The sequence below is a fragment of the Saimiri boliviensis genome, chromosome 16, assembly GCF_048565385.1.
Source record: "Saimiri boliviensis isolate mSaiBol1 chromosome 16, mSaiBol1.pri, whole genome shotgun sequence".
In the NCBI taxonomy this organism is placed as follows: Eukaryota; Metazoa; Chordata; class Mammalia; order Primates; family Cebidae; genus Saimiri; species Saimiri boliviensis.
Genome location: NC_133464.1, coordinates 7,349,809 through 7,421,897, shown reverse-complemented (window position 1 = coordinate 7,421,897; position 72,089 = coordinate 7,349,809). Strand labels below are relative to the sequence as shown.

At 42.5% G+C, this 72,089-nt stretch overlaps 1 protein-coding gene across 1 annotated transcript; it reads right to left on the bottom strand.

Moving 5' to 3' along the window:
- Positions 1–24,040: 24,040 nt before the first annotated feature.
- Positions 24,041–67,939, bottom strand: EFNB2 (ephrin B2). Its single transcript, XM_003928238.4, has 5 exons — positions 67,119–67,939; positions 44,928–45,211; positions 28,731–28,823; positions 27,892–28,005; positions 24,041–26,458 (listed from the first exon to the last, which is right to left on the bottom strand). The coding sequence occupies exons 1-5, from the start codon at positions 67,238–67,240 to the stop codon at positions 26,070–26,072; spliced, it is 1,002 nt and encodes a 333-aa protein (XP_003928287.1). The 5' UTR covers positions 67,241–67,939; the 3' UTR covers positions 24,041–26,069.
- Between the last annotated feature and the right edge of the window lie 4,150 nt (positions 67,940–72,089).

Sequence of the window (72,089 nt, the reverse complement as noted above, 5' to 3'; positions counted from 1 at the left end):
ACTCCTGGACATCAAATTGTTGGGAGCCGAAGCTCATTCCCTGCTCAGCGTGTCCCAGCCTGACAGCTCCTTTACAATGTTTTTGAAATTCCATTATCTCCACTAACCTCTCTGACCTGCCCTTTGTGTGGATGGCATCGTCCCTCAGGGGTGGTGGGGGAGGCAGGGGTGATGGCTACCTTCAACCTTTCCCTTTTAGAGGCTGCTGAAAACTATTCTTTAAGAAGTCAAATGAGAGTTGGAAGCCAACAAGTAATGTACCGAGAATTTCTTTTAACTTTCTCCTAAATTATCTAAGTAGACAAACGCCGCTGCCTCAGTAAATGATTCATTGAAAAGGTAGAGATTACAACCAACGTGTTTTCCTTGACCTGGGAAGTGATCAGAATAGGATGGTAAGTGAAAATGCCAGATTTGCAGTGGCCTCAGGCACATGCCAGCCTCCTGGCATTGCAACAAATGCCAGGCCTCTCTTGCCAACTCTGGGGTTTCACCGACGTGGGCCACAGCCTTGGCTGATAACGTTGTCAGAAGCACCAGCCATTCCGAGGAGAGGACCGAGAGCCTTGGGTGACAAGGGCGCCTTTCAATTAGCACTTTGCTCTGCCGAGCCAGCCGACAGCCTGCCAGCTGGCTCAGAGTGGACCATCAGCAACCCCGGCCGGGGCGACACAGCCAACTCTGTGAAAAAGAGGCAGCAGTGAACCCGGGCAAGTAACAGAAACAAATCAGAGAGGGGAACTGGGAGACAGGTGTCGTCGGGGGCTCCGGTGAGACCAGCCATCCCTAAGACTCCTGCCTCCAAGGACAGGGGAATGTGGCAGGAGCATATGAGAAGTTGAGAAGTTCAGATCGGACCTTTCTACAGAAGTTGAAAACTCACCATCCTGTGTCTCCATCTTAGATATGGTTGACGGGACCTTTCCTGTAAATCTGTGTCTGAAATAATCGTGTTGACATTTTTGTAGTTTGGGATACAAGACAAAATAGATTTTAGACTAAAAAGCGTAGGTGAATTGTTTTAAAGAAAGAAAAAAACTCTGACAACTATTGACGTGATTCTTAGCCATCCTGCTCTCGTGTGTTGCCTGGGAGACACCACCTTCCACTTTGAAGGCTCCCCTTTCTTTAGGAAGCCGCTGCCTGTGTGAATGGCACTTCGCTGCTTTTTATTAAGGCACAGTGGAGGAGGCAGGTAATCCTCACAGTTCCATAGAGAGAAACGCCAGCTTCTTGCAGGTGTGTGGGCAGGATTCACAGGTGTTTCTGGAAATCTAATCTGGGTACGGGGATTTGTCCTCGTCGGCACATGAAAGGCGTCGATGCCTCCCTTGAAATCTGCCGGCAAGGAACAGTTCAGCCCTTGCTTGTCACCAGCCATGGCTAGGGCACAGCCACAACATGAGATTCCTGTGCTGTTGAGAAATCACCCTGATAGCAGCTGCAGCTGAGAGTAACAGCACGGAAGCCAGCCCCGGCATTGCACAAACCGAGCTGGTGAAAGCCTCCGTTCACCTCTCACGGGGACCCCTGCAGACCAGACACACAGCACCGGGGGAGAGGGGAGGGGAGGGGCTCATAATTGGGAGTGCTAAGGAGCTGCTAGGAGGCAGGACGAGGGCTTGTCCTGGGTCTGACTCTGACAGTGAGCAAAGCCAGGGCTTGTTTCCTCGGCTCTCCGTTTTGCTAAGTCTGAAGAATACAAAGCGAAAGCCCAGTTGCCAAGAGCAGTGAGGCTTTGCTCTCCCCCTGTTTCTCTACGTAAGTGAAGACAGGAGCAGCAGACTCCGTGAACAAATAGGGACTTCTTTCTCTTTTGCAAACCCTGAGCACGCCAGAAACACATTTCGGTGTGTTGCTTGGTTTGGCTTTAAGTTTTGTTTTTATCATTTGAAGGGAAGAGCGGGTGGGGATCATAGGGGCCTTGGGAGAAACAGGGAAATTCCGAGGAGAAGGTTCCAGGGGGAAGATGAAGTTCAATTTTGAAAAGTGCTTTTTATACCAGGCCTCCAGAATTACTGGGTCTTTATTCGGGTCTAAATAAAATCTTATCGATTACAACTGCAGCGAAAAGAAACAAAGAAAGTCCCCATGCTGCGTTACCCCTTGTTAACTCTATTTAGGTTTTTAGATGAATTAACCTCATAAGCGTCAGGAAGCAAAAGCTCTGAAATGCAGGGGGCCCCTGTTTGGTTTATTCCTTACTCCCTTTGTTTTTGAGACAGGGTCTCACTCTCGCCCAGGCTGGAGCGCAGCAGCGCGACCTCAGCTCACTGCAACTTCCACTTCCCAGGTTTTAGCAGTTTTTCTGCCTCAGCCTCCCAAGCAGCTGGGACCACAGGCACACGCCATAATGCCTGCCTAATTTTTATGTTTTTAGTAGAGACCAGTAGTGCCAGACTAGTCTTGCTTTCCTGACTTTGGGGGATCCACCCACCTTGGCCTCACGGAGTGCTGGGATAGTTTGCTTCCTACCCTTTATGCCCAATTTTTTCTTATTTGAAGAAACTCAAAAACACTTTTTGCTTTGAATATGTTAAAGCGAAGAAGAAAAGAAATAATTAATGCATGATCTTTACCAGTATCCTGTTTCTTAATTCTAGAGAAGACATTTTTATTGAAAAATAAAACTTCTTTTACTTTCAGTTATGCCACGGCAGCTGCAGCCCGGATTCCGTTTGCACTCCGGTCCCGAATGCCTCACCTCTCCTGGGACCCCTCGTCAAGCCGGCGCCCCCAGGTCTCCGATATTTAGTGAGGGTCCTTTCCGGGTTTTCATTCCTTCCTGACCTGCGCCTCCTGTTTCCTAAGGCCTGTGCACACCCTTACCGATGCTCCTGCTAGGGACACTAACGCTGAATGTGGTTAGGGCCATTTATGTAAACACCCACAGGAGAGTTTTTAAGCAGATAATGATCCCCTTGGATTCCTCTTGCTCATTTATGCCTATGTTTGTTGCATCTAAATAGCAAAAAACAAAGCAGTTGAGACATATTGAGCACCCAGCATGTGCCAAGCACCTCGGAGCATGGTCTCATGTGCACCTCATGATAGTTCTGTGCGCAGTGCTCTGACGACCGAAGAGAAAATTGAAACCAATGGAAGTAAAGGAACTTAGGTCTGGTCACAGAGGGAGCAGAGGGCAGAGCAAGGATGACAGCAGTCAGTCTGACTTCAAAGCCCCTTCTCTGAATAAAACAATGCATTCAAGCCATTTTTAATATCACAGCTTTTTTTTTTTTCTTTTTTTAGGCAGAGTCCTGCTCTGTTGCCCAGGCTGGCATGCAATGGTGCAGTGGCGTGATCTCAGCTCACTGCAACCTCTGGCTCCCGGGTTCAAGCGGTTCTCCTGCCTCAGCCTCCTGAGTAGCTGGTATTACAGGCACCCACCACCACACCTGGCTAATTTCCATATTTTTAGTAGAGATGAGGTTTCACCATGTTGAGCAGGCTGGTCTCGAACTCCTGACCTCAAGTAATCAGCCCACCTCAGCGTCCCAAAGTGCTGGGATCACACGCATGAGCCACTGGGCCCAGCCAATATCACAGCTTTTAATTTGAAAAATGGAATGTTTGACTCTCGTAAGTCCATCAGGGACATCAATGAACGCTGCTTTCTAGTGAAATTCCCCCTATAATCATCACGCTATTCCACAAGACGCAGGGAACCACACCGTTCTTTCTCTAAAGATATAACATGAAATGCCCCTTGGTCAACAGAAAGTGCAGATGTCCCCAGAACACATTGCAGTTTTGGCAAAAGGCTTAAGATGTCATTGAGATTTAGTACTTCTGAATTATACTAGAACTTGTTCCTTAAACAGTTAATCAAGAGGCACACGTAGTACTAGATCACAATTACTTCAATATTTTGATAACTGTATTTCAAGATATTTGGTATCCTTTGATAGCTGTTTCAATATAACTGGTTTCCTTGGTGCTCTATGTATTTATGTTAAGGATTTTAAAATATTATTCTTAGAAGGGGCCTGTGGGCTTCACCAGACTGTTAGAGAGGTTCTTGGCACAAGGTTGATTAGAAACTCCTTTTATACTGCCTCTGTTGCATGCAAAAATCATGCCTCATCAACTATAAAGCAGTTTTCTTCAAAATGGGCATTTCGCTTCTCCTTCACGGAGGAGAGTTGGTTTCATGCGGATGAGGCATAGGCTTAATGCTGGGAGTGTGTGGCCTGCAGGATCTGGAGGTCCCAGCCGCTTTTCTAATCTGTTTGGTTTCACCCAGGAAGGCAGCCCCACCCGGTCTCTGAGTCAGCTGTGCACAAAGGAGTCAAAATTGACAAGGTAAAGAACGCCTGACTCCTCTTTACAAACCCCAGGCTCCGTTCAAACTCCAGACCCCGCGTGCATTTCTTCTTACCTAACCCTGCCCTCTGGGTTTCCAGGCGCTGACTCCCTCACCCTGCCCTTTGAATCCCCGCCTTGACTCACCTTCCTGGGCCTGCCTCTCCCCTCCAGAGCGCCTGTTCCTGCTACCTCCGTGACTGAGCTGATCTCTCTAGGAATGACCTGTGTTCTGATCAAGCCGGCACGTCTCTTTGCTTCCTGATGTCCTGATATGGCAGCAAAGGGTGGTAGAATTAAGTCATGCCTGCAGAGGAAGCGCGAAATGAAATAAAGATGCCGGGGCTGACCATGAAAGTGCTTATGTTCCTAATGGAAGAAAATGCTAAACCTCTATTAGAGGTTGGTAGGAATAGCGAGGCAGTCTCTTTAACTTTTGTGTGTAGTTTTGCCGATTCTTATAAAAAAAAAAAAAAAAAAAAGCCTGGGTTTGCAAATCTCTGAATAATACCCACAAAGCCTTCAGGGGCTCCAGGTTACAAACCCTGCCGTAGCTGATGGTAAAGGTGATTCACATATCCCAGGTCCTCCTAAGCTGTGGGTAAAACGGGCTCCTGGCTACACTCATGACTCAGAATTTCTCTAGCTGGTCTACCTCCCTTTTAAGCACCTTCAAACTCCCCTTAGTCAGTGTCAGAGTTCTCCAGGAAGGTCTTACATTTGTTCAACAAATTCTTCTTGACGACAAGGAGTTGGTCATCCTCTTCCTCCTCTGCCGCTCCAGCTCACTGGGTATTATCCAGCTTCCAGTCCACAAAAAAGTGACCCAGTGTCCTGTGAAGTCACCACCCCAGTGACTTGCTTACCAAGGGCTGTGCCGATGTGGCTGCAGTCCTAGGTCAGCTCCCAGTATGGACAGCTGGGCGCTTTTTGAAGGGAGCTCGTGGGACACAGCCCCGGTTTATGGTAGCACGCTGAAATGTTTTCTGAATTGAAGTCGTGTGTTTGCACCACGCAACAGAGATGGCAGTGAGACTCCTCTTCAGTTTGTACATTTCCTCAATTTCAGTACCTTGCTGGGGACTCTGATGGGCGCATGTGAGGGTCAGGCCAGAGCCGAGGGCAGAGTGGCCAGCAGAGTGTGTGCCCTTGTGCATCAGCTCTCCCTGCTGACCCTGGCACTTGGCCTTGAGTCAGGCTGATGAGCCTCATCTCTGTCTGGTTTTCTGACAGTCCTTTCCCAGGAAGCCTCTTGGGAAAGTTTGCATTCACAGCCTCAGGCACTGGGTCACAGGACTCCTTCGGGCTGACTCACCTGGTCCTCCAGCAGCCCTGGGCGGTCTTGAATCCTGCGGGGCTGGAGTTCAGGCACCGGCCCAGACCCCATCACCTCCTCAGGGCTGAGAGAAGCAGCACCATCCTGGAGTGAGCTTCCCACACCAGCTGTCCTAGAGGACCAGTCAACAGAGCAGAGTCAGCCAGAGCCTCTGAGAAGGTCTTCATGGCAAGAATGGAACCTGTAGTTTCTATAAAGTAAATGTTTGCCAATATTCTTTTTATTGGCATATTGTACCCATAATAAATTATTTGGAACTGTTCTCAGTTGTACCTTAGTAAAGATTATTAAGACAAACCCTGTGGGGGCTGCTAATTAGCTCTTACACATTGGAATTGCATTTTTTTTTTTTGAGATAGTCTCAAGCTGGAGTGCAATACCATGATTTGGGCTCACTGCAACCTCTGCCTCCTGGCTTCAAGCAATTCTCCTTCCTCAGCCTTTTGAATAGCTGGAATTACAGGCGCCTGCCACCACACCCAGCTAATTTTTGTATTTTTAGTAGAGACGGGGTTTCACTATGTTGGCCAGGCTGATCTCGAACTCGTGACCTCAGGAGATCTGCCCTCTTCAGCCTCCCAAAGTGCTGGGATTACCGTGGCTCACGCCTGGCCTGGAATTGCAATTTTGATTGGCTACCCTGAAAGAAGTGAGAGGAAGCAAATGCTTTCATCCTTGGTTATAACTTTTTAAAAATTAAATAATCATTTTTTTAAAAAAACTGTTTACCATTCACTGAATCTACTGTATGTAAATGCATCAACGATCATAAGTGCAACGAAAGTGGAAAATCTTATCACAGACAGCACTGTTTTAAGCACTTTACTTTTATGAAGCCATATAACCATCATGACAGCCATAGGAGATTGATACTGTTTCCCTGTTTTGCAGATGAGGAAATTGAGGCACAGACTTAGAAACCTGAGCTCATTCGGCGGTGAGATTTGAAGACCTATAACCCTGGGATGCAAGATTGCCTTCTCACTTGTTAACTGTGTCAGTGACCTCAACTTAACACTCACAGTACACTGAACTCCTTTTGAGAATCTTAAAATTCCGCCACCGGACGTATCCATTCACACTGTGGGTTTTGACCTTCGGGAAACTGAGGAAAGTAGTGAAGTGAATGTAATGAGGCAGATTGTTTTTAAAAGAGAACAAAAAAGTACATAAAACATCAGATTGCATCGTATCCGAAAATGGTAAATGTTTCATGAAGGTTTTGCTTTATTTGTGTGGGGTGTGTGGGTGTGTGTGTGTGTGTGTGTAGGGTGTGTGTGTGTGCACACAGGTGTGCACTAGGTAACCATGTAACCTAGCTGGGTTGCAGTCTAAAGGATTTGACAAACACTGTCCCCAGCCTGTGTGTGCATGGTCCAGGGCAGGGCTGTAAGGGTTTGAGCTCCTGCCGAGTTAACTGGACCCTCCCTGCAAATGTGTAACTGATTCCTTATCCTTATCTGAGGTAACTGGTTCCTTATCCTTATCTGAGCTAAGGTATTATACCACTTTGCCTCTGCAGCACAATGAGTGCTGTGAGTTTCTTTCATGGTGAGAAAGAAAAGCATATTATCTTCATGGCATGAGTTAAACACAGACCCCCGAGAAATGGAGCCCCTCCTTCCACGCATGATTCACTCGTGACACTAATCACAGAGGAGCTACGGCAAGACGTCTTTGTCCTCTCTCCCTCCAACCGCCCTCCTTAAGGGACCTGCACTAGCATCATTTCTTCTAGGGCAGCGACTGTCACCAACCTGGCAACTCGCTAGAAGCTGCTGAAGGTTACCCCAGGAGTGACAGCCCTGCTGGAGGCCCCACCTCACCCTCCCTGGCTTCTGATCATGGGTATCTTGCCTACCTCCTCCGAGACATGAAAACCACTTCGTGATTGACTAAGCCGTCTTCATTATTATATTTTTCATGCTCCTGGCTTAGTAGCCAGCGTAGCCACGGTTCACTGCATATTTGTTGAATTTGAGGGGTTTTGCTTTTGATGTGTGCAAGCATTTTGAGACAATTTGAGCAGAATCATTAAAAAAGTAAAATTACTAGCTGAGCATGGTGGCATGCTCCTGTAACCCTAGCTACTCAGAAGGTTGAGGCAGGAGTATCTTTGGGCCCAGGAGTTTGAAGCCAGACTGGGCAACATAGTGAGACCTCCAGCTGTAAAACCAATGCATAAATACATAGAAGTATTTAATAATTTCTTCAGAGAAATGTACAAAACGTAAGTACCTGACACATAACATGTTTTGAGATTCTCTGTAGCATAGATCTAGGCTGGGAAATACAAAGCAATCGTCAAGAAGACAGAACTCCCAGGCTGGTAGGCTGTGTTGTTTCAGTCTAATGTTGCCATTTGACCCCTCTGTACTCAGAAACTTCCCAGGCCGTCTGGACCCGGCAGCTGCACAGCCTGGCTCCAACCCTCAACCTTTGTGGGAATAGCTTCATGACTGCATTTTTGTTACTTATTTATCATAAGATTTGGAAATCAGAATCACTGGCAGAACATGTTCAAGGACATTGCTGGCGATCGTTAGGTTGGGAGATAGGAAAGAGTCAGAGAGTGACATTCTCGGTCGTGGGTCCCCTTACTGTTTCCCGCTGTCTCTGACAACGGTTAATGCTGCTACCAGGACAAAATTAAGGATGGAGAGACGTTTTTTTCTTTGCCATTTCACATATCCTCTCAAACTTTCTACGTCTTTATTCTTGCCTTTATTCTAACAGCTGCTCATGTTTAATTAGCCAACACATACCGTGCTCTGAGAATGGGCTGGGCACTGTGGAAGTCTTCCAGATTCACGGTCTCATCTGATTCCCGGGAGCCCTCGTGATGTCTGTACTCCTCTCCATTTTACAGAGGGAACATTTAGGACTGCAGATTTTATGAGATATGCTCAAGGTCACAAACAATTAAATTATGGGTCTGGAACGCAAATCAGGAGGTTTAATTCCAAACCTTCCTTCTGACTGCCCAAGACCTGGGTGGCACCCATAGCCCAGTACACAGAAGCAGCCTCTCTACTCAAGTTTGCATTCAAAGCCTCAGACACTGGGACTTCTGAGTTTCTGTATGACCATACAACAATGCAGCTAATGTTTCGTTTTTGTTTGTTTTTTGAGATGGAGTCTCGCTCTGTGGCCCAGGCTGGCGTGCAGTGGTGTGATATTGGCTCACTGCAATCTCCACCTCCCATGTTCAAGCAATTCTTCCGCCTCAGCCTCCTGAGTGGCTGGGATGACAAGGGCACACAACCACGCCCATCTAATTTTTTGTATTTTTTAGTAGAGATGGGGTTTCACCATGTTGGCCAGGCTGGTCTCAAACTCCAGGCCTCAAGTGATCTGCCTGCCTCGGCCTCCCAGTGTGCTGGGATTACAGGCATGAGCCACCACACCCAGCCATAATACAGTTAATGTTTTAATCTGCCCAGACAACACAATCTCTTTATCCAGTGTTAGAGGAAAATTTTCCAAAAACAGATAGAATCATGACCCTTGTACAGATATAACAATGAACACACAGTAAGGATTTTACTTAATTCATTAATGAGACAACTGATGAGATGCAGCAACCAGTTTTTTTAACGAATGCAACAGACAGACACAGTTTGGCATCAGAAATATAGAAACAAACATGCAGATGAAGGAAATTAGCTTCTTCCCTGGTTGGGGAGGAAAGTCCATTGAATGTAAACTTCTACCAGACAGCATTTATTTTTTATGTCTTCAGACAACATTTTGCATTGCTGTCCGTTACCTATAAATTATAAAGTTATAGAATAGTTCAAAGGCCTGGAAAGCCAGGACCCAGAAAACACGGAATGGCGTGCTCTCCACCAGCTGTCTGCAAATCTGGCGCAAAACTGTTTCTGTGAGTAAAGTTTTATTGGAACACCCCCATTTATTCACTAATGGTCTCTGGCTGCCTCCCCTCACCACGACAGAACCGAGTAGTCACAGCCGAGGACCACATGGCACATACACCTAAAATCTTTACTATCTGGCCCTTTTCAGGTGAAGTTTGCCAACCCCTGCTTTATATAATGACTGGTTTTCCACGGAAGCACACAGTTTTCCTTATACCACCTAAAACACATGGTATTTTATGTTATGCAAAGCAGGCGGCAAGGATTCTAAGAATTTCTTTAAGAGCAACAATAACTGATTACGGGAGATAATTAGTTTTGCTGGGACTGACATAATGAAGTGTCGTCCATTGCATGGTTTAAACAATGGAAATGTATTTTCTCACAGTATATGAGGCTAGAAGTCCAAGATCAAGGCGTCAGCAGGGTTGGGTTCATCGGAAGACTGTGAGGGAAGAACCCGGTGCAGGCCTCTCTGGTCGGCCTGCAGACAGTCGCCTTCTCCCTGTGTTTTCACACCATCTTTCCTCCATATGTGCCTCTGTCCTGATGGCCTGTTCTCATAAGAATATCAGTCACATTGGATTGGGATCCACTCCAGTGACTTCCTGACTTGATTACGTCTGTGAAGTCCCTCTCTCCAAATAGTCACAGTTTGAGGTACTGGGGATCGGGACTTGAACATACGAACGTTGGGTGACACAATGAAGCCTCTCACATTTGGTTAGAGGGGACTCTGTGTGCCTACTACATACACTGTGAAGATGGTCAGATTCTCTACCCACCTAGGAGAATAATGCTATTGTGGCTTTGCCAGAAGTGGGCTCTGCAACACCCCATTCGTTCTGGAACTTCACGGTGGTTGCATGTGACCGCCTCCACCCCCGCCCTCCTCTGCGTTTGAAAAAGTCCTGCTCTCAGGCAGCAGCTGGCACATGGAGAATCCTGATAGAGACGGGAACCTTCACGGGGACACATTCTGTGCATGCTTTTCATAGAGCTACCACGTATTTTTTCTTATAGTATAAACCAGGAAAAGCTTGATCTCACTTTAGGCCTGAGTCAGTAGCATTTTGTATGATGTATATATTGGTGCTGACTTAAATAGTAAAGGCAGGAAAGTCAGGTGCAAAGAACGTTCTTTCCTTACTCTGGGAAAAAATGCAAATGGATTTCCTCTTCCCTTAGAGACATCTAAAGATGCTGTACAATGCGGCTTCCTCTTATCCGTGGGAATACTTTCCAAGACCCCCTGTGGATGCCTGAAACCACAGATAGTGCCAAACCCTGTATACACTATGTTTTTTTCTATATGTTCACACCCATGACAAAGTTTAATGTATAAATTGGGCACAGTAAGAGATTAACAAAACAATAAAATAGAACAATTATAAAAATATACCGTGGTAAAAGGTACACGAATGTGGTCTCTCTCTCTCTCAGAATATCTTACTGTATGTTACTCACCCTTCTCATTGTGATGATGTGAGATGTTGTGATGCCTGCATGATGAGACGAAGTGAGGTGAATGATACCGGCATTGTGACCTGCATGAACAATTCCAGAAATAAACAATGCATATATTTGAAATGGTGCCCACCTTAGCAGTACGCTGAAACCTGGTGCTCTCTGCATTCAGCCTGGATTGCCATTCACCACTTAGTAGCTGTCTCGGTTCTCAGATCAAGCGTCGAGGTGTCGGAGTGCTTGTGTTCAAGTAACCCTTATTTTAGGTCAGAATGGCCCTAGAGCACAAGGGCAGTGAGGTAATATTTTCAGAATTTGGTTGACTGAGGGTAAGTGAAACCGAGGAAAGCAATAAGGAGGGACCACTGTATACCTAATGTAATGTTGTTAACACTAACGTTTGCATGCCATTTATTTCTCCTCATGGAGTCTCCCTCTGTCAGCTAGGCTGGAATGCAGTGGCATTATCTCGGCTCACTGCAACCTCTGCTTCCCAGGTTCAAACAATTATCCTGCCTCAGACTCCTGAGTAGCTGGGATTACAGGCACGAACCACCACTGCTGGCTAATTTTTTGTATTTGTAGTGGAGACGAGGTTTCACCCTGTTAACCAGGATGGTCTCAACTCCTGACCGCGTGATCTGCCCACCTCAGTCTCTCAGAGTGCTGGGATTACAGGCATGAGCCACCTGGATGGCAAAAGAGGTGTATTTAAAAAAATATATCAGCAACATGAAATTATTTGCAGTCAAGAATAAAATCTAGGGCTGGGCATGGTGGCTCACACCTGTAATCCCAGCACTTGGGGAGGCTGAGGTAGGTGGATCACCCGAGGTCAGGAGATAGAGACCAGCTTAACCAATATGGTGAAACCCCGTCTCTATGAAAAATACAAAAATTAGCCAGGTGCGATGATGGGTGACTGCATTCTCAGCTATTTGGGAGGCTGAGGCGGGAGAATCACTTGCCCCAGGAAGTGGAGGTTACAGTGAGTGGAGATAGCATAATTGCACTCCAGCCTGGATGACAGAGCGATTCTCCATCACAAACAAACAGCAAAATCTATCACAAAGCCACGTCTCGAGATCAGCTATTTGAAATGCAGAGACACTATTCAAAGATCATTATTGAGTGCCTACTATCTTCTATTCCCACTAATCTTCACGACAGCTCTTCAAGGTGGGTATTAATAGACCTCTTTTCACAGATGAAAAAACTGAGGTTCCAGGAGGCTAAGTAGCTTTCTCAAGAGCTCAGCTAACAAGCAGCAGGATGGGGTTCCCATCGAGCCCATCTCCAGCGGAAATGCACCAGCAGCTGTCTGTCAGGAATGTGCGGGAAGGAAGCTGCATTTGTGAAAGAACCCCCTTCTCTATCAGAAGTGCCATGATGCGGACTGAACAGGAAGGCTGCCGCTGGCGGGTTTTGCATGGTGCAGGATGAAGGAGAAGGTGGGGATGAGCGACATTGCCCTGAGTTGCATGCCACTGGATTCCTAGCACAGGGGGAGAGATTGCTGGCTGGCTGAGCCTGCTCCTCCTTGCAATATGATCTTTTTCTAATGTGTTGTTATAATGCTCTGTGGGGCCTCCTGAAGCTCAGATCCACGGAGCATAAGCCCTGTGAGCTAATTCCTTGCATGTGGAAATTGGCAAAAAGAAAGGGAAAGCGCCTGAAAGAAAACAAACGGACTCCATTTTCTCTCTTCTTGGTTACCTCCACTAGCTATTGATTGTGTGTGTTTGCTGAAGTCATTCGAAGCCTCACCCAGTCTCTCAATTCCTTTAAGGAAGAATTGAGAATGTTCATGATGTGAAAAGAGAGGAAGGAAGAAAAGCAAAACAAATTTTGCTTATCCTTACTCTTCTACGGAACCACAGCCAACCCCAGGCCTGCATCTGGACAGCGAAGGCAAGGTTTGAACGTTGCAGAGAAGCTTTCATTGCCAAGAAAATCTTTCTGTATTGACTTGCTATAAGCTGACGTTTTATTGGGAAAAACAAGAATAACAGGGGCATTGTCTTCAGAAGGCCTAAGTTAAATAAACCATATGTTTCCTGAGCAAGGCCTTCTAACCTTTAGAAACTGTTCATCAAATTAGACAGTTGAAATTTGGGGGTGGAGGAGCCGAGATACTAAGCAGGGAGACCACTGGATATGTTCATGCCAATACAAACTCTGCAGCTGGGTGATGAGATGAGGGAGGAGGAGCCAGGAGGAACCCAAGAACCTCAGAAGGCCCCAGGACACACGGCCTGGACAGTTTGGGAGGACAAATGAAGCAGAGGCACATTAAACTCATTCAAAAACAGCCTCACCATTTCTCTAAGGGCTGATCCTTTTGCCAGTCTTTCAGTGGAAAGTCTCTGATTATTGGCGTGATCTCTGTTTTTGAACCATCTGTATCATCTGCAGACAAGCAAAGCACAGACAGGCACTGAAGAGGTGTAGAAGGAGAAGGTGTTGCTTCGTCAAAGGATACACTGGAGGATTAGTTAAGTCTTACCCTGGACAGAGTGCGCAACCTCCTATGTTGTGTGATCTATGGAGTCTGAGATTTAAGCTCAAGTTCTAGATCTAAGTTACTGTCCAAGAAAAAGAAATATGTATATACAAACACACAAATCTCATCTTTATCTTCCTTTCCTATCTGATCACTAAAATTATGTTACACAGCCCTGTAATTGAAGAGGTTGAGGCTTGTTTATTAAAAAGAAAATAATAAAAAGAAAAAGAAAAGAAAAGAAGAGAAAAAAGTAACCCCATGAAATGGAAAACTTCAAACTGTTACCAACCATTCATACAGCAGCAATCCTCTAGGCTCTCAGGGGAAAAAAGATTCTTGGGTCACACCAGTTCTGTGGAATCTGAACCTCTGGCTTTGGGTATAGGAAGTTCTATTTTAAAACAGGGCATCAAAGTTTACAGAACTTCTTTAGTAGGCTGTTACAATTCTCAAAACAATGACTTATTTCCCTAAAATTTTAATCTTTTAAATAAAGAATAGTTTTCTAAGAAGATTATGTTTCTCTTAGAAAACTAAGATCACTACAGTGGGCTGTGGTTGCTATTTTCATAGCAGCTCTATCTTAGGTGCTTTTTATGCTTCCTGCAAAGCTTCTGCAACGATGTTAGATAAATGGGGAGACGCTTGGGGAGATCGTGAATATTTGGCAAAATAATTAAAGCATGTGATTTTCAGTGTTTCTGTAGAACTCTTAACGTATCCTCTTACTGGTTCAAAAAGGAGAAAGAAGTAAAAAAGTATATCAAATTCATGAGCGAATTACTGCCTTAATCTCATTAGATGAAATTTCGATTAGATCCTGAATACTGAGTTTTGTTTGTGCACGCAAGGTAACTGACTGCAATTCCATGGCTTACCCTTAGACATCTTCTCTATCAGAAGAAAAATACAAGTCTTTGTGCAGCATAGTTACCAGGTCCACAGCTCGAGATCACATGCTGTGGTCACATTAGCAGATATCAAGTCCTGTTTCAGCAGCAAACACACTAATGAAAGAGCTCTTATGTATCCAGAGCTATCAAACAAAAGAGGTCTAAACTGTAACAAGGGAGGGGGGCCTTCAGATTATTTGATATCTATTTATGTATTAGATTTATTTCTATTATTTTCAATAGAAATTATTTCCACAGCTGGCATCAAAGATATATGTAATGTTTCAACAGTTGTTACTTAAAACAAAGATGGTACTTTAAAAACAGTAACACACAAACAGATGAAAGGCTCCTTTTAGTATTAATCTGTTTCATCCTATTTGCCTCTTGTAGGTTGTAAAGCACATCTCAGAGTAAAGATGTAAACAAACTAGAGAAGAGAAGTAATGGAGTGGAACACAAATTATGCATTTAAACCAGAAATAAAAGAGAAAGGAAATTGGAAGGCAATCCAGCACTATCTATCAGAATTTCAAAAGGGCATTTCCTTCCATATAGCCATCTCACCACCAGGAATTTAGGTGAAGGATATATTTGGAAAAGTATCTCGAAATGTCAAGTGTGTGTAAGAATAGGTAGACTTACGCTGTGGTAACAAACAATTCCCCAAATCTGTGGGCTTAGCGTGTTCATTTTATTTATTATGCAAACAGCATAGTACCCCAGGTCAGCAGGAGGCTCTGCTCCACAAAGTCACTCAGGGACCCAGGCTGACCAAGTTTCTATCATCTTTGAGCTGCACATTCCAGAACTTGTGATATCTATAGTCACTAGAGCAGGAAAGGGGGAGTACATGAAGAACCAGCTCCTGTTCTTTTATGTCACCACATCATTCCAGCTACGGCCCATTGCCCTCAACTTATGTGCAAGTGAGTCTGGGAAAAATAGTGGAGCACCTCAATTATCTGATGAGCCCTCCTGTCTCTCTACAAACCAAAATATGTTCATATATGCAGAAGAGCTTAAAAATCATCTTTTGCCTGTAAATTATGGGAAAAATAAATGGGCATATTATGTGGGATGAGAACCGGTCTCCAAGACATATTACTTACTAAAAATACATGGCATAAAACAGGTTGTGTAATGCAATCTCTATACGGATCGTTTAAAAACCGTAAATGTATTTATATACACATGTGTGCTTATGTCATTTTTCTGAACAGATAGACAAGACTGTTTATGCCAGTGCTTCTTTGGGGGATGGAGGAGGGGATGGGAAAGGAAACATAATTTTTAATCAGATAAAATTATAGTCTTATTTTTATCCACATTTTTTAAAAAAGCTAAAAAGATAAATTTAATAGATTAGATAGTAGATTATATTATGAAATGCTTATAAATTTTCTCAAGACGGATAATAGTATTGTGATTATTCAAGAGGATTTCATCTTCGCAGATGCTGAGATGTGGGAAGGAGGTATTGTGAGATCCGAAAATTCTTCAGTCAAAAACTGTGTGCACACAATGTGTACACATCCATATACACACATACTCACATAATGATGTACACAGAAACACACACAGAGAGCACACACATATGTACAAAGCGCTGATTATTCACTCTACATAGAAGACAGCTGGAAGTTTGATGTTCTGTCTTTCAACTTTTCTGTATATCAGAAATTTCCAAAGTAAAATACCAGGAAAAATAAAAAGAAACAAAAGAATAAAAAGCACATCACCTGCAAACAGAAAGCGTCACTGATCCCCAGACTCCCTAGCTTAGGGCTCTGGAGAGTTCATAGGTAGAGATATTTGAGTGTCAGAAATCAGATATTGACATCCGAACTCAAGAAACACCTCAGAACGCACGGTTGTCCACAGTCTGTAGTAGAAAAGTTTTCCAAAAGGATTTCTGTTTGCTGCTATAAAAAGCTGGGGTGACCTTATAAAGCATTGCCAGACTCTTTAAACTGCTTAATCACTGTCGTGATCGTAGTACCTGGTCGGCTGGCGGTGTCGGTTAAAAAATTCTATTGCCATATTTCCAACACTTTTCTGGAATCTATTCTTAAAATTAGCACGATTGAGACTCAAAAACAATGCACGGGGGATAAAAAGCCATGCAGCTTTAATCCATGTTATCGTGGCCCCTGAGGTGGTGGTGACGCAGGGAGACAGCACACCCCACCAGGCGGTCTTCAGGAGGTGAGGACTTGGGATACCGCCTTTCCAGTGGACAGCTGCCTCTCCCCTGTGGTTAATGGCCGCAGCACACAAGGCTTTATGAGCCCCACTCATTGTGTTACACACGAACGTTAATGCCTCCCATGTTTCCAGCGACTGCCTGCGGCAACAAACCCAGTCCCTGCAGCCTGGCCTCAGTGGGAGCTTCAGAGACCAAACTACCAAGGTCCATTTTTCATTGTTTAGTGAACTGCCTGGTAGTGTTGGAAATGGAGAATAGTGCTTACACCATGCTTAGGGAGACATTTTTACATTTTTATTTATTTTTATTTTATCTATTTTTATTTATTTATTTATTTAATTTTTGAGACGGAGTCTCCGTCTGTCACCAGATTGAAGTGCAGTGGTGCAATCTTGGCTCACTGCAACTTCTCCCCTCCCCCCCGCCCTCCCCCCCACCCCTGGGTTCAAATGATTCTCCTGCCTCAGCCTCCTGAGTAGCTGGGACTACAGACGCGTGCCACCACGCCTGGCTAATTTTTGTATTTTTTTTTTTTTTTCAGTAGAGACGGGGTTTTGCTATGTTGGTCAAGATGGTTTCGATCTCTTGACCTAGTGATTCGCCTGCCTCAGCTTCCCAAAGTGCTGGGATTACAGGCGTGAGCCACCGCACCCGGCCCAAGGAGACATTTTTTTTTTTTTTATAAGCCCACATGTGACTGCCACACAGAATATGAACTTCCAACACATGTGCTCCTGGAAAATGTTTTTCATCTTTTCCTGACACTCAGCCAACAGTATGGAGGAATAAACTCATGTAAGTTGAAGTGTAATTAATGCAGTCATTATTTTTATCTGAAATATTTAAGGGAGTTAGTAGGAGACCTTATCTTTTCCCTTCCCTTTTACAAAGAGAAGTTAAAAGGCAGGGACCTGGTTGCTTCAGGAGGAGCCCTGTGTCTACTCGTCTGAAATGCTTCTGCTGCCCGTAGCTTGTAGGTCACTTTGGCAAACGCCCCAGATGCTCAGACCTCCTTTTTTTCCTACTGTTTTTGGGCCCAGTGCTAACTACTGTTCACAGACATAAAGTTCTCTGCAATTCTTTCCGCAGAGCTAGCTACCAGAAAACTACCAATTATAGCCAAGAAACAGTCTTTCAAATACACATACACATTGTAATGTGGGCTGGAAACCAATTGGAAACTTTCTGATTTGCCCTTTAAGGCTGGAGGCAGGCACTTAAGGCAAACTCCTAAAACGTTTTGAAGAACAGAACAGCGATTCTAAATTTAGCATCCTAAGCAACCAGTCGGCATATATGTAATGAAAGATTTAAAAAGAAAGCAATAAAACCCACAGTAGCAGAAGATACAGGTGGATGAAAGACAGCTACAGACAAACACCGTCCTAAAACGATGCCAAAGAAATACAGACCTAGAGCGGCTATAAGCCGGCTTCCTTTCTTTCACACCTGCATCTGGGATGCCTAATTGCTCTTCATGAGGTTTTAAAATTGCTGATTGGACCGGGAGTTCTCATAGGAGGATCATAAGTTATAATCTCTGATATTTAGCACACTGCCTGGCAGATAGTAAGTGCTAAATAAATGATGTTATACGAGTGGACAAATTAATGTGTGTGTGTGTGTGTGTGCATGCACATGTGTGCTCATGTGGAAGCTTCTAAATTTATCGATAAGCATGAGTCTGCTTGGGTGAGCTCATTTTGAGTGTCTCAGACCCGTCTAATAAAAAGGTGCTGGCTGAGGGTGACTGAAACTAGTGCTGGCTCTGCCTGTCCCCCATGGCTGCCTGCTAACCTGTCTCTGTTCTCTGCTGGAAACAGAGACGAGATTTTTGGATTTGCTGTGTTTTATGAGCTACATCTCAACATTAGGTGCATGTAATTGAGCTGAATCTTAGGAAGTCTCCATGAGGAGCCAAGGAAGTTCACATTACAGATGGTTGGCCTAAGTCAGGGACCAGCTATGTGGTTTGCCTCGGGTCACACGAAGAAACAGTGCCAGACAGAGGCGCCCCACATTCCACAGGTTCTATGCTTTCTTAGTATGTAAAGGAATCTGAGCTGTAACAAATTATTCATGTAAAACGAGAAAAAGTTGGAGTTATGTGTATAGAAGCCTCTCTCACTTCTTTTTTGTCATCTTGAATATCATGCAGGCCACTCAGTGGCTGAAGAATTAAGAGATCAAATAATTCTAGACTCAACAGAAGATACAGCAAGCTGTGAGCTCTTCCTGGACCATTTTGTTCCCCACCTGATGAATCCTAGAGCTAGGAATTAATTTCTACTACTTTTTTTCTTCCTTTAATGTTGTGTTAATGAAGCCACTGTACAAAAATGATATACCTGAAGAGGATTATTGGAGTGTTCAGTTTAAGATTCTAGTTAATTTTAAGCAATTTGCTTTGATAAAATTTATCTCCTCTACTGTTCTTGGACTTTTTAAGATAGGAGTCATCATGCCTTTGAAAACATCCCACACACGCACACACACACACACACACACACACACACACACACACACCTGTAATCTCTTTTTTAAGCATGGATGGCACTTAGTTAAGAAATAATAGCTCCCTGATCAACTAAAAGATGTTTTTCAATTCTACAGTTCCTTGTCACAGACTACAGAATTAGAGGCGTAAATAATAAAAGAGGGATAAGGCTGTGTTCCAGATACAAGCATGAAAAATGTTCAACAGGAAGTTAAATTAATCTTGAGTCTACAAGGAAGACCAAGTAAAGCTGGGCTAAGTTAACTGGTGGCGGAGAACACCGCTACCACCTGGCACAATGCCTGGCTCCTGGGGCGTCTTTAGGAGACATTCACTTAGAAGGATGCAGCAAATGATCTCAGACCCTGCCTGCAGTGACCTGAAAATGTTTTTAAATAAAGATAAAAGATTCCACTTTAACAATTAGAGAGAAAGGCTGACAGCATTGGTTCAATCAGTATGTATACATTGTTGGTTCTGAAGTCTTTTTGGATTTTGATTCTAGGGAGGGATTAAGCTGCAGAGCTGAGCCCTGGTAGTGGGTTCTTGCTAGAGGCAGTGGGTGGATGGACATGAGCAGCTGAAAGACAAGTTGGGGCCAACTGGACACAGTGGTTCACTCCTGTAACCCCAGCACTTTGGGAGGCCGAGGCGGGTGGATCACGAGGTCAGGAGATCAAGACCAGCCCAGCCAACATAGTGAAACCCCGTCTCGACTAAAAATACAAAAATTAGTTGCATGTGTTGGCACGTGCCTGTAATCCCAGCTACTTGGGAAACTGAGGCAGGAAAATCCCTTGAATCCGAGAGGTGGAGGTTGCTGTGAGCCAAGATCACGCCACTGCACTCCAGCATGGCGACAGAGCGAGACTCCATTTCCAAAAAAAAAAAAAAAAAAAAGACAAGTCAGCACCACCTCCGCAAGCTTCAGAGCTGCGTCTGCAGGACATCAGAACACGGAGAAGCTTGCATGGAGATACTTTCGTACAGCTGAAAATGGTGATGGCTTTGCTGCACATCCTGCAAAAAGCCAAAAGCAAACTTCGGGATCTGAGAGTCCATCCCTCTCACTTTACAGGTGAGGCCGCTGAGGCACAGAACATAAAAGGATCTGCTAAAGGTCACAGCATGAGACAGTAGCAGAAATACGGCTAGAAGGTGCCCCTTTCATCCAGTGAACACATTTGTTAACTACAACTGGCCAGAAACTGTGCTGCTAAAATTAGTATCAGTTTCCTTGTGCCATATATATACCTGTGTACCTGGTGTATACCTGGAGGCTTTTGGAGGTGTTGGTTGTTTTTAAAAATATAATTGACTTCATATGAAGAATTGTTTTAAAGAGATTCCACTAATCAACTCATCAAAGTAGAAAAATCTTGAGCTGGGGATATCATCACCTTTTAGGACACATCTAAAAATGAATTAACCTACCCGGTTTGCTATATTTTCTTACGAACCAATGCAGTATTTTAATACGCCACTCAAATCACTGATGATTGATTCTCTACCTGGAATAATGAATCTGAGTAGGAAATGCTCTTTTCCATGACAACACGGAAAATTTCCCTTCAAGTAAGTGTATAGTGTAAATATCACAAACATAATTCAAAAATCTATCCAAAGTTAAAAACCAGAGCACTAGCACATCCAGGCTAGTGGCCTTGGTGCTGCAGTAGCTACTGTGTCTCCTGAGCCATCTGAGACCTATTTGCCACCAACCAAAAAGTAGGGTAACGGTCCTTTTTATTTATTTATTACCTACATTGGGAAAGTGAATTTTACTACTCTGGACTTTTCTTTTTATTTTGCTAATTCTTCTCTGAGTTGGGTTCAGAGACTGACAGTAAGCTGGCTATCAGTTACCCAGGAAGGGATATTTTATTTCATGCGTCCCCAAACTACGCATGCGGCCCCCTGAGGCCATTTATCCGCCCCCCCCCGCCGCACTTCAGGAAGGGGCACCTCTTTCATTGGTGGTCAGTGAGAGGAGCACAGTATGTGGCGGCCCTCCAACGGTCTGAGGGACAGTGAACTGGCCCCCTGTGTAAAAAGTTTGGGGACGCCTGGTTTATTTGTTCTCATTTCCATTGCAAACCTTTATCCGAGGGTTTGAATGGCCATCTGCTTTGCCAAAAAGGGAGTTGATAACAAAGAGAGCTGGCTGCTGGCTGGAGAACACTTGCCCGTGCAGAGCAGTAATGTGTTAACAGCAGGCTGGGCTCACCTGTCAGGCAGAACAAAGGGCACCTGGTTATACAGCCTCTGCAAGGAGCTTCTGCATGTGGTTCCTCCTTCGCAGGTGAAAAGAATGAGCAGACAAATCTTGTTTCTTGGCTGGGCTTGGCTTACTCACTTTGGAAAACGTGGTCCAAAAACAAGGTCCAAATCATGAACATTGTGTATTTGTTAATTTTATATTGTAATAGAGACCACAAAATAAAGGTTGAAAAATCATTATTTCACTATGGTTCTTTCCTTTTGCCCAAACGAATCAGAAACAACTTTGGTACCTAGGGTTGGGGGTTCAGCTTAGTTGCCTGGCCATGAATCACATCCGTAAACTTGGATCTGCAACTGAAGGCAGATGGGTGCAGCAGGATAAAATCCTGGAATAGATGAAACTTACCATTCTAGCATCAACAAAAACCCTGTGCCTCTGGGGAGTTTTGTTGTTGTTGATGAAGGGAGGCATTTATTTAACAAACATTCCTTTAGTACACGTACCGTGCTAAGCTGCATACATCCTTGGCAGCCCAATCAGCCTTCATCATTACCTGGGGAGGTGTTCTGAAGCATACTGTTTCTTCCACTGACTGGGGTGTGGTCTTGGGCAAGTCACTCAGACCTGGGGACTCTTCTCAATTGCTTCCTGACTTCAGAGCCTTTTCTTATCCTTTCTTATCCATAGGTTTCACTCCTATGGCAAGGATTAACCTGATAATGTAAATAAAGATCTTAGCACTCAGATCTCAAGGCGGATGAAGCTCTCTGCTACAGGTGGGACTCTTGGCTGCTTAAAAAGCTACCCAGCAAGTATAATGATCAGTCTTAGTACCAAAGATTAGGAGGTCTGAAAAATAATTGCACCCCTCAGGGTACATAGTCACACTCCCCAGGAAGGTGACCACTGAAAGTGTGTTTTGAACTCACAGCTGGCCTCTGGCTTGCCTTAAACAAAATGTGCTTTCATCAATGTTAAGTTTTTACAGCAACATTTGACTTTTTCCCTCTCCCTAGGATTATTCTGTTAAGAAAAATGAAGCAACAGACAGCTGCTTTGCTTCTATGGAAACTAGATCAATTTGGAATTAAGCGTAAGCTAAAAGTACATTTCCCTCTTTTTCCTGAGACAACTAACTTTGTAAACTATTCCGACTGTGCAATTCAGGTGCAACTAGGGAGATTTTCTGTTGAGGAATGATTAGGATTTTATACAATTATATATTATTTTTGAAATGTGAGTTCAGTGGCTTTATGGGGAAACTAATGAGCTCACAGCTCTTAGCAAAATTAGTATTTCTGTTATGTGCACATCCCGATTTGAAAAGTGGGCATACGTGTCCATGGACAGAAGTCTCTGGATTACCGTAATTTTGGGGGACATAGAGTAAAAGAAGGCAAATTAAAATAACAAACAAAAAGAAAAAACTGAAAAGAAAAGAAGAAAAGTACTTTAAAGGCACTTTTTCCATAGGAAAAAAATATTTTATTTTTTTAAGAACAAATTCAGTTTGAAACAGATGTGGAATGTGATTTCACGGATTTCATTTTCTGGGGCTAACTGCAATGTGGAAATAAAGCAGATTTAAAAATCTATGACGGCTATTAAAATAAAACAAAGAAAAAAATATTTATAACTCAAGCATAATACTGTGTTACTTACAAATTGGACAACGAAATTTTAAATAAATATTCATGGTACATAATTACGGCACAAATATGCAGCGATTTGGCGACCTTTTATACCGTTTTTTCCTCATTCCAGTGCAAAGGGGAATGACACTGCCGTTAAACAAGCTGTAGCTAAATACATTGCAAAATTCAGATTTTATACAAAACATCTCGCTTAGACTTCATAAAAAACCAACATTGCTCTATGTACACAATCTGGGTAAGAAAAGCCATTTCTGTCTTGATTTCATGTGTATTTTTTATTAAAAAGGTGAATAAGGCTACTGTAACACCCCAAATCCATAGACAGTAAAATCTGAACCTATTTACAGCATCTTCACTTAAACATGATGGTGCAAACTCCAAAGTCGGGTGACCAGGGATGATCATACAAGCAAGGCATTTACAGTAACTTTCCAAAGCTAAACCAACTTCAAATAAAGGGACAGTTGGTAGATTGTCATATTCTGCACCAGACACGAAACAGACGCACAGAACACTTTTCAATTGGTTGCAGGGAACTCTTTTATCAACTCATCTGATTTTTCACAGTTTAGCATAGAACCAAAACGTAGCCAACTGATGATACATACATTTGATTTCATTAAAATCAGACAATTTCCCATTTTTCCCCTTCTTGCCCCTCTCCCCCATCCTAAAAGTAACTTCTGATGGCTTACAAGAAACTCTTGTATGAAAGCACAGAAAGGAGAGGTTGGGGTGATGGAAAGAATTACATATGTACTGTGGCTGGTTACCATGGCAACCCTCCACAGAAATATGATATAGATATATATAATATATATGGTAGATATATATTATACATATATGTACACATGTATACCACACACCCACTCACACATACACACACGCACTTTGGACCAACGTCATTTCCAGGTTCAGGAAATAGGGAATCATAATTTCTGTGACAACTCATTTTTGCAGGTACTCACTGGAGGTCTGAGAACCTTAAAATGCTGTCGCTACATTTTTTTCCCTTCCAATTCAGAAAGCAAAGTGTTACCATAGTAACAGGACTATGTTAAAGATGTCTATTTTGCATAGCACATAAAAAGTAGGTTTCCTGTTGACTCTTCTTGTTTCCCAGAAGGGAGGGGGCGTGGGGGAGGACAGGAGGAGGGAGCCAGAGCTAAATTGTCACCTGAAGCCCCCAACGTGACCTGCTGGATTCTAGAGAACACTTCAGCCCATAAGGCAAGGGAAAACCCAATGCAGAAAATAGATGCCGGAACATCTTGTCACTGTTAAATATATGATGCAGTCACATCGATTTCCTGGAATTTGGGACTTGTACTTCCTAGTCTACGGTTCCGTGAGGTGCCTTCGGAGGACCTGGTTATTTTTGTATTTGCTCTCATTATTGTTCTTTTTGGAATGATCTTGTTTTTCCCAGAAGTAGCTGTCCAATTTGTTTTCTTAAGCACTGAGCACTGGGACCACTTAATTGCCAAAAATGAATTTCACATCTTCTGGTGTGTACTGTGTGCAACCTTAAAATATATATTAGTAAAAAATCTTTCATTTTATATCCCTTGTGTTCTATATACCTATTATAAATACGTCCTATCTTCCTCCTCCCCCTAGACATCGTCAGTTATTTCCATCTTAAGGACCCTAAGAGGTCTGCCGTGTGTGCTTCACTGTGACACAGAGCACCAGGCGCTGCAGCCTCCATCAGTACCGACCCTGCAGCCCTTGCGCCAGACAGCACCGCCAGAAACCAAAGTGTCTGTTGTAAGGCTCAATCAGGAGGGGAGCGGGGCCTAGGGGGAGGGGATCTGACCTACCTTTTATAGATGAGAATTCTTTAATAACGACAATGGTGATGGAATTACAGCCTGTTTGACCTTTGGCTTTTCAACTTTTAGGTCAGATTTGGCTCTCTGCTATTCTCCTAAATGCTTTCCCTGTGTTTAATAAAATGTGATAAGTATAGCAGCTGAGTCTGCTTAAAAAACCATCCAAAGCAGACCGACTCTCCTACAGCTCGGAGCTGTATATCTTATTGCCAGTACCACAACAGTCCTGCCCGAATATATCATCAGCGGCCTACTTTCTCCCTCCCTCCAAGCCTGCTCCCTTCCCAACAATCCCCGTCTTTGTTCCCCAGAATGAAGAGGGGCTCTTTTTCCTGCACGTTGCTATTTGATGACAGTGACTGCCTCCCAGGCACTGAAATCCACTGTGTGTGCTGTTGTGTCTCCTACTTGCCTCTTAAATCTTAGCAAAACCAAAGTGCTGTGCTACCTACTTGGTTTTTTTCTTTTTTCCTTTCCAACTTTCTGTTTCAGAGGCAGCAGCAGTGAGCTGCAATTGCAGCCAGCCCTTCCCCCAGCCCCACCCGCTTCTACAAACTCCCAGCCTTCCTCGCAGACAGCCTAGCTCTGGCTAAAGGGCACCGTGTTAGCAAACACAATTTCTACGAGCGGATTACCCCTGGACTGAAGCTGCTGCTGCAAATGGCTGGAGTAGGGGACTCCAGACACGAGTGTTCCATCAGTGATGCAGATGTGAAGTGGAGGTCTCAGGTGAGGTGCTGCAGAGCCCTGGGCAACAGAACGAGTGACACAGTGAGGACTAAACGCTAGAGATCTTTGCAAACCTTAACTAGCCTGAGGTCCGTGTGACAAGTCCGGTACGTACTGCGGGGGAGACGCCCCCAGGCAGAAGCCGGCCCTTCCAGACATGGCGTCCTGGGGCACCTGCCAGGATGCTCACAGCCCTCTCGCCCACAAACCACCGTCTTCCCTTGGCTTCCGCAGAGGCCTGAGTGACTGCAGCACATGGCTTCAAGGAGGAGACGTGGGCCGCGGCACAGCAGTCCGAATGGGCATCTTCTGCACAGTCTTCCAGCTTCCAGGGAGCATGTGTGTTCACCAAGGCCGAATGCTACAAGACTAGGTAAGCTGTCCAGCGCGACGGGCTCTTCCGAGAAGGAGTGTCCCTCTCCCCCACGTGCTGCGCTTCAGTCAGTTCTCCAGCACGCGGGCTCTGAAACCCTCAAGGGAGGCATCGGGACAGTAGGTGTCCTCTGGGAAAGCGCAGGTACCGCCAGGGTCCCTCTCAGACCTTGTAGTAAATGTTCGCTGGGCTCTGGGGGGGCATCTCCTGGACGATGTACACCGGGTGCCCGTAGTCCCCGCTGACCTTCTCGTAGTGCGGGCAGAAGACGCTGTCCGCAGTCCTTAGCGGGATGATAATGTCACTGGGCTCCGAGCCGTTGTTGTTGCCGCTGCGCTTGGGTGTGGCCAGCGTGCTGAGCGACAGCGTGGTCGTGTGCTGCGGCGAGTGCTTCCTGTGTCTCCTTCGGTACTTCAGCAAGAGGACCACCAGCGTGATGATGATGACGATGAAAATGATGCATCCTGAAGCAATCCCTGCGAATAAGGCCACTTCGGAACCGAGGATGTTGTTCCCCGAATGTCCGGCACTGTTGCCGTCTGTGCTAGAACCTGCAGACGTGGAGAGAGAAAACGTCAGCGACGGTCACTGCTGTCCCGGTGCCGACGGACTGCTTTTATGACCCTTAAAACTGTGAAAAATTAACCAGGCTTATTTGCCTAGCCAATACCTCGTCGAAGAGCTCAACACACGTAGAAACAAGAGGTATCTCTGGGGGGCACTTTCATGCCCTCCCAGACACAGGGTTTCCTTTGTGTGTATGTACCATTATCCAGCAAGAACACAGACTGCAGGTGGCAGCCAGCCCTTGATCTTGCTTCATCTTCTAACCCGTGTTAGCCAGCCTGGGGCAGCGGCAGGGAAGAAAAAAGGAAGTGGCCAATTCCCCAGGTCAGTGGAGAGCATTCACGTGGCATGACTCTTCTGCCTCCTCTGAGAAAGGGTGTTTCATGCGAACCTTCAAAGGGCCTGCCTTCTAAAGAAGAGCCCTGCCTCCTGGCAGAACAGCTCGGAACGCGGAAGGAGTGAGGGGGCCTGGGAAAATGTTCAGCTTGTAATTCGTTTGTATTATTTGATTTACACTTAAAATATATTTGGAAGGCAGCAGAAACTCTCACACTGAACAGACTGCCAGCCCAAATGTTAAGCACTAAAAAATTGCCTGGCATCATTATATTATCCATTTATCAGTTTGTCACAAGAATTTGACACATCTTGTCATTGAAAGTTAGAAATAACAACTTCCCTCCTTGACTCTTGGAAAGAGACGGAATATTGCTGCAGATGATAAACTCGCACAACTACCAACCAAGCACACAGATCCCTAATACAAAACTGCTGATGTCTGCTCAACAGCTCCTCTATAAAACATTCATTAGCATGGTAACAAATACAGAGCTATTTATTTCAAGACTGTTAAGAAAACGAAGGTCGGTGATGGGCAATTTTATCTGGTGGTCTACACTTTTGTCAGGAACCTGTTTACTGTTTTCTTTTACATGGAAAATTTAAAACAAAATAACGATAGCCACCTGAAAAAAACACTATTATGCGGTATTTTAAAATGTTACCATCTAAAATTTAGAAGAGGATCAATTAGGCCCTCAGTGGATTAGATATAATTAGATGAGGGATTAGCACATTAATTACATATACATTAAAAGCAGCTTTAAGCTGGTGTTGACAACCAGCTTGATAAAATGTCAGCCAATGAAACCTTTGGCCTGACAGAGTAATTCTAATAACTGGCATTTACAGCTCATGAATTCTCCTCTTTTGAATGCATGACTTTCATTGGAATGAATTATTTTGTTCTTATTGAGTGTAATTAATATTGAGTCACTGAGAGCAAAGATTCCTGATCACTGTAACGACCAGCTAATCCTAACTGGTAAGAAGTCCTCAGACTCTACCCTACCTCTTGAAATACTACTAAGAATGTGGTACCCACAGACCTCCATACACACAGATCACGCTGCTATACCTGAATTTGGTTTTACAAAGGGACTTGTTGTGGAACTTCTTCCGTTTGTACCAGCTTCTAGTTCTGGACGTCTTGTTGGATCATTATTCCTGGTTGATCCAGCAGAACTTGCATCTATATGAAAAACAAATGATTAATTACGGCACAGACATCTGACGAGATCTAGCTTTAGGAGCTGCGTATTTATTTCAACAGGCATGAATAGCAATGAACATAAGAGTCTTTATGCAAAGTACTGTGAAATACAAGAATATAATTTTTCTTTTAAAACAAAATGGTTATACTAGTTATTTCAGAGGTTTAGATCGTGAGGCCATCTGTGGAAACTATAGGGATTCTTGCATTTGGCAGGCAAAGCATTGCAGATGACATTTCAATTTAACTGAGCAATTTGATTGACTACTATACCAATTTTTAATGAGAAGAATAATTATTTCTTTCTGCACAATAGGTTATCTATATTGGAAAAAGCACAATGAACAAAAATCTTCTGTAGCCAAGATTCAGAAATGAGCAAAACTGCACAAGCTTTTAGTTTTCATTCTGGGTATTTTGATTCTGAACCAAAGAGGTGTTTTGTTTTTTAAAAAGAAATATCTATCTATCTACACATGGCAATAGACATTCTACCTTGCTGACCTTAACTCTTAGAGAGATCTCCAATAAAAGCTTAGTACATTGACTTGAGGAAATCTGTCAGTGGCTCAAAGTGCAGAAGGGTTTGCTTGGAAAACTAAAGAGAAGAGCGAATGAAGGTGAGTGTCGGCAACATTAGCGTCACACTAGCTGGGGGCTACACCAGGTCACAGTGGCGTCATGAAGCAGCAGATGGTCTTTACCTTGTCCAACTTTCATGAGGATCTTCATGGCTCTTGTCTGGCACACCCCTCCCTCCTGGTTATCCAGGCCCTCCAAAGACCCATTTGATGTAGCTGATTAAAAATAAAATGGACAAAACAAAAAAATAAAGAAAAATCAGGAAATCAATAAGCCAAGTTTACATGAACATGAAATGTCTGAAAACAATTTGAAAAATAAGAATTCAGTCTTAGTCACAAGTTTTCTGAAAGTATGGGGATGCTGAAAGCCAAAAAGAAAAAGAAAAAGAAATAAAGAAAAATGGATATCGGAAACACTGCCGCATGTACGCTATCTGTAGCATACATTAGGTTCCAAATTTATTTAGGCACTTTCTCCTTCCTTCGCAAATGACTGATTTAATATTAGTCTATAAATAAAAGGGATGGCATCTTTTAAAAAGTCTACTGACTCTTTGGGGGCCAAACTCAAAGAGCAAAAGTGAACGCAGCCATTTCCAAACGTGGTAATCATCCCACGACACCTGCTTCCTCCACTGCAGATTTCCTGCTTCAAGAACAATTAGCTTGACGCTCTGTTTGTCAAGCATCCAAGTTCTGTAAACACTAGAACAGGAGCCTCCCACAACCCTTGTCTTCTTTAAGAAGTAGACTAGAATTCAGGTCTTCAAACCCTCCCCTTTTTCCTCCAACACACGCATTATTACTGCCAATGTCAACCTTAGTCAACCTCTTCAACCAAGCTACCTGTTGCGGGGAAACTCTGGCTGAATGGAGGGTTAACACATGCCCACCACTCATTCTGGGTCCTGTGGCAGCCCTGGAGAGAAAGTAGGGACTTTTACCAGCCACTTGCTGGTGTTCGGCAACAGACTTCCCTTTCTACCTCAGCAGTGAGGAGTGGAAGGAAGGACAGAATTATGTTACCCTTTTCTGTATTTTTTGTCAACGGCCTATGCTCTACTCTATTTAAGCACATCCTTGTTCTGTCTCTTTAGACCAGCGAGGTCTCTGAATAGCTTTCTAACTAAAGCTGTAAAGTGATAGGCTGCCAGGTACTTTAATGAGAAACAGGCTTTGAATTACAGTTCGAGTTCCAGGAGACAAAGGAAGGTGGAGAGTGCTAGACATTTTCATTCCCCTCAAGTTCAAGGGGCAAGGAACAAAAGTGTTTCATATACATTTCTGCAACTTAAATCCATTTTCTACTTGATTATCAAAGTTCTGTCTTGTAGCATTGTACTTTGCAAGCGACTGAAAAAAGGATTAATTTTCTGGTAAAAATAAATTCCAATGACATTCTTTTAATGGGATTGTTTGTTTTCCAAATAGTGGGTCAGCAAACAAGTTCTATGTGCATTTACAGTAGAAATATGCATTCCATGGAAATTATATTAACTACAAAAATAAGGCACTTATTTCCTTGTCTTTGTGGTCTTGAATTAACTTTTACTTTCACTGTTTTCCTCCAAACAAAGGCTGCCTCCTCTGTGCGTAAATATCACTGTGCTTCTGAGTGCTTGCTTTAACTCTGCAGTCTCACAGTCACATCTCATCCTTCCATTACTGTGGATATTACAGTTTTCCTGGGAACCTGAGCAATAGTTGCCATAATAATAATAGTTTTGGAAGGGTAGTGAGAAGCAGACAGTATCTGTAGATACAGACATTGAAGACTAGTAAGAAAATGTTTGGCAGACAAGTTAAAAAAAGAAAGATACCTAAAAACTCCGTACACGTTTGTGAATCTAAAAAAAATCTTTTTTTTTTTCCAGTGATTCATTCTGCTCTTTTCCTTTTCTCTCCTCCAAATATGTGCCTAAATTTCAAAGTATCCTTTCCTCCCAAAGCTTCAAACAGCATGGATTCTATGAGCAGACCCTATTTCTGGACCTTTTCAGAGCAGTGCTAAAATCTTCAACTAATTGTTGAGAATTTTCCTATTTGATTTTTCTAAAAAATTAGGATATGTCTGCATATAGAAAAAGTGAAAAGTTAATGTCTCTATTTGGCTGATAGTTTAAGATGTTTGGTACTCAAGTGGAATCCCAATGTTTTTAAACTCACATGCACGTAAATGAACCTACATGCGAAAGTGCCCTCAAACTCAAAGTTAAAATGACTTACTTTTTGTTGCTAAAGGTTTCAACACTAAGCTGAAAAATGACAAAATGAGATCTGAAGGGCAGTGCACAGAAAAGAAAGGGGAGGACTATGCCTTTATTTATTTTAATCTTGAGGGGAAAATAAAGTCAAAGATTCAGAGCCAAAAGAAAAACAATTAAAATGAATACCAGAAAGGGAAATACAGGCACAATAGGGCAGTTACTTGTAAACAGAATTCAGAACTGCGTCTGCAGAGAGAGAAGCTACTGATGACTTCTACTTTGTCAAATTGGAAGCACAAGAGGTACACATTGTTTTACTTTTTTTCTTTTAATTTGTAGGTCAATGCCTTTTCTGAATATCAATGCTTTTGTGTGGAGCTCCCTAAGTTTACCCAAAACGATGTCTTGACAACCACAAATGTACAATCTCTAGAGTACTAAAATTCAATTGCAATCTATAATTTAACATCCACAGACTACAAGACAGTCGGAGGAAGGCTGCGTTGCATAAGAATGGAACTGCTTTGCACTGTTAAGAAACTTTTTCTCTTGGTTTAATAAAAAGGGTTGCGGAGAGGAGGGAAACTTGCAAGTCTTAAGAGTTGAATAAGGAAAAATCGACAGAAGCTGCCTTTGCAGGTTCTTCAGAAACCACAGGCTACTGCTTGTTGGAGGAGTGTGCTTGCAGGGTGGTGAGCAAAAGTGGGCTGAACAGTGAGTGAGGACAGTTTTTCTGCTATATTTGGGAGTTTGACTGTTTTCCTTTTAGGTCAACTTGTGACTTGCAAAGGTTACTGAAGTTACTGAAAAATTCATTACTCATATTAGAAAATAACATCCAAAATGCTTGGTTGCTTATATAGGAGCATTTAAAATACTGTTACACATTCCAGCAGAAAAGATTTTTGCCACGAGTTAGAAATGATCTGAGTTGTCATAAAAACTATGACAACTCAGTTGTCATAAAACATTAAAACTCTGTTTTAACCAGTTAGTACGCTGGTACTAACAAACTCCAGAAGGTAAACTTTACAAGTATAACCTAATTCAAAATGACTTCAGTCTATTTTATACTTGACATAAGTATAACTTCCAATAGTGAAAATCACCTTTCGTCTCCCCTGCTACTTTCTCATTATGGAGTGTAATTCTTATGCTGAGATTGCAGCCCCTCTCCTTGAACAATGACACAAGTTTAAAAAAAAAAAAAAAGTCTCCTATCCCAATTGTACCTCTTTCCCGGCAGTGAACTCTGAAAGAAAACCGTAAGCTTAATATTCTGATTTCTCCTGCAATAGTCAGTTACCAAGAAGCTTCGAAAGGCTTAGTGGTTCATTTTGAAAAATAACAAGAAATTGCTAATGCTTGGAAATAAATCTATTTCCATTTCAGGAGACAATTTTGCAATTATTTTCATTGTTCATTTGAATGTACTGGGAATTTTAAACTTAGAGAGAGAGTGACAATGAATTGTTAGTTCATTATACTTAGTTTTTCTTTGTATCTCTCTATCAGCATTATCTAATGCAGCCACAATCATAGTATTGCTAAATAGATGAAATCACATTTAATCATTCGGAGACAGAAAAAATAACATTGTTATATCTAAGCTTTTAGTGCCCAGATATTTTTTTTCCCTTGGCTCAGGAAAAAAATAGACTTTATAAATTTAAAAATTACTAGAAAAGTTTATCTATCCAGTTGGAAAATAGGCTTAATAAAGATACATGGGCATTTTACAGCCTGCCTTAAAAGCTTTTGCTTCAGGGGTCTAATTGCATGTAGTAAGCATATAGAAGTCACTGTATTCTTTCCCCCAGGGCCTAATTTCCAGTGGGTAAAAATTACTGCTCAGCAAAAAAGTTCCTTTCACATCCTCTTAAGAGTTCTGTAGCGCATCTGAAACCACAGAGCCGACATCTGTGGTTTGCCATCTATTTGCACCTATACTTATCTGTAGTTCTCAGTCACTGGGAAGAATATACTGGTTATCTGAGTAGGAAAAAAAAAAAAACCCTGAGAACCAGTGAGTAACTGTAAAGCAGACTCAAAGGGCAAGAATATTTCTGGCTGTGCTTTTTAGCCCATCCCCACGGAGAGGAAGTAGTATTCCATTTTCACATGCCCTTATCTGATGATCACCGCTCTGCTCCCCAGGAGGCTAAGCTGCAGCGCTGCACCTTCGCTGTGTTTAGCCCACCACATTGGTAAGAGTGTGCTCATCAGATGGAGAACCAAACTTCTGGATTTGTGCCAATATACGGGTCTCATTGGCATAGAGATTTGAAACGGGAAGGCACAAAGAATCCTACAAAATAATGGTAAGTAATTTTAAGTTCTTATGGAAAGAATGACGCACCAAGAAATAAAAATACTATGGAGGGTATTTCAAATTATCTAAAAATGTAGCATATTTGTATGGGGCCAGGATGGAGCAGAGGGCTGATGGACGCTTCAAAGCAAAGAAGTCCACCAGAGGGACATCTTCAGCATCCAGGGACATGAAAACCAGAGTCATAAGACTAAGAACACTGCCCTTATATACAGCTGCACTGGACACAACTCGCTCTCATGTGACCACAAAACAAACAGCATTTTATGAACATTCTCTTTCAGTATCTGTGGGAACGATTCTTTTCTAGCATGTTCTCACATGCTAGCCTTGCTAATTTGGATTTCTTAGGCTAGTCTTCCTACACATCAGTTTCCTTCAGCTCGACTCAGACTTCTCAAGATCGGAAGACTGTTATCTTGCCAAACAGAGGAACTAAAGAAAGCAGAATCCAGTAACAACATGGAAAGCAAAGCGTGACTTTAAAGTAAACATAAACACGACGACATACCAAACTGTATTACTGCTTTATTCTACCAAGGGCTATCCAAATCTTTGAGTGTCAAAATAAAATGAATAAGGTAAGTTGAAAAATAAGAAGGCTGATAACAAAGATAGTTAATGTGAATATACAACCCAGGAAACTAAGATTTATCTATTTAACACCATGACATCAATTCAAAGTATGTACTCTAGAAACAAGAATTCAACTTCTGAAACTCAAATTAACGTAGTTGAATGCCTTGCATTTCATAGTTATCTTTTAAGATGCTAACTTAGATGAAAAGTTCTAAACATAGAAATGATAATGTTCACTGAATGCCAAAAATAAGTGACTGTTTCTTTAAAGTTAATTAATAAAATCTTCTGAAACAGAAACATCTATTTAATTTGCCAACAGGCAAAAGAGAATTTCATTCATTTTTTTCTAACTTCTTTCTATGTGGTTTTCGCTGTGGCTTTAAAATGAGAGAAATGAGAAATATAATCATGACTTTCTAAGGGCCTCATTATTCTTGTTTAGCTTAATATATTTAAAAATTTCAGCATTACTTCAGATCACATAGCACTTCATCTTATAATACCAAATTTGCCTTATCTTAGAGCAAAAGTTTTATGGTCTACTTCCTTAAATGGCCTCACTTGAAGAAAGAAAAATACAAAGGAAATTATTTTCAAGTAGAAATATACACTTAGCAAAGTTAATTTAAATAAAACAAAGTAAGCCCTCTACTTGATGAGACAGTTCTCATTAACCTTTCATTAACTCTTATTTTGCATGCAGGAAGCCACAGCTAAAACACTGTATAAACTATCAGTGATGTAGGATATGTTGAGTTTTTCACCTGTGAAAACATTGTTTAATATGATAGGAAAAATCACTTGAATTAATACCACATTGCTATGGTTGTTTTGAAAATTTAAAGCAGTAAATCATGCATTAAGAAGTAATAACTGGCTTAGCCTCAGTGACTTTTCTATGCAACACAATTAATTAGTTTTCTGCACTAAACAGAAGAGTTTGGGAAAAGTAGATTCTAAAATAGAATCACAGTTTAGACCTCCCCTCCTGTGTGCTAGCATTAAAATATGCCTGAAAATGTACCAAGTACAAATGGATGCTCTTAAAGAAAATGGTACAGCTTTATTTCCTAATTTCAAATATTCATCATGAACAATAATAGGATATTTTACCAAGAGCTCAGAAATAAGAGGAATGTTAAAAATGGAACACTTTGAAACACTTTGGTAAGTTGTTTTTGTTTGTATGTGCGCTTAAAAGGCTTTGATTGACATCTATTAATTACTTCTACTTGGGAAGAGAAAGGATACCAGAATATAGAACTGAGTTTACAGATGCCACCATGCCAGGGGAGGCTTGGACACTGAGGGAGGTGGTCAATCTACTAAGAGAACAGTCACAAAGTAAAGCAATAAACATCACATCTAGAACAGGAGAAATTCTATCACAGCTTTTGCATATGGTCTTTTAACTATTGAAAACCAGATGAATGTCAAGTAATAATCAGTGAAGACACTCAGGTCCATAGGTATTGTTGACAATACAGATCTGAAAAGTTACTGATTGTAGACACTCAGAGTGAAAAGACAAAAGAGCAGAAAGCAGTAATGGCAGGTGCACACGTAGGTGTGTCTACCTGTGTGTGTGCAAGCAGGTGTACATGGAGGGGGTATAGATCAAGAAAACATATCCCCTCCAGGCTCAGTGATGCACACTGACACTTTTCTGAGAAAGATCAGAAAGTACTGGCGATAAATTTCACTTCCTCCAATCACCCCCACCACTTTTTTTTTTTTTTTTTTTTTCCGGCTAGAGATGTGTTTAACCACGTAAGATTATTTATGGAGTTGTTTCACTTCCCCTCAAAATATTACTTGCAACACCTTGGAGTCTTAAGTTTTAATGAATTTTGTTGAGGAGAAACATCATTTTCTAAATCTAAGATCTTATTGTTAAAAGTTATGACGATTTATGCAGGAGGAATCTCTCCGTTTAAAAAGAAAAGACTTCAACATGATTTCAAAAAAAAAATGAAAAAAAGGCTTTTCATCTAGAATACTTTAAGGGATTGTTTCTTATTGCCACAGTAATTCAGAAAAACTTAATATAGTGGGAACATGAGAGTCAATGGTAAAAGAATAAATAACTTCACATAAAAGAGCCAGCCTCAGACACATCTGAATATGTGTCCTGAGCTAGGGAATCTGAGAGCGGCCAACCTGGAGAGTCATTCTTTGTCTATGAGGAACATCTGAGCGCTCGTCCTGTCCTGTGGAACGTGGACTGTACAGGGACTGAAGTCCTAAGTCTGGAGTAAATGAAGGTTGCCACATGGAAGGCATTAGAATGATGGGGTTAAGTGAAAATGCTATAGCTGGCCAGGCGTGGTGGCTCACGCCTGTAATCCCAGCACTTTCAGAGTCTGAGGCGGGTGGATCATGAGCTCAGGAGATCAAGACCATCCTGACCAACATGGTGAAACCCTGTCTTCACTAAAATACAAAAAATTAGCTGTGTGTGATGGCACACGCCTGCAGTCACAGCCACTCAGGAGGCTGAGGCAGGGGAATTGCTTGGAGCCGGGAGGCAGAGATTGCAGTGAGCCAAGATCGTACCACTACACTCCAGCCTGGGCAATGAAGCGATACTGCCTCAAAAAAAAAAAAAAAAAAAAAAAAAAAAAGCTATAGATAAACTACATGCTGTTTGCAAGCAGTTACAGTCTTCCTGCCCAGCTCACTGTTTCAGGGCCATGCGGATATTTGTCCAGCCCACCGCCACTGGACTCTTTCTCTCCTGTATATAAGCCCCCAATAAAACCCCATGTCTAAAAAAAAAAAAAAAAAAAAAAAAAAAAAAAAAAGTCAGCCTTAATACAACATGGACCAAATTCTACTAAGAAAGAGGAATTGTGTTTTAAAAATAGGTGGCCAGATGACCACTTCAATAGCAATGACTAAGCTCACATTTTTAAAGAAAAGAATAATGTAAGAGTTCCAAAGATAAAACATAATTCCCTATTGTCTATATTAGCTATACTTAAGCATCAGCTTTTTAAAAATGAAACCTCCCAGGGAAAGGACAGTGATAATATCTAATGAAAATATTCTGAACCACGAAGAAGCATGTGTTTGTTTGAGTGAATTATTTCCAGCACATCATCCAGTGCCCGCTCTCAAGATTTTAACAGTCTCAATCATTAAAACGGCCTTGCCAAGATATGAAAAGGTCTAGCTAGGAAAGAGTCAGAGTAAAAAGTTCATGGAGGGGAGGGTGCACATCCCACAACCCTCTAGCTCATTCTACTGTCACTAATTGTATGCAATGATATTAATGACCCAGTAATTGCAAGACGAGTAGCACTGAAGTGGAAAACATCCAACGGAAGCAGAGTTCATCTCTAGGTGGGTGGACTTCACTAGCAACCGAATTAATGTCTGCTGACAGTTTCGAATATAACACTGCCGATGAGAAAATGTGCCACTCTCATGGCACCATGGTTTGAATGGACATGTTTGCTTTGACCACTCAGAGACCAGCAGTCACTCCAATAAGGTGCTCCTATCTAAATCTGCCTTACACATGAACCTTATTCTGTTCAGGGGACATGTTCTATACTCTTTAGAATCCAGAGCAATTTCCCACATGTTTGCTCCAATGAAAGAATACCTTCATCTCCTGTTTAACATCAGGAAAAACAAAACGGGCTACTTCACCAATGCAAAAAGCCACTTGCAAAGCAGAACTGTCACCCAGCCTGTAATGAGATCAATTACACTCCAGCTTGAGGGTCTGCCAATCCATCAGTCCATCCAGCCAGCCAGCCAGCCAGCGAACAAAACTGTAGCATTTGTACTGGACTGAGAAAATTTGAAGTCTCATACTACCTCTACTTGTATGTCTGAGAGATTTTTATTTTTAATAACTACATTATGTGGCAATTTTCTATTCAGGGGCTCAGAATACTTGCTAATACAAAAACACAAAATAGTATGGACTTACTAAAAAATTGGAATTAAGAGTATGTCTTAAAAATAAAGAAAATTCATAAGGTCTAACAAATTGCCATCATTACCACCTTTCCCAATGGCCTTCCTTTCCTACTACCCTGTAGGAATTTCTTAGTTCAACTTTGGGGTCAGATGATTGCAAGTTAGTTATATGTTACACAATACACGACAAAGCATCAGTACCGAAATGTGATACAAGCATCGAGTCCCTCCTTTACAGTTAATGAGCTTCTCTGCTGTTGCTATATATGCAACATGTGTGTATGTATACTACCTTTGCTGTCACTACATATGTGCTATGCATGCATGCATATTACCTTTACTATTGCTACATGTGCACTTAGATGTCTGGACCCAGGGGGCACTGTTGTAAACTAATGCCAGTCTAAGGGTCCCGTGGCCCTGGATTGAGTTTGTGTCTGATACTTGATGGCCAAATAAATTGTACTAAGCTACGCATACTCTCCAAGTTTTGGTTTTCTCACAGTGATAAAAATTGCTCTAGGACGTGTGTTTCTAGACTTCAAAGTGAGACAAGCGTATGTGAAGGTCACAACACTTCCCGAAGTGATCAAATACCCAGACTGAGATTTTGAAACTTCAGGAACAAATGTGTGACTCTTAAGAACTATATAAATAAGTTTTCTCAAAGTAATATTTGTTATGTTTGTCTATACGTCTTGGCTATTTTCATGTGTTTTACTTTGCTTTAAAATTTTATCTTCTTGATGAATGTTTAAATGTTACTAAATTTGTCCTCTTTCATACTAGTACTAGGTCTCTAGTATTGTCCAACTATTTATAAATCCCAGTGAACCTTTAAAACGCCATGAATACAGGTGCTAAAGATACTAGGATATTTTATGAAATAATGAAGGCAGTTTTATTCTGAGCGATTCCTAAATAATTACTGCTGTCACGATGGCTTAGGTGATGTCATCTAATGGGAACAGAGTCTCCGTCCACAATAGCCTTTTCCTCTTACACACTGAGCCACATAGGACAAACATTCCCATGGTCATGACTCCATTATACCTGAGAGCCAGAAGTTTCTCAGTACAATCTCAAGTTAAGCAGAAGCTGAGACTTTATTCCTCAAGTGTAAAGAATTTATCTTTATTCATATTAAATTCAATAAGGAGCCTCACTGATACACACTGGGAAAACCTTGAATACAGCCAGAAAGGGAGTTCACATGATGTTAAGAAATAACAGAAACAACGCTTCTAATTATCAGACTAATGGACTGATCCACTTTCTCAGCTAGCCTCAGAGATAACGTAACTCTGACACATTTTCTTCTCTGGAGGACCATTTATACCACATTAGGATGCTGCTAAAATTATCAATAAAGACACAGCATTTTCTTTCTGTAACAGGGAACTGAGAAAAAGTCCTGGCAAGGCTGGTGACATGGAAACTGGGAAAAATGATTATATGTATCTGAAGACTCCTCCCCTGTCTGTCTCTTTTGGGTCTTACAAAGGATCTGCTAACAAGCTTGGGCAATTCCAGGAACAAAAAAGATATATAAATGCATGCTTCTTGGTAAAGGAAGCTCAAGGACAAAAGAGCTTTTATAACACTCAAAGAAGACCGAGAGAAGATCTTATAATTAAGTTATGCAGCATGACTGAAACACGTAAACTCTTTGGAGTTCCATTTTATGGATGGACTTCAAATCAGTGAAGCTTTTGTGGGCCCATCCTCTCCAGCTTGCAGCTAGCACAAGTCTGCCTCCAGCCTGGAGCCTCATACTTCCTCCCCTGCTCCAGAGTTAACTCTTAGTTGTACGTATCTGGTGTCAAGGGTGGAAGTACACATTTTATATCTCCCACCCCACTGGACTCCCGTCAACCCTGTGAAGCAGATGCTGCCATTATCCCAGATGAAGAGACTGAGGCAGAGACAGGTTAAGTTACTTGTTGAAGGGCACTCAGGAACTTGGGTCTTCCAGACCCTGGACTCTCAACCTATGACGTTGATCTGCTTCTCTTGGACTGGGGGAGGGGTGGTGGTGCTATATCCCCCAAGCACCCAAATGCACAGTCTCTGGCAAGATTCTGATGAATATCCTATTACAAAGATGACAGCTGTAGGTTAAAAATAAAAGTGTGTTTAAATGCTTGAACTCAGCCATTATGCACAAGGTATCAAACATAAATCCTCACCCCGCAGTCAGAGGACCCAAGTGACAGGCTGATGTTGCTGTATCACCAAATGGGATTACATTTAATGATGGAAATGTGGCTTTTGCTACATTTATCATACATAAATAATTCATCAAATAAAGTACATAATCGCTTTATACAGCCCACACATTATTCTATATTCTAAAAGCAATCTATAGGTAAGAGGACATTTGAAAGCTCCTCTATTTTGCTAGAGAAAGAACAGTGCACTCAGTACATTTCAGTGCTACTTGCCAAACCTACTCCCCAGAAATAAGTAAATCAAAGACAGAAAAAATAAGAAAACAAATATACACTCAACAACATAAGCAATAGACTCTAAAGTTCTTCTGTTTTGATTCTTTAAGAATACTGTTTCTTTACATTTGTGCAAGCATTTTACTTTATTTTGTGATTTTTCTTAGAAGTGGAGTATATGTCTAAAAAAATAGCAAAGCTGTTTGTAGAGCCTTCCAATTTTACATGCTCTTTATTAAAAAAAAAAAAAAAAAAAAAAAAAAAAAAAGCTACAGAAGACTAAACCAACGAGGGCCCTAAGAGATGGCAGCTTCTCCAGACTCATTCAGTGTCTCAAGGAAGACTTTGCCAAGGCATGAAGAGTGACGGAGGCCTCCAAGAGGGATGCCGTGAACACCACAGGGTGGATCTCACAGAACAACTTTTAATCAAACAGTCCTTAGTAATGACTTACAGACTATGCCACAAGATGTGTCTTAGTTCTCTGGATTTGCAGCAAAATAAATGCAAAGGCCACATGAAGCTAAACTGGGAGGTGCTTCATTAATATGGTTTTCTTTGTCTAACGGCTCTGCTGTAGCTACTGTTCACTTGAAAAGTATGAACACAATGGCACTCACTTTTCATCCACCTCTGACTCACATGATTTTGGCAGTGTGATGGAAACCTCTTTGTGGGTATTTTGCAAGGTTTTATGCTAAGGTCGAAGAACCAGCCCATAGAACCTGGCTTGGTAAGGACAGCTGTTGCAAAGGGCCAACACACCAAACCTGGCAACTCCTTCGGCTCCGGGTGTCGCCTCTGAAAAGAAACTAAAGCAGGCACAGAAAGTGCTGCAAGGAAGACTCTACGGATAAAGGCTAACAAGAAGGCTTTCCCAGTATCAACTAGAGAATTTAGTAAGTCTAAGACAAAGCTTCCCTTGAAAATGGGCAATTTCAGAATAGACAGTTATTTACTGAACATTAAAAAAAACTTTAAAAACGTAATAAAAATAACTATAGGTTATGTAAAATATCTACTCTGTTTTTAAGGCAGTTAAAGATCTAAACATAATAAAGAAAAGGTTTCTTCAGACCACATGGCCATAGTATCTCCATCTTTGGATCACTTGAAGATTAGAAGATTTCATTATGCAAATTAGGTCCATGGCTGATTACTGAAATAGGTCACTTGAAAAAGTCAATTCTAAACAAGAAGAAAAACCCATATACACATGCTCCTTGACTTAGGTGGGACTATATCTTGATACTTAATAAGCACAAGGTAAGCTAAAAATATTGTTAAATTGAAAATGCATTTAATACTCCAATAAACCCATCAGAAAGTTGAAGAATTTAAGTTGAACCACTGTAAGTTGGTGACCATTTGTGTATAATTTTGCCACAAGTTAAAAGGCAAATAACCATCCATGAGAAGAATTAATGAGGATAAATACCAGTTTGTCACATCATCTCCTAAGCAGATTTAGTGAATACTTAGTTGGTTTAAAAAATACAGTTCAAATCAAAAATTAATATTCACTTCTGACACTCAAAAGTGTGATGATTATATTTTAAAGCAGGTAACACCACAAATCAAATTAAATGTTTTTAAAGAATTTACAGAGGATCCTGTCCATGTGAAACCACACTAACAAGTGATCCTATATAGGATTTGCATGCCCAACCATAAGATGGCTTGAAATTGGGGAAGACCTCCATCATTAGCCAGAAAAATGACAAGACCAGAAGTGTTTTTTAGAGAAGTAAATTAAAGTTTAAAGAAATAAAGTGACTTTCTCATTAAGCTCAGACAGCAGGACTGGCAAGTAAGACTCTAGGTTCATGTAGGGTGCTCCCCAACACATGTCAGTCCCTTTGGACTGCTCCTCATTGGGTAAAGTCAAGCATGCCTCCAAAGCATCAGATCTCTTTTTCCTTTCCATGGAAAGAAATCAGCACACAATAACATAATATTTATTATAACACCGCTCATTGTAAAGGCACTTACCAACTAGACACTCAGATTTAGGGTCAACCCATGTAACACTTAGTAAAGCAACTCAAATGCCAATATTATTACTGTCTCAAAATGAACCAATGATTTAAAGTGTTAAAAATATACATATAAATTTTAATACTTTCCATCAAGCTACCTAGCACTATTTGTAAATGTACTAATATAAAAATTGCTAACTTCAAAAACTTTCCATCTTAAAAAAACCAGTACAGAGCTTGACTGTGTATATGCATGTGCATTTGTCTGATATGCAAAGTAGTGACTTTTTAAAATCCATTAATTATTTTGGTGTCTTTGGACTTTTGAAGAAGCAATACGAAGCCAATGTTAGTTTGTAAAACTATTTTAACATTTGTTCTCTGCATTTCTCATTTCCTTTCTAGGGAAACTTGTAGATCAATAAGCTTTGCTGTAGGGTGGGTGAGAAATTGGCTTCTATATTTTCCCAAGTATCTGAAACACCTTCCTCCGCCTACGCCATCATGGAAGTCTTTCAACTCTGCCGAAAGTCTTAATAGGACTTCCTGTCACACTTCTAAGCCCTGAGTCCTTCACCTACCCCTTATGACAATCCCCCAAAACAACATTCAAATAGCCTCTCATAGTTTCAAACTTGAGACCCTCAACTCTATATTAAGAAAGATTCATTTATCCTAGGCTACCATATGCTTTTGCATGGTAAATCTTAACTCTAAGGAGAGCTCTGATGGCCAGAGTAGCTCAGTAACTGCAATGAACCTGTTAGTGTGGTATGACGAGTTTCCAAAAAAAAAAAAAAAAAAGAAAATAAGGGATGCCATTATTGCGTAGATCATTATAATTATAAATTAAACTGTGCTTCTAAATACAAATCTCTCAGATATCGATAAAAAGCAATTATTAAATGTTTACCACATTAAGCAAAGCGATGTTGGTAAACCATTTCTTTATTTGCATACCTTGCCTATTATTTCACACTAGAAGTTAAACTCTCAATGTTTACTAAAATATATTTCACTTTCGCTCAGTGGGAACTTAGAATTTGCAAAGCATTCCTTATGAAGTCCTAAGCTAAAGTAAGGGGAGAGACTCTGGGTCTGTCGGCTTGTCAGTGGACCGGGGCTGCATCTGCGGGGTAGGCACATGCAGCCACTGCCTGAGAGCATCTAATCTCTAGTGTGTCCACTCTTCCGGTACCACTTCCTTCTTTCTCCCTCCCCACCCAGGGCATTCACTTGCTTCATAAATTGATCTGATCAGTTTCAATTCCCTGTAAATGTCATGCTAAATAGTAGCTTTCACTAAAAAAGTCTTACTTTAAAAGTCTTTACTGATATAAACACATTGTTAGGCTTCCAAAAGCTTAAAGTTTCTATTTATTGTATCTGATAATTATTTTACATTTTCAAAAATTTCCCTATTATTCTGTATACGTGACCACCCCATCTACCTGTTTCATTTCAGAATGCTTTTATTTTTATTTTATAATAATCATTCCTTTAGTAAGTATATACTCTACCACTCTTTTTTGTTGTTGTTATTACTAATCCTTGGTAAGCTACTCTATGTATCAAGTTGGCTTTAAAAATAGGTTTTGTTCCGTGCTTTAAAGTACAGCTCTCGAGCTGGGTGTGGTGGCACATGCCTGTGGTCCCAGCTACTACTTGGAGACTGAGGTGGAAGAATCACTTGAGCCCTGGCATTCAAGGCTACAATGAGCTGTGATCATGCCGCTGCACTCTAGCCTCAGCAACAAAGCTAGACCTCGTCTCTAAAAAAGTAAAATAACAATAAAGCGCAGCTCATACGTTGAGCTGCAAGAGTTTCAGTTTCATCACCAAGAGTCTCCTACCTAAAGTTCTAAGAGTCCACCTTGGGGCAAATAATAAACCAGTGGCAGACAGCAGTTCCCTAATGAATGGAAGTCTATGGTAACCAAGCAAATGGAAAATTCAACACAATTATAATTTTAAACCAAGGAGATTAAGAAAAAAGACTTCATTGCTTGAATGATGTGAACAGCTGTCTAAGTCACCTAGAATTTAACAACACCTGGGGCCCTGGGAATGATGCTGGCCTCATGCCAGTGAGGGATCTGCACATAGTAGGTGTGGGCTCCAAATGTGCTCATCAGCCGACTTCATGTCCTTATGAGTTAGCCTCAGATATGACCCAAAGGATACGTACCACCTATTCCTGAAATAGTGTGTCAAACTATTTTATATACATAGGAAAAAAAAATAATAATTCACTGAGCAAACCAAGTTTTGTCTTTTTCTTCTGAATCTGGTTTTAATGTGACCTTTGCCTGTCATTCCCATCCTTCTAATTTATGAGATCATCTTCTCTGGATTGGTAACTTCTTGAGGAAAGCATGCTGTTTATACTACTTTGTTCACTGCTGAATCCCTAGCACTTAAGCACAGTCTCTGCCACAGAATAAATACGAAATGAATGAGTGAATGAATGGATGGATGGGTGAAGATAAAAGGCATTGCATAAGATTTACCTATCAAAATCCACCAATGGTCCTTAAAAATGGTTTTGTCAGTAGAGATGCTGAATATATTCATTTAATACATTTATTTCAATACTATGAGAATTCTAGGAGTTTTTTTTTTTCTCTTTGGGGATGTATACTTAATGAATACTGGTAGCACAGGGTCCCAAATTCAATGAAGGTTTCTTTGAAAAAAAAAAAAAAAAGGGGGACAATTTTTCAGCAAAGATTCTCACCAAATTATATGCCACAATAATTTTAAGGAAACAAAAATTGATACAAACCTATATAGCTTATCCTAATTTCTATAAAATAAACAAATAAAATTATACTTACATATAATGTAATAATCTTTGTTCTTCTGAAATTCTAGACCCCAGAGGTTAGGGCTGAATTCTTGAAACTTGATGGTGAATTTTACGTCTTGGTCTGGTTTGGCACAGTTGAGGAGAGGGGTATTTTCCTTCTTAATAGTGCATCTGTCTGCTTGGTCTTTATCAACCATATAAACTTTATAATATTCATACTGGCCAACAGTTTTAGAGTCCACTTTAGGGCAAATAATATCCAATTTGTCTCCTATCTGTGGATATAGTACCAGTCCTTGTCCAGGTAGAAATCTAAAAGCATAAAAAAAAAGCCATTGAGTTGATAAAAATTAACAGTATTAATGATAGTTATAATACAGCCAGCCAATGCCAATAATCCCAAACTACAAATTTTCAAATTCACACTTTTATTTACCAAAAGTCTCTTAGTTCAGATCAATATGGGATGAATGCATTTCAAGACAAAAAGAAAGCACTTTCCTTACTCTACGCCAAAGGATCAGGCTACCTGCTGACATTTCTTTACCACTCCCTCACTCGCAGTATTTCAGTACTCCTTTGTGTAACTTTACAATTAACTTTTCCTCCATGGTGAGTCACATCTTCCCACATGTTTGTTATTTTTTAACCACTGGCAGCTTTAGTTTATTGGGCATGCCACAGAGAGATCTCATCAATTGGAGGGAACAGTGAATCCACTAATACTTTGTTGTCCTGTTAGTTTCCATTTGCTGTTGATGTTAATTAACAGACAAGTTTCATCAAGAATGTTTCAAATTACTTATCATAATTAGTCACTGATCAAACAATGGGTTTTTTTTTACTACACTGAACAAAAGAAATGTCTGACAAACCCATAAAAGATAACCAGAAATAATTAGTTGTAGTATTGATTCAGCTGCAGAATGAAGAGTCCTCTACGTGCAAGGACAACAACCACTGTCCCTGCTCTACAAATCTTTTTTTTCTTCCCTTGAGATGTATTTGCTCCAATTAATTCTTAGAAGCAAATCTTTAGAACTAAGACTACTGATACAATATCCCCTTAATGCTCATAGCTAAAAGCCTCCCTCCTCCCTTTCTCTTTCTTGCTAGCCATGCTGCTGAAAGCTCTTTCTTAATGGGGAGTTTCTCTGAAAAACTGAAACAAGAACTTCCTAATGAACATCCTACAAGTGCTAACACTAACACACTTAGAAATCCCAGCTCGTTCCTAAGCAGCCAAGCCTGCAGGCTCATTAAAATATTAAAGCCTGAGAACAAAGAATGGCCTCTGAATCCTTCCAGTCCAACCCTTTCTTTAACCAGAGACGCCCACCAGCCATGATGACTACAAGGTCATAATTCACTGAAAGATAAAGCAAGGATGATAGGGCACCTCCAATTTTAAACCTATACCAAGATAATAGCTTATGATTTATGCTAATGAACGGTATTAATTTTCTGAAAAGTACATGATGAGCGTGGTTATGAAGCAGCACAAAACATAAGAGAAATCATATTATGGATTCATATTAAAAGCCTGCACTCTTTATTGGCAGGAAAAATGTATGTGGGCTGTTACCTCTTTCTCCACCATGTGTTACTAGACAACCCCCAAAAGAGGGGTGGTCCCTTTCTTTTTAATTGAGCTCCTTTAGCAAGGACATATGTCATGCATCCATTCAAAAAAAAAAAAATCTTTCTGTGAAACAGAACTCAAAATGAATTTTTATAACAATGATATATTTAAAACCACCATGTGTGTACTGTTGAAGAATTCTCTAGAACTTCTGACAAATTCAGATCAGTGAGAGCCTCTTCATGCTATCCCCTCAAACCTTCGGAATGTCAATGTATTCTCTCTAGACAATGTCATCTTCTTTATGGACAAAACACAATTCAGTTTCGCAAGTAACAGACCGAATCAGAATGTCTGTAGATGAGGCTAATTTCTTTACCTCCCTCAACCCCTCCAACACAGATACAGTTATTCTGATGTGCTGCTGAGGTCACAAACCTCAGGCAAGATGCCAGGCAGTAGGCACAAACTCAACTCCATAAGCATTAAATTGATCATCTTCCTGACATTTCCTTTTTCTCCTGTCTTATTCCTTGATCTTTTTAGGACATCTTTAAGGTTCACAAGCACCAGGGGTCAGTTTCTGCTTAGGGTTTCTCACACCACTCCAGACATTTTCTATCCTGAATCTGCTCCTTTTGTAACATGCACAGACAGCACAATATAAGTGTTAGCTACTGTTAGGAGAAGTATTCCTAAATTACAAGCCCTTGGGGCTTCCCAGGCTTCAGAGATCAGGATTCTTACCAAGCCAGATGTACCCATTTCCTCAACCATTCATTTAGCTCTTTTAAGAAAATGCATCACACCCCCTCCCAAGCTGTACATCACTGCAAATCTTAGAACTCTCCCACATTACACCCTACGTCTCAAGTTTGGCTCACTAAGCGCTTTCTTCATTCAAAATGCTCCCAAGATCCTGTTTCCTTCATGAGGATTTTTTTTTTTCCTGCTTAACTGAAGACTCACAGGAGGTTTCCTCCCTGGGATGCAAGTCACTCCTCTTGACTCTCATCACTCACTGATGCGGTGAGGTTGAGAGCATGCGACACAGGGGTCAGTGGCACTTCGGGGATCTCTGCCTTTGAGACCATATTTTCAGGAGGCGTAAGTCACATAAATAATTTAACGAGCCTTTTAATTCATTTTACAAACAAGCCAGGTCTTCCTTGATGTAAAGTTTTCTTTCAGCGTGTACTGTCCAAAACTTTGCTAAAAATCTGTAACGGTCAGTGAAGGCAACCCGGGAGAAGGCTTATCAAAACAGAAGTTTGGCAGAGAGGCTCACATTTCAATACACATATTTGATATGCAAATCTCAGTAAAACTCATCATTCCTGATGATTTCAAAAGCATTAATTCACCTTTCAGAACACACTGTGGCAAAACATGAGGCAAGAATTTGATCCTTGGCTGTTCAAAAGTAATTGCTTCTAGAGCTCATTTAAAAATGATTGCTTCTTTAATTAAATCAATACAAAAGGCCCCAATACTTGAGTCCTTTAGTAGTTTACTTTTTAAGCATATACCTAAACAGCCATAGCACGCCAGTCCCTTTAACTGATGAGGTTATGGCTTCTCAGTGGACAGAGTGCAGTTGAGCTGAGAGCCTGAACTACATTCTCCTGGCCACGTGTTCACGATGTACAGTCTGTGTTACTGACTCTGCCTCCCGGGAACTCTCACACTTCCTAAAGCACTGTGGCAGCAAACAAGAGTGCTGTGAGTGTAACAACCATGTATTTCGTGCCAGACATTGTGAGTGACAGAAAAGTAGAGATCACTGATCATTAGGAATCTATAGTCTAGCTCCCTGAGGGTAGGCAAGTCCCACATGTGACTAATTCTGTATTAAATGCCCAAGGGGCTGACACAGACTATAAGCTCTATAAATAATTTATTAGTTGAAAAAAAAAAGGAATGAACAAATAGAAGATAACATTTATACAAACTGCAGTCAAATTAAGTACCACTATTTGCAGATCACAGGCATGATAGGAATTCTGAAGACAGAACCACTTAAGAGTCGAAGCAGGACACACCCAGGAGGAGAGACTGGATTTCCGCAGATGCTGTGCCAGGCACAGTGGTGTTCCTGGAGAGCAAGGGACCCTGCAGATGGAGTTTCTGACCCTTTCGCTCAGAAAAAGTTGTAAGTATCGGCACTCTTCTACAATCCTTCTCTACTTAAAATGCAAGGCAATCAGCCACTTCCAAAACCACTAATAATACAAACACAGCTGCTTTGAAGCACCTGCTCTTGGCTCAGTACTGTCCAAAGCCCCTTACATCCCATGTTCTTCATTTAAGCATGACACATGGACCTCGCCTACACACAAAACAGGTGAAGACATGCTCCTGTCCAACGAGCCATGATAGGAAAAGTCCCCTTTCTCTGCATACTTTTCAGTTCTCACTGCAGCACATTAAATTACAACTCTGGCCTTGGAAAACACTCCCCACCACCCAATCAAGCTGTTCACAGATAAGCCACGAAGTTAAGGGAAATCGAGAGAAAGCTAATACACATGCACATGTGAGCATCACATGGAGAGCCAGAGAAAGTCTAGCTCCACGCCCAGCACACATCAGTGGTGCCTAAAAAGAAGAGGCTTCTTCCGAGGTGGTCATCTGAGACCACAGCTCAGATATGCAACCCTTCCCCAGGAGTCCAGGAACTAAAAGGTAAGGAAGAAACATACCAGCTACATGGAATTTGAGTTTTACATTTAATATTACAGATGGACTCCAGACAATTATGCAAACAGCAGACTACAGATGAAAAGCAAATGGAGTGAGTTTCCCTATACTATCATTTTTTAATGGAAAACAATGAGTTCCATATGCTATAATCAAGTCAGTAAACAGTTCCTATTTTTGAAGTGATGGGGTTTATATCTGAATGGTCACTTTTCGATTGCTTAGGCACATTAAAATCAAACTACACAGCACATTCTATCCATGCCCTAAGTATTTTGTAATATTCAACAATATACTTATCCTATGCTGACTTTGAAAGTGTTAAAAAGAATGATGATGATGACAACTGGCTAATTTTAAATTACTAAACTGACTTTCCATTGCGGATGCCAAATACAGATTTCGTTTTGTGTGTTCCGATAATGTTCATCTTGTAACCAAAAACAGCAGAGGAAAACCACCGCAGTTACCACCCATACCGCATGGGGGGAGGCTGTTCTTGTTAAACTTCGCCCAGACAGAAAGTGGTTAGAGAGAGGTGTCATTTCATAAAGTCTGCTGATTTCTAATCCCAAATAAAAAGCAAAGACCACCAAAAGTGATTCATGCCTCACGCAGGCGAGAGAACTGAGCCAGACTCATCCCATCTCTGAGCAAAGTCAGAGCAGGCTCTCTACTGTCTTCCTGGGAGGGGAAAGCTGCCTCTTCCTTTCCATCAAGAGAATGTCCAGGTTCAGGACTGCCTCCCACGCCATGGCGTGTGGCTTGGTGCACTTTCACTGGAGGGCCTCCCTGGGAGCCATGGGAAGCTGCTCTAAGAGTGGGGCACACTGGGTGGAAACGGGCAACTCCTCCAATGGTTTTCCCCAGTGAATCAGTCCCAAGCAAGACAAGAGATGCCCTGCCTTTGAATCAAATATAGAGACAATATGTGGAAAAAACTGGAAACACTCAAGTAGGGCTTCCAAACGTAACATGCCTCTGGTGAAATGATCTGACATTAGAATCTATTTTTAGTCTTGGATTACCTGTTTAACTTAATCTAAGCTTTTACAAGGTTTTCACCAATCTGGACTCTAATTTTCTACATAGATACTTTGGCTAAGTCTAATAATCTCAATTAGACATGAATATTTAGTAATCTAAACTGGATCTCTAATAATTTAAATTAGACATTTCAACTTCACAGTCATAATTGTAAAATCTTTAAAAAACAGTCATTATGCAACACAATATTCTTTAGTATTAATAGACTGGAATATAGCACAACTAATGAAGACAGCAGAAAGTTTTAACCTGCGCTAAGAGCACATGCTTGTTTAAAACACAGGCCTAATACACTGAAAACAAACCAGCCACTTAGAGATCAGATGTCACAAAAAAATAAAAAATAAAACATAAAAAGAAAAAAAAGACATCAGAGGTCACCACATGTGATTTTCATTCACAGACCAGTCCACGGCACGTTGGGATGTCAAGTCTGGACTTTTCTGCTGACCAGTATTGCATTATCAGGTCTCACAGGGTGCCTGGGAAGGGGACAGAGGCAGTGGTTGCCTGATCTATTTCTGCACTTTGCCCAATGTAATAGGAGGACCCCTGGGAAGCCAGCAGTAGAGATGTTTATGGAGACCTGTGCAGTGAACCTGAAATTGCACTGCCTGTCCCTCTCACCCACAGCTACTCCATTTTCCCTGCTTCTTTCTTCCCCTGACTACACTACATGTACCTTAGCACAAACATCTGATGCTTTCATACAAGTTTCCTGAAGGTTGGCCAAAGCATGTAGATTAACCGAGAAGAAAACCCAAATCGCTGGGGGCCACTTGACGCTAGTGCGGTCTCTGGAAATACACACGAAATGTGTGAAAATACACCTGGTGGCTCTCCTGAGGGAAGCCACAGATCCATAGAGGGAAAGGATGGAAGAAAGATGAGTTAATATGTCAGTAACTCACTGCAACAATATTAAGCTGACACAGAATAAAGAGATCAGAACAAAAAGATACAAACAGGAACCACCAGTTTCTATGTCCAGACAGATAAGTAGGCCAGGTAAACTCCAAATCTAGACAGATACGATGACAGTGCTTGGAAATGCTGTGGGAAAGCTTCTATTTAAAAAGCATCAGATTAGATCCAGAGCCACTTCTACCTAGTACTATACACATAAAAATCTATTTAAATAAAATATTGAGTATCTGTGTATAATTATGGCAGGTATCATGCACTTGAGAAACAGGGCCACATGACTCATGTAACAGGACAAGGTGTGTCCTGACCAGGATGCTGGTATACCTGCAAGTGGAATAAATGTGGGTTGCGGGAGAGGGCCCTACATAAAGCTCTTCTACCTCTGGAGCAAACTGCCCAGCAGTCAATTCGCAGTACTTTCCACAAAGAATTTTTATTTTTCTTTTCATTTCAAAATTATATCATTAGTGTATATGATCATTGTAAGTAGATGGCTAATTTCAGTTGAAAGCATACACATCAATAATATATGGTATGTTGTTCTGTTTATTTTGCTGACTACACGGAGACAACCATAAACAAATGGTCACACATACCGCCTTTACCTGAGACCACTTTGGGCTGCTGAATGGTGGACTTAGAATGATTTTTAGCTTTCTGTGTTTGCTTTGCAATAAACAGTCAATGCTTTTGTGATAAGATTAAGACATTTTTTTTTTTGGAGTTTCAGAAAAACTTTGTACTATCTTTCATAACTGACTTTAAAAAATAAGCATTTAAAATATTTAATGCCTACAGACTTCCTAGCGAGCAAATAAATAAAAGTATCCTAGTTGAAGTCATGGCCTGATTAATACATACATCTTTGAGTCCACAGAAGCAATAGTAACAAACTTGTTTACTCAAATAAGTGAAAAATAGAGAATACATACAATTTATGCTTAATCATTGAACTGTACAAACATTTCAAAGATTCTAAACCCCAGCTTTAGAAAGAGGCTCAGCCTCTTGTTACAGACCAAAAGTCATGTGATAAAAGTTTCCTCCCAAGCCAGTGATCTATATGAAGCGCACTTTGAATTTACCCCATTTTGGAAAACATGCACTTTTTCCGTGAAAGGCTTTAATTTTTATTTTAATTAAATGCCAAAGCCTACAGTGAAGAAAAGAAGTCAGAGTACAAAATGGTTTGTCTGCAATTCCGAATGCGGATGAGTAGTCTGCAGCTCTGCTGTAATTGGCTGCTGTTTCCAGTCAGCTCCTGACAAAGGGTGCATGCTGCTCTGGATAAGCCCAAACCCTTGACCCTTCACCCCACCATGCACTTTGGGCCTGCCATGTCTATATGGAGCTAGAAGACCATTAACACCAAAGACCGAGGCTCCTTTCTGAAGTGCTCTGTGCACCTGGGAGTGCAGCGTGTGAATGTGATGGCACACTTCATAAACGGGCAGGATCTTCAGTCTTGCATGGCTTCCATTTAATGCTAGATTGCTGCTACAGCTTATTAAGCTATTCTCTCAATGGCCCAAACAGAAGAGTTTTGTTATAAAAGGAATAAATAAAGGCAGGGCCTAAGAAAGACAACAGCAGTAATAAGAAAGACTTGGAAATTTTTTTCCCGTTTTTGTGGATAGCACTTTACTGCCCCCTTTTGCACTTTAACATCAGAACAAGTTTCTGCACAGACTTATTCTGAAACCAGAGAAATATTGGGGTGTAGTGATAGGGTATCAGGTTTATATGGAATTAGCTTACCAGATACCACTGCTTAGAGTAAAAAGTAATTACCTTGAAACTTTCAGTGAGTGCACCACTATCTTCTCAGTGGCTTGAAACCTCCAAGAAATAAGGTAGTAATTGGAGACTTTAATTGACATTTTCTGCCTTAATTTGAATGTGTATGTGTGTTGGAACAACTGCCGGTTTTCACAGGTGCTCCTTCTTTCACACTTTCCTAAAACAAGTATCATCTGCAACATGAACCTGATTTATTCAAGGCAAAGAAAAGGGGTCTAAGAGCAGGCTATACAATTTGGAACCCTTAAAGTGTTATAAATCTGAGAGCAGAGACTAGTGGGGTGAGGGTGGGGGGGTGCCATTCACACCAATGACAAGCAAAAGCTTTTCAAGAAAAGGAAAGATGAGAAGCACAGAAATTCAAACACAGGGTGAGCTGACAGGCACACAAACCAGTTTAGCAACTCTTCAAGGTGAGGTGTATTTGTGCCTCTTCATCATGCATACCTTTGACAAAAAGTAATTAAACTGCAGTCTAAAGGAAAGTTCTATTTGTCAAATCTGAACTGCAATACAGAGCTAGAGGGTCCCCGGTCCCTGGCCCAAAGACCTCAATCTGCATTCGACAGAGCTGCAGGTGATGCTGTGTATACTTTCATTTAAACGTAATCCATTTTCCTCTGTCATTTTACAATTAGCATGAGTCAAAATAATATTAAATTTCACAGCCTACAGTGCTGCACAATTGAATGAAAACTGACTCCTTTTGATGTTAATCTTGTTTTTTATTTGTGATATAATGCTCAAAATCCTGGTGGCTAAATTTTATTTTAAAACGCTTAAAGACAGTATTCTCACAGATTAAGCATTTTTTTTTTCAAAAAAATAACAGAAGTATTTCTTTCATTTTATGTGTGCCATGATTTTCAGTCATAAAAGCCTCCAATTCACAGAGGGGCAAACCTGTAACAGGCTGAGGCTGAAAAATCATCTACTTTTGTATTAATCATCTGTAAGTCAAACTTTAAGAGTGTGATCCCCAAATATCACTGTCTTGTCTTTTCAAAAGTTAAGAGACTAGTTAAATCTCTGCCATGAAATTAAACACAAAACCCAACCACCTACCTCAAAATAAAAATACAGGTCTTTACTCCCTCCAAAAAAAGCTCCCCCCTCCACATACAGCAATAATGGCCCCATGAATTTTGTAGCTAGGTAAGACAAAATGTGGAGATTTGAAGAGTAAGGCTGGGATGCTATGTAGGGTGGGCAAGTGAGAAGGGGTGTGATCTCACAAATGCCAAATTTCATCCTGCTGGCTTGACCAGCCTGGCTCCATTACTAAAAGGGGGATTTCATAACCCTCAGAGACAAGATGCACTGTAGGCTTCTTTCCCAACTGTAATTTGTTGCACCTGTACGGTCTTGTTCCAAACCACGCTTTTAACAAGAGTCTACATAGGAAGGTGGAACTCCTGTTATTTATTGGTGAGGCACCCGAAAGAAAAATGGTTTTCATAGGGAAAGAAATTCAAAGGGCATTTCCAGCTGGTTCTCTCTTGTTTTATATATGAGCGTTCAAATCTATTTGCTCATTTACCTGAGTGGGAAAAGTTGCAGAGATGAAAGGCTCACATAAATCATATAGGGCAGGCGTCCCCAAACTACGGACCGGCCCACGGGCTGCATGCGGCCCCCTGAGGCCATTTATCCGCGCCCCCCCCCCCCCGCCCCGCTGCTCTTCATGAAGGGGCACCTCTTTCATTGCTGGTCAGTGAGAGGAGTACAGTATGTGATGGCCCTCCAACGGTCTGAGGGACAGTGAACTGGCCCCCTGTGTAAAAAGTTTGGGGACGCCTGCTACAGAGAATGCCTTGGCATTTAAAAAAACTCTGAGAAATTGAATTAAGATACACTGAAATGCATAACGATATTACAATCTCGAGTCAGGGAGAGTGTATCTTTCATTTCAACCCTCTCCTCATCCCTTTCCTTCCTACCATCGCATTTTTTAACTACATAGAATTTTGCCTATTTACAAAAATGATTCATCCATGTTTTATTAAAGTGAAACGCTTCCCTTTTGGTGGGGCCAATAGCCCAGCAAGGGGCTGCCATTCCTGCTCCTCCAGGATTGAGTGTCTTGTCCCACCATGGGACCCTCCCCCAGCCCCTACCAACCTCCAGGTTCCTTACATAAATAGGTGCTCAATAGGTGTCTGTGTAATCAGAGAATGAACAGATTAATAATGCACAAGATGAGATACCACTCTCTAAGTTCTCTCTTGCTGTTTAAGATTCACCTTGCCACTCAAGCATAATCAGCCTAGGAACACAGTTTACAAGGCTGTGTGCAACTGCTTGACAAGCACCTAAATGGCTGCCTCACAGATTCCTCCTTCCTGGGCTCCAGAGGAGGGTCAGGGCTGGGTCTGCCGTGGGCATATGACAGAGACATTTTCCTTCATGTCTCAGGGCTTTGCCACAGCCAGCGAAGTTGGGGAAGAGAAGGAAGAAAAACAAAGCAGACTACAAAACAGCCAGGTCTATACTGCTAACATCAAAAAGGAGCAAAGTCAGACGGGGTTTCTGACTTCCATATAGATCACCCCCACAACTGTGCACCTTGGGAAAATGGAAACAACACTCCACTGTACCTTTGTGGATGATACATTTATTTCCTGCTTAGTCACCACATCCAGCCTGGAATTACCTTGACCAAAACCCAAAAACACCCCAGAAGTTAAACACTGTAAGTGATTCAAACAAGCAGCTACTGAGAACTGCATGAAAGGAACTGGATGAGGAGGAGGAAGGAAGATGTGCTGGGGCCTGAGTTCTGAAGGGCAGGAAAATGTGGTTGTGGAGACCTCTGGCCGTCGGCTGTGTGCTCTCCAGGTAGGCAGATGCTAAGCATGGTGAAAATGCAAACCAAGAGGCACCACTTGGAATCAAGAGAACCCCAGGCCCACCAATATTCACCGCCTGGCTTCCTTAAACAAATGGCTCCAAACTTGCAGAACATCAAAAGCCAGATGGGCTGTGCTGAATGAATCCATAGGCAAGAAGCCAGAATCCCAGTTTGCTGTAGAAATAGGCCTGGACTTGATTTGAGTCTTCTCAGCTCTGACAAGCTGGAAGCTGGCATGGATCCCAAAACCCAAAATAAAATGGCATTTAATTGTGACTAGACTCTAAAAAAGATGTCATACTATCTCCTTAGCTTGACACACACTCAGCATCTCACCAAATGGATCTCCCCTCAAAAACCTGACCTCTTTTTCTCCCCACAAGGAACCATCAAATGTTTAAATTTTTAAAAAGAAAATGTTAACAGTGAAAGGAATTAATACATGCATGACCATTATATACTGAAATAACTCTCTAGTCATCCTTTAAATGGGCTGATCATTATTCTGTTCCACTGGGTATAACCTTATTATACCCAAGATTTGATATAACCTTATTATATCAAAGATTCAAAGGCTCCATTTAAAACTACACGACCATCGTAAGAAAGTGACTATAAATCAGAATGGATAATGAAAAAATTATACCAATTATACCCCAAACTTTTTTATCCATCATGTATGCACTGCTTTAAGCAAATGAATGCTTAATTTAGATACATGACGATGAATACTCCCTGCAACAGCATAAACAGGAGAGGCAAAGGATTAAGAAGAGGGACCCTGGCCCCAGAGTAGCTAGGTTTAAATCCACTTATTAGCTCAGTATGACTTTGGCTAAGTTAATTAACCAATTTGGCCACAGTCTCCCCAGTGGTATTATGGACATAATAAAAGTACTTTCCTCACTCATATGGTTACCACGAAGGTTTCAGGGGTATTTGTCAGGCAGTTAGAACAACAGCTGTCATACAGTGAGTGCTATAAACAAAATGTTGTTACGTAAAACAACGTCCACCAGTTAAGCAGTTTTCTAAATAAGAAATATCATGAATACCAATGTAACAAATGCAACACTGCCCATCCCTACAGGTTGAATTCATGTATTCATTCAACAACCCAACTGCTCACAGTACCCATACTAGAATATACAAAATGAATTCAGACACAGCCTCATCTCCATCCATAGTTGCACAGCTGAATGAGAAAGTCCAGGGTTAAAAGTGTTATAACAAAGCACCAAAGGTAGAGAAGTATAGAGGAGATGAGAAGAAAGAGGAGAGAGAACCTAATTTAGCAGGACAAAAGAAATACAAAGGGTGCTTCACTTAGCAGAAATAAGGAATGAGCAGAGGTTTGGCAGGTAAACAAAATAAATTAACATCAAAGAGTTTAAGGTGAAAGTATTATGCTACTGTCTTTATTAACAGTATTTTAATTTTTTCCTTGTATACAAAGGCAGATTGAACCACAACCAGGCACACAGTACATATTCAAGTGATTTTTATCGGTAACAACTGGTATTGTATTGAAAGGTTCATTGTACTGATCATAGAGCTTAGCTCCTTAATGTTGACCAAAGTTTTGTTACTCTTTTATTCAGCACCATTATGTCATTGTCCCTGTTTTAGAGATGGGACAACTGAGAGACACTAAGGATACTGCTCCTAAAGCTACACAGCTAATAAATGGCTAAACTAGGACTGAACTCACTCAGCCAAACTCTAAAGCACGTGCCCTTAGACTACAATGGCACTTGCTCTACTGTCTTTGCGAAACTGAATTGCTTCACTAGCCATGATCATACTCATTTTGAAAAGCAGTAGGTACTGACAATTCTCACATGAAAAAGTAGCTGACATCAGTGGCTTAGCTGTCCCTGTGTGGGATCTGGCTCTGAGCAATGGCCTGATGTAGGGAATCCTGGAGCAAGTTTGCAGGTGGATGTGATAGGCACACACTGCCGTTGGCTGAAATACTGTTTCTTTGGCATGCTTACTATTTTATTTATTTCAGCTGTCTACTATGACTTTGCTTAGAGATGCCCACAGTCTTTCAAGACTCAAGCTCCTCCTCCCCTGGGCTGTTTCCAGACCCTCCAGGGGTGAATCCCATTCCGTTTGTCCGTGTCCCCACCGTGCACCAGGCACCCACTTCTAAATGTGCTTGCTCCCACCTGGGCTTCTCTCTACTGCCTTAGACTTTAAATCTCGAGGGTAGAGGTCACTCTGCCTTGTATTCTTAGAGCCGAGTAACAGGCCTAACACTTAATAGTTGCGTGTTAAATAAACAACAAATTCTCCACCATCAATGGTTTAGATCCCTGCTGACCCCTGATGTTCAAGAGCAAGAATGGAGACCACCAGGCAAGGACCAGAGATTTCTTCAGAGATCCCAAACAGCTTTTAATGTTACGCTATTTTCCCAAAAAGGTTGGTGTAGGGCGAGGGTTCTCAGTGTGGCCTTGAGGCCGCAGTGCCAGTGTCACCTGAGAGCTTGTTAAACTGTCCCATCTTCAAGCCCCACCCCAGACCTGGGGGGAGGGGAGGGGAGGGGAGGGCAGAAACCCCTGTTTTCTCAAGCCCTGCAGGGGATTCTGGTGCCCTAAAGTTCAAGAGCCATGGACCTCTGAGCTGTCCCATTGTCTCAGGTCTCATCCATATCTAGTAGCAGAAGGATGACAGTTAAGACAGGGTAAGCTGCCATCGACACAAATCTGGGTTGTGTGTCCATTCCACTAATACTGGATGCCAGTGCTGGCCAGAAGTAGGGACTGATGAAATGAAGAAGGTGTGTCCCTGACTTTCAGGACAGGGAGAGTCATGAATACTTGCATATCAATCATGATATACTGTGTATATTGGTTCTGTCTGTGTATGAGGCATCTAAGTACAAAGCGCTGTGGGATTATGGAGAAACGACTTAAAGAGGTCACTCTTGATCTACGTCATAGAGAGAACATGTCTAGGAGAAATAATGAACTGTACTAGACAGTCCATTATAATAATGATCCATTTTCCCAGAGAAAGGGGGGATTCAAGGCCTATAAGAGCTTGCTTTTTTTAACAAAATCTAAAATGTACCCCAAATAGAGTTCTGGTAGGTAAGTAACATGTGACATTTTCTAACTTCTTCTGCAGCTAGGTACATTCTTAGCTGGTCTTGAACAAGATTTACCCTGCCCCTCTCACTCATTAGGCAATTCTGATTCTGGGCAAATGTTTTGGGGCCACAGTAAGCCAGGTAAATAGGTGTGGTAAGAGCAAGGATTATAATTCATCAGCTATAACCCAAGGCTGGAAGAGATCAATCGAGAAACACTTTTGGCTCTGAAGGTCGGAAATTCTTCACTATGCACACAGGTTAGGTGCCCTGCAGGGAGTGTGGACTGGGAACAAGGGTAAAATAGGCAGACGATAAGGAGTTGTGCCCACCCCACTTACACACACCCCCCTGTCAAAAACACCAAGGCCTTACTGGCTTTCCTCAAACACAAATATGTTGACTCTACTGGTTTCCAAAGTCTGGGTAGCACTCACAGTTATTCTGGGGTCATACGAGAGTGTACGTGGAAGACATGGATTAAGGCGTCAGTGGCAACAGGGACGCAGGTAGCAAGTATTGGAAGACAGACACAAATACTGTAATTAAAACTGGATGCAATATATTTAAATTGAAAAAAACAAACTAGTAATATAAATAATTATAGCATAAAACAATAAAATAAATAATAAAACTAATAACATAACTTAATTAATAAAGGATGGCAGAACACCAGTGGTTAATTCCAGCACTCTCGTTGCATGCCCACCACAAGGTAGGCTGAGCGCTTACCTATGCGCGCTTTAGAGAGTGAAAAGAGCACAACGTTACTACTTCGCTACTCCCCGCTTCTTCTTCCTATTTTGTTTAGAGAATTACGAAGGGCAGAAACAACTTGTTTAACAGAGCTTTCCCTTGCTATGTTTTCTTATTTGAAATCAGCAAATATGTACTTAGCAGCCACAGAATGCTTTGGACTAGCATTACATATTTGAATTTATACATGAAAGGAAAATACGTTAATCGTCTAGAGCCACTGCTGATTCTCTGCTGGAATAACAGAAATAGGTTCACCTGGCATTTGATGTGCATGGCAAGCACTCTATAACTGGTCACCGACTCCTTTCACTAGTTTTCTAGGTCCTCCTTCCTTTTCTCTAATACTTCTAAAACATCTTCTCACAGGTAGACTGCAAAGCTAAATGTTGGAGGAAGGACAGTAAACAAATGGCAGGGCTTTCTTGAATGACTGCCCTAATCACTTTAACCCTGTTCCTGACAGAAAGCTGGAGGCCAGGGCAATTCAGCATTTTCTTTTGTCATTTGCCTGCCATAAATATGCACCAGTCTGCGTTTCAAAAGCTAAAGGAGGCAGCAAGCTTGCTGGACATTTATCATGCTCTGTTCCCTGTTAACAAGCAAATACTTTAGTTGAATGGGCCATTAGCAATCATTGTCAAGTGTAGAATGCAAGGTGCTTGGATGTGACCAGCTTGTAAATCAGGGGGTATCCCTTCTCTGATGAAGCTGGACAAATGAAATGGATCTATTGATACAGACTGCTGAATTAAGTTAGAAAAAGAAGGTAAAGTAGCAGGCACTGGATATGGCCAGCCTATGTACAATACTTTAAAAATGTTTTTAATCTATGAAAGCTACAGAGTAATTACCATAGTAATGAGAAAAACAGGCAACAAAGGCAATGGATCTACAGCCCCAAACAGATGGTTAAGTCAGTTGAGAATTCGAAACAAAATCAGTGAAATGGGTCTACAATATAATATTTATGATTAATGACCCTTTTCCGTCAGACACTTAGAATCCAAGAGTCTAGAAAGGCCCACGTTGCTGTTAAGAAAAAAAAAAAAAAAAAGCACTGAATTCCCCTTTGTAAAACACACCCAAGACCCACTCCATCAAGAAAGAGACTTAGGATGTTTGCAGCCTTTGGCATTTTCAATGTCTTGAGAGTTCAGACTCTCCCAAAGAAGTGCTGAGACTTTCCTGTAGTGCCGAATAGGGGGGCAATCCAATCCAAGTATTTCCTTCTGGCTTGACCCAATTGCGGATGTCAACTCTGCATGGAACCCAATCATGGTTTCAATGGCTTATTTTGTTTAATGACTGAAATGGAAAGCGTGGAAGGCAAAAACAAAAGTCTAGCTTATTTACAAGGTTGTTCAGGACAGAGGGCGGTAAGAGTCGACAGCACAGAGATTTTTTTTGTTTTTGACTTTAAGGCTAGGCACCACTAATGTTTTCACAATCCTGCAGCTTACGCTAAGGTAGCCTATCCCATTCAACTCAAAGGTTAAGGCCCACATTTATGAGTAAAATTACATCTAGGTAGAGCTCACTGCTTTTGGCATATTGGACTAATACCCATCTGAATTAAAACTAAATTCCCCCCGCCCCTTTTAAACAGTTTATTCTATCTTTTTTTTCCAGGGTGGGAAAGACGGAACTCACGGCAGAGCTCTGTGGCTGAGGCAGAGGGACAATGTGTCCTGTTTACCTTTGCTTCTCCCATGCAGCGGGAGAGGGAGCTGGGTCTGAAAAGATGGCTGAAATCAAAAGCTCTCTGTTTTCTTTTCAGATAACCCCAGCCCTACCTATCCCCTCTACTCTGCTCCTTCCCAGCATGTCCCTGTCTGAAGCCCAAATAGATTAAGGCAACAACCGCGAAGTGCAGTTAATCCTACAGAACGGCTGCCGCTGTTAGGCCAGGAGTTAAAAGGGAAAATCTCCCAGGCCCTAACAACTGCAGTGATCTGAAGTTTTCATCAGCCCCAATCTCAATCTATCAAAAAGGCAGTCAATGAAATCTACCTTGGCCATATTATCCACCACCAATGAGCAAGAACTGAGCAGCTTTTCTTTACCGCCTCAGCCATCCCAGGCCACAAGTAGAGCTTTCATACTTCCTAATCCCAGTTTCCAAGTCTGTGTGGTTCTCACATAATGCCCAACAGCCTGGAGGCAAGGGCCTCCGTCCCGCGCCCTTTTCAGAGACGTGTCATTTCTAACATCAAGCTAATCTATATGTTGCCATGGCTTCACCCTTCATCTGCCTTTACATCTTATGAACTGCATGGATTTACCACATTATTTTTATCTGAAAGACAGAAAATGGTGGTTTTATTGCCATACAATCAGATTACTACTGCTAGTTTCTCTATGCCTTTTTACCATACTTCAATCAAAAGGGATCAGTTTCTTTATACTCTGCCCTTGATTTACATCACATCTGTAAAGACCTAGTCTGAGTTGTAATCCCCTTATTAACTATGACCAGGGTTGATTTGCCTAAAAATAAAAGCAAATTGTGTCAGACCCTTTCACTTTGTTTTTGATTCGGAACTACAAAATGGATTACTAAAGAAATCTTCGGAGTTCACACGGCTAGTATCGTGCTGAATTTAAAATGAGAATTAAACAAGTTAAACAGGGGAGGCATGTCAACGGTTTACATCTTCCATCATGGGAGAAGGGCTGAATTGCTTATGTCTTTGTATTCTTTAGCTTTACAGAGACAATGAAGCCACAGGAGTTTTTCCAAGCTGTTCGGAACACGTCCCGTTTCCTCTCCTTCCTTCTTTGCTGTTCTTCTATTCCTCCCCCAGCGCCTTTCTAATTCCCCCCCTTAAAAAGAAGGGGGGAGCTCTTCTCTGAAAGAGCTAATTCCTGACTAGAAGCTTATAGTTCTATGGGTTCTGCATATTTTAATCAAAATATTTTAAACAGTTGAACACTCCTCTTTAAGGCTCTACTCTGCTACACAAAGGGTGAGCTCATAAGCAAATCTATGTAGATATATAAGAAGTGACCTGAAAAACAGGTTCTTTATGTCAGCAGCAAAGGCAGGCAGAGATTAGGCTGATAGGAGGACCAGTTTCATCATCTTCCTTAGAAGAGCGCTTCTTTTTGTCTAATTTACAATTAAGTATTTTAAGAATGAAGTTTTCATAAAATGTTAAAAGCAGTATCTTTCCTAAACATTTTTGTATTAGGGTCTACAATCTCTATCTCCTTTTTCCCTGCCACTCCCATTTCTATGACGCATTACTGCAGTCACGCTGGGATCTCAAATAGTTTCCCATTAGGTGAACGCACTCAAAAACGTTGCTGGAAGTTAGGTGTCACATTGAAGCTCTCAGGAGCCACCCGCAAGATTCTGGTGGAAGTAAAGACAGCAAGGATTTAGTTGCTCCAGTTGCAATGTCTGTCTGAAGGCAATTATCTCACTGATCCACCAGCCGAAGGATACACCTCAGTAAGTTTATGGACAAGAGATTTTATGAGAATTAATAGAAATCTACCAGTTGTTCTTCAGCTGACTCTATACGGAGAAACCATTCGAACATGCAGTTTTTAGCTGGTCTCCAGGCTGATGGCTAATTCACCTGTCCACATACTTTAGCTTAAGTCAGAAACCTTTAGAAATGTTGGAGTCATTTGCATTTCTTTGCATTGGCAGAACAAATGTCAACAGCTTATGCTTTGTAAAAGATTTAGAACCAAGTGCTTAACAAATCATCTTAACCTCCAGCTCCTGTTTCTGGGGCTTGAGGCTGTAATTGTTGAGGTCAAGATGTGTAGTCCCTAGACACATGATTCTCAAATAAATTCTCATCTGAAAAGAAGGCTACCAAGCATGTTGTGAGGTATCGCTTTAGCTTGGTCTTTGTGCTCTGCCTGGCTCACTTGTCCTGTAGAACAACGACAGTCCATTACCTACAGTTTATCATCCTGACAAAATGTGAGGAATGTGGATGTGAAAGCACTAACAATTCCACCCCTGGTGCTTGGAGCTTTTTTCTCTCTATATTAAAACCGACAAGATTAACCCAAACGCAAACTGTGGAGCATAGTTCAAGGGGCTATTCAATCAGTGCTGAATGTGCATTTGTTTACCTACAAAAATAAGAATTTCAGACACAGTGGAAGGCAGGCTGGCTTATATATGTTATTGAATGGACTGTTTAAACAGCACTATTCATTGTAGGTTATTTTATCAATATCTGACAGGTCTGTATTTATGCAGAGCCTGATTGTGCTGAAGCCCATGTATTATATGTTATCTGGATATTATCCAGCCATTCTTTTGTATCAAGTCAATTCGTATTAGGAATCCAGTATTATTATGTAGGAAAAAAATTACATAGGAAAAGCACAATGCTTTGTTAACTAACTAGTATTTGACGCACAGGGAATGGTAACCCCAGACATAAGGTACTAGTACTCGAAATTTTCAACAAAGTCAGTGTTGTACATTCCAGAACACCAGACGACTACGGATTTGCTCACATTAAAGTACAATTAATACTTTTTTTTTTTTTTTTAAAGAGCCTACTACTTTAAGCAAAAATATCTCTCTTGGAAAGAAATGTTCTACTGAAGTGTTAAAAATGGAAGCTAGGCATTGCTGTTCTCTGCTGATTTTTTTTTTTTTTTTTTAAAAACAACTTGAAACAACCAAAATGGCTACAATGGACCCAACTCTACCAGAACGTATCAAAGCAATGTGAATAACCAAGCAGGGCAGCTACTGTTTTGAGCACGCAGGACTTCTTTCCATTATTACATACAGTCAGGGATGGCAGAGTCAACAATGTGATTAAAGTAGTTACCGAGACGCTGAATTTACAAAGGGGTTTCTGGACCCTGTATCCAAACAGCTGCTACATGTTCCCTGTGTCGACCACCTGCTAAAAAAGCTGACCTCTGAATGAAACAAATCTAATTACTGATGGCGGCTTCATTACAAATGAATTGTTCCACAGCTCATAGGAACTGATGTGAAACTTCAATGCATTTGATTACCTTCCTGCCACATTATATTTACCGACTGAAACTTCCCCTGGAAATAAATACACAACTTCCCCAAGAAAAGCAACCCCCTGGCATCAGGAGGTTATATGCATCCTCAAAAACTTAGAGAGGGGTCTTTCCTATGGCTCCTGCAGGAAGAAATGTTTCTCATCTGTAAAGCTAATATTCAGCTACAAAGGAGACCTTTTCCAGGGACACATTATCCAGTTCTCCAGGCAAGCCGTTATCAAGAGAATTTTAAAAGAAATGCTGCTGAGGAGGAGAAGGCAGCAGCAGCAATCCCAGCCGCTCAAAGGGCAAGCTTCCCGAAACGCAGGGCCCTCGAAGGTCTCCAGGTCTGGACACAGCTGGGAAAAACAGACTCATCACCATCATGATGATGGTGAGTAAATACCTGTCACCTCCTCCCGGAACCCTCCCACCCCGACACATTACGAAAAGAAGTTATTAATGTCTACACCTTAGATTGAAAGAACGGTTGTTCTACTTTTTCCCCCCAACTAGATATTTCTAATTCTCCTAGCGGATACACACAAACTACTAGTGAATAATACCGCAAAGATAAAGATACACACACACACACACACACACACACACAGAGAGAGAGAGAGAGAGAGAGAGAGAGAGAGAGAGAGAGAGAAAACTAAACGCTGAAGAGGCTAACGTAATTTCTTTCAACTAGGTTTAAACAGAAAAAATCCTCATAGGAAAAAAAATCAGCCCTAAAGAGAGCCGGTCAGTGAAAGTGCAGAGAGGCTGGAGCAGGCGACCTGGGGGAGGGGCGAGGCCCGGCGCTGTGCGATTCCGCATGGAAGAGTGACCTCTGGAGGCACCCGGCGCACAGCGGCGCCCTGGGCTCCCCGGTCGCCTCGCCCGCCCGCCCGCCCGCCTCGCCCGGACTCCGGGGCCCGCGGCTGCGCAAGGTCCCAGCCCGGCTCCTTCCGGCTCCACCTGGCGCCTTCCGAGCCGGCTTCGAAGCAAAGATGCCGCCGCCAGTACTTCATCAGCAAATAGAAGAATCTACATTAAAAATCAGATCCACGCAAGAGCAGACGAGGCTGCGCTAAGGAACTTCTCCACATGAGCGGCGTTGGAAGTGCCTTCTAGCTTCATGCAAACATTTGTTTAAACCGATTGGTAACCAGCGTTTTTGCCCTTTTCGTGAAGGGATTCTTGGTTAACATGTTAGCGAATTTGAAATTTAACACTTTTAAGAGAATGGACACACTCCCTTAATTAAGACGTGATTTCTAAATCAGCCCCCCCCCCCCCCATTTCTTTTCTCCTAAAACCAGGCCCAACTTGCTCAACTTCAATTAGGCCATGGATTTTGCTTCTGATAGCAAACGTTTACTCCAGAAGCCAGCTAATGTCTGCACACTTCTCCAAGTTTCCCGAGACTACAATTCCATGATCCTATACAGTATCTTTTGGCTGTGACTCGAAATAAGGTGATATGCAGTGCTGAATGCCCAGATGACGCCGAGTTTTGGCCACACAGATTTAGGGATGGCATTTTCTAAAATCTGAATGCACTCTGGTGGCCCAAACTGAAAGTTACTCTGCACAAAGCCTGGCTCGCTCCCGGCTGGGGCGTCCGATAAGAGCAAGTCTGAAGATCCTAAGGATTCCATTCCTACCAGGGGTCTCGAGGGCTTCGGGAGCAGTGTCGACTGGGCAGGGCCCCAAGCTTTTATAGAAGGTGCCTTACAATGGTCGGCTATCGACACCGCCTACTCCGGGGCTACCGGCTTAGGAACGAAACGGGAGGCCGAAGTGCAGCGGACCCTCCGGGAGAAGCCCAAGGCCGGTCTCCCCGGCATGGAGGAGAGGGCTCGCCGCCCGAGTTCTCCTGCGAAGCAAGCGAGCTCCCCGCGCACCCTCGGGCTGGCGGCGCCGGGCCAAGGCGCACCGGCTCCATGGCTCTGCAGTCTGCGCCGCGACTCCAGGCTCCCCTCTCCAGGACGCGCTCCGCGGCACGCGTCCTGCCACCCCGGTCGCCCGCCCGCCAGCGGGCCCTGGACCGCGCTCCCCGCGAACGCAGCATCTCCGCCTCTTCTCCAGAGCCAGCCAGTCCCTGCGCGCCCGCCAGCCTAGATTGTGGCCATGTCCTTCGTCTCGAAAACAGGAGAGGGTCAGGTATCGCCATCGGACACCTTCCCGGACGTGACATCCGAGCCACTAGGAGCTTTTAGCGCCCGGGAGCGCTCGGGAGAGGAAAGGCGGAGAGGCCGTCCCTTTCCCATCCCCGGCGCTGGGGTTCGAAGGCCGAGCGAGGAGTCTCCACCTAGTAAAATGGGGCGGGGGTTGGAGGTGGGGGACGACAGAGACAGAGGTTCCAGAAAAAGGCTCCGAGGCCCCGCGGACTGATCCCTCCTCCCGCCCAGACGGCGCGGCGGACCCGGGGCGGGGACCCAAGGGGATCGCGGACGCCACTTACTTGGAGTTCGAGGAATTCCAATAGATAGGCTCTAAAACTATCGATTTGGACATCGCAGTTCTGCATAAAACCATCAAAACTCCCCAGCAGTACTTCCACACGGAGTCCCTCCTCACAGCCATGGCGAAGCCACTCCCAGCTCCGCGCACTCCGGGCCAAGAAGGGACGGGCAGGACGCAGGCCGGGACACCCAATCCTCCGGGGCAGACAGCCGGGGAAGGCGGCGGGCGCCCGCAGGCAGCTCCGGGGCGCGCTGCGCAGCTCCAGGGGGTCGCCCGGCCAGGTGCGCTCGCCCTCGGGGGCCCTCAGGGCGCGGGGCAGGAGCGCACGCGCGGGGCGCGGCGGCGCGGCGGACTGGGGGCTCCCGGGCGCCGCGCCGGACGCAGCTCGGACGGCCGACTCCCGTGCGGCTCCAGGGTGCCGGGCCGGCCGCTGCGGGCGGGTGGGCGAGGGGCAGCGGGGCGGGAGCGGGGTGGGACACGAAGACCCGGAGCGGAGACGGCCGGCGCGGGCGGCGGGCGCTGCGCCCCGAGCGGGGCCGCCTGTGACTATAGATCCAGTGCAGCGGGCAGCGGCCCGAGCGCGCGGGCGCCGCGTCGGCGCGGTTCCATGTCCCAAAGCGCAGCACGGAGAAGGGCGCCTCCTCCCTCCGCGCGGCTCCCCGGCCTCAGGGCAGGCAGGAGGGAGCTCGGTCCGGGCCGCGGACTCCGGGCGCGCGCGGGCCTTTGTGTGCGGGGAGGGCGCCGGGACCCGCTGCGTGCGCAGCTCCTCGCTCCGGCCGGCGCCGCGGTCCCTGCCGAGGAGAGTCAGCGCGGCCGGCGCGCTGTCAGAGCGCTATAAACACGGGGCCCCGCCCCACAGCGCGAAGCCCATTGGCCCGCCGCTCAGCAGCCGCGCGCCGGTTGGGCCGCTGGCCCGTCCGTCCGCCTTCGCCGCCCGACATTGGGCGCCGGGAGGCGGGGCTCGGGCTGACAGGTGAGCCCCGCCCCCGGCCCCCGCGAGCGGCGGGAGCGGAGCCGACGCCGGGCAGAAGCTCCCGGCGCGTGCACAGGGCGCCCCCCGGGCGGCGAGAGGCGGCCTCGGCGCAGTGCAGACGTGGGAACGGCGACGGCCGAGTAGCGGGCCACCTGTCCCAGCGCCCGGCGGCGCCTTCCTCCTCCGCGGAGTCTGAAGGCGCGGCTGTCCCTCGCGCGGTGCGGAAGGCAGCAGGCCCCGCCCGGCGCCCTCCGCCGGCCGACGCAGCACTGCCCGGTGCAGGACTCGCGCTCCCGGCTTCCGAGCGCTTCTCCCAGCGCCTCTCGGCGGGGGCTTCCCACCTGATTTCGGTACCAGGAGCCTCCGGCTCAGCTTCAGTGAGTGGGTCCGGGAATTGCAGGACGATTCCCGCGACGCGGCGCCGGCATTGGCTGCTGCAGTCACAGGGCCTGAGCGTTGTCGCCTCCCGCCTTCTCCGCGGGCGTCTCCCCTCCTGGCCTCCCGGGAAGGCGGCGCCCCCCGAGCTTTCCCTGCGTGTCGCCGGCACAGACACGTCCGCGGAGACCGTCTCCCTGGCCTCTAGGAGACGCGCGCGCTTCCCGCAGTGACCAGAGATCTAGAGGGTGTGGGATGCGAAAGTGAAGGCACGTGCGTCTCCCTCGGCGTCCGCGGGACCCCAGCGCAGAGCGCGCAGAACTCCGCGCGACTTTCTCGGCCGAGCGCCGGCGCGGGCGCCCGCCCGGGACTTCCACGGAGCCACAGCGCCCACTAGCGGCCGGCTTCGCTTCTCCGCATCTCGCCAGCGCCGCGGTCCACCTACCCGGATCCGGCATCCCCGCAGCATCGAACCGAGTCGCAATGAAAGTCATTTTACACGTTCAACAGCGGCAAGAACACGGTAGAAATAAGGCACAGTACAAATGTACGATTCAGCATCAAAAACTAAACGTAGTAAAGTATATCGTATGCCCATGTTTTTAAAATTTGATGCCATCCACCCCAGGATTTGTTTCAAACTGAGCAGTAATTCTACAAATCACATATTTTAAACAAATTATCCACTACACTAAATTTAAGAGAAAATACCTATGGTAAAACATCTTGTTTTCTTTCACTCTTTTTAATAACTTCTGAAGATGTTTATGGTGCGTTGCTTTTAAGTATCCATTTTTGAAGACATTAAGTTACAGTATATCTCAATTGAAGTGGTAAAAGCTTGTGAAGACTAGTTGAAGATCGAAAACACACTAAGGCATACAAAATACTGAATACACTCACTCTTCCGAACAGATCTTTGAGAACAGAAAACTTTATTTCTGAATTTTAAATAAGCCTTTAAACGGAGAGAAATTTTTTTTTTTTTTTTTTTTGGTAAAACAGGCTCCACCACGGTATACCGATTTGAACAGCTGATTCCCAGGAAGCACCAACAAACCAGGAAGGCACATGACTCCTAACTTGACAAGGGTGGAAAAGGGCTAGTTAGTATGCTAAAATATCATTTAAGGAACTCACTGAATACAAAGTTAGCTTAATGATCTTTTAAAAGAACACTGAGTACTCAGTACCTTTGACAAACCTACATTGTGAAATTTAAGTTGTGACCTCTTGGCTCACTACATCCTCCTCTCCAAGTAAACTAGAGGAAATACAGGAAATTTGCATTGTCTGAAAATAACCCAGCTTCCAAAAATATTTTCAGTAAATCAGTCTCACATCCAAAACTAAAGTTTTACCTTGGGACAAATGTAAATATACATTTTTAAATCACTTCCTTTTCAAAACAAAGTGCGTATTTAACTGAAAAGGAATCCTACACAAAAAATTACATAAAGTGTAAGAATACGCAGCTTCGTTTCAGCCGACAGATTCAATGGAGACTATGTGAAAACCATTAGCAGTAGCAACTTTTATGGTAATTTTGGTAATTAAAAGCCTCACCAAAGGCATCACCTCAAAACTATTTGTATCTACTACTGTATAACATGCCAGGCAAAAAGTAGGTCATACTGGCATGTGCCAAGACAAAAGTAGAATTTCCCAAGCATGCCAAACCAAGAACCAATCACATCAGTGTCATATCTCTTGGTATTTGGACTTCATTTTACAAATACATTCTTGGGAAAACTTTTTCTTTACCACACCTTGAATCTTGCTCAATATATTTCCAGAAATCTATACCTATAGCAGATGTATTTAAGCCCACATCAAATGAGATTTGATTTCAGCAGAGGGTTACTTCCCTGTTCTAGAGTTAAGGAGGAAGTTTTGAAAAGTCAAATAGGGATTTGGGAATTTCAAAGAATACCACAGTGAGTTATAAAAGTTAACACAAAGTTGAATATGTAGAATGAGGTAACAAATAGAATCCCAGCTTAAAAAGAGTGGTATCAATTTTGGCCTTTCCCAACTCCAACGAAAAATGCACCTTAAGTAGTTATGTTCCTACCCTTTTGAATTCCTAGGCATGTTTTGGTCTTTAGAACTCATTGTTACCTCTTATATATTCCTTATACAGTATTTCATCTATTCTAGGACATATTTCAAAAGATATGTAACGGAACTTCTACAAAAACAAAAGCTTATCTAACTACACTACACAAAAATCTGGTATGTTGACTAAGTGTTGCTCAAGCCATAAATTACCTATGTAGCTTCTTGGTCTCTCCTAAAATCATACCCTTTGTTTCCTGGCATTGCATGCTGTTTATTTCATACAAGTCACTGAAGTTTTTAGGACTCTTTAGCAAATCTCATTTTCCCCATTTATCCTCGAGGAAAAGACCTGATGAGAAACTAAAACCCTTCCTTAAAATCAACTTTGCTAAACACCCATCTTGCATCTGCTTCTGAAATTCAGATTGTTAAAACACTGAAACATTTTATATTAGAGTCTACTTGTTGGGCAGGAAAAATACATTAGGCTCTTGGTCAAAAGAAAATCACTCTTCTCTGATAAGTTTAGAGACAACTCATACCTTACAGACTGTCACATATTCCTTATGGAAGAAAAAGACCCTATTTTCCACTAGTATCCCTTTTAATCTGAAGCTCAACATCTAGTTTCTTTTACAGCATTATAAATGTAAAAACAGCACACACGGAAATACAAATGGCTCCAACTAGCATGCGCACCTGGCATGAAACGTCATCTGTGTGTGTGCAAACCAAGTGTGGAGGGCCAAACTCCATTCATCGTTGCAAGCTGAATTAAGAGAGGTGATGGAGATAAAGGAGCAGGTAACGCCTAGCTGTGCACTCTCTGGATTGCATCACTAATATTTAACCTCTCTAAACAGGATTCCTCTTTTCAGACTGATTTGATACAAACATAACATACATGAAAATTTAAAAGCTGAATGCTACTGTTATAAGGAAAACTCCTGACAACCTTAACAGATCTCTTCTGGGTCCATAAAATCATTTTTTGCCTTCTCCAACAGCACTTAAAACTGCAATAATGTATCATTTTGTTCACTCTTATTCTACTTGTCAAGTCTGTAATCCAAAGTGAAAACCTAGAAAATGAGAATATATCATCCAAATGGCAAACCAACCCATTTTATTCTAAACCTAATGAATCAAATTTGTAATCAACAGTTGTAGCAATCTTAGAAAACTTATACTGACCCTATTAAAAACACACTTTTATAGCATTGATGCAAAAACAGTGATGAGAGAAAACAGCTTTATCATTGGAGTTATTGTCTAATGTACTGGCTCTTTAAGGACACAGCAAAAAACAAGAAAAATACAAAAACAGAACTGTCCCAGCATCCTCTCATCAACCACTGGAGGGTCAGGAAAAGAGCAATCTTCAAGTATGACTTCCAATGATTTAATTTCTAAACCCAGTGATGACTTAGGTATAAAAGCACTTATCATTCAATTTGTGGAACACTTGCATAGATGTAAAAGCAAGCATTCTGATTTGTATTACTTTGTAAAATCAGAAGAAAGTTGCCAAGAAATAATTAATGGAGTAAGAAGCTGGTT

Coding starts and splice junctions, on each gene's coding strand:
- EFNB2 (XM_003928238.4), bottom strand. CDS start 67,240: ATGGCTGTGAGGAGGGACTCCGTGTGGAAGTACTGCTGGGGAGTTTTG. Junction 45,212..67,118: donor TGGAATTCCTCGAACTCCAA/GTAAGTGGCGTC, acceptor TTATGCTTTTAG/ATTTCTACCTGGACAAGGAC. Junction 28,824..44,927: donor CAAAGATTATTACATTATAT/GTAAGTATAATT, acceptor ATTTTTAATCAG/CTACATCAAATGGGTCTTTG.